This window comes from Giraffa tippelskirchi, chromosome 9 (genome assembly GCF_054371585.1).
Source record: "Giraffa tippelskirchi isolate mGirTip1 chromosome 9, T2T-mGirTip1v1.2.pri, whole genome shotgun sequence".
Classification (NCBI taxonomy): domain Eukaryota; kingdom Metazoa; phylum Chordata; class Mammalia; order Artiodactyla; family Giraffidae; genus Giraffa; species Giraffa tippelskirchi.
Window position 1 is genome coordinate 129,215,621 of NC_137283.1, and position 72,089 is coordinate 129,287,709.

Below are 72,089 nucleotides of genomic sequence, written 5' to 3' on the forward strand. Positions count from 1 at the left end.
GCAACCCACTTCAGCATTCTTTCCTGGAGAATCCCATGGACAGAGGACCCTGGTGGGCTACAGTCCATGGGTTGTAAAGAGTCAGACACAACCGAGCGACTGGGTATGCATGTGTGCATAAAATAGATAACCATGTCCACAGAAGATGGTCATGAAATACTTCTAGTCTTGAAAACTCTGGTTTCCATTATCGATCACTCATGTTGGGAGTCATCGAGGAGATCTCATCATCTGCTATGGCTATATTTTAGCTGCAGGTTTCAGGAGGGAGACTGGATTAGCTCCTAGAATTTGGATTCCATGGACCAGGAGAATCTCAGTAACATCTTTTTGGCCATAGGAAAGAATAATTGACTTTTTAATTTTGCCAGTTGTGGACTGAAAGCTACCAACTATCTCTTCTATTAGTCATATTATTTTCTGAAAAAGGACACTGACACATCAAAAGAATAGAAATGACATTATTTTATAATTATACAGTCCTTTAGACTGAATAAATTAAACATTATGAAAAACTTATTGTATTTTTCTTATTATTTCTAATTTTCCCACCTGTAAGTTGGCATACAGTTAGTAGTTTTCCAAGGGTGAACTGATCAGATCCATCCTTCTCTTATCAGGTCCATTCTAATACCTCTTCCTTATGTATTCTGGAAGTGGCCCAATAGTGCCAAATGATATTTAAAAATCCATTACAATGGCAAACAAAATGATTTTAAAATTAGAAGCCAGTGTCCTAGCTATTTCCATACTCCTATTATTACACATAGTTGAGAGTCAAGGGGAGAATGTCTTCTAGTGCTATGATCACACTAACTTCTGCATCACCAGTACCACAGCTCCATCCCTAGCTTATTTTGGCATTTTTTTGTTGTTACCTAAAGACTTTTGTAAAACAATGATATAATGAATATCAATATTTGTAGCAGTTGGCATTGGTTCAAAAATTTAATTTATGAAAACCGTACACCCAGTGTCATTCAGAAGATTTAGATGGGAGCAGCTGTTTGTGTTTTTGCTTCATTAATATTGGGATTCTAGAACAACCAGTGTCCTCGAGAACATGACCAGAATCTGGAGTAAGCACTTGCCCAAATGACGGAACATCAGCTCTGTTGTCCTCAAAGGAAAGAGAATGCTTACACAGTCACCACATGGATTTAATGTATTGATTTTGGTCAGCAAGGCACACAAAGTAAGAGTTGGAAACTGTGGTTGACTGTCTTCCCACTTTGCTTTCTGGAGCCAGCTGTGGCCTCTGGGATTTTAAATTGCACTTGATTTGTGAAATGCATGACTCTCCTTTGTGTGTGTGTGTGTGAAGTTTCTATCCTCTGCATGTGAGACGTTTCAGGGACAAGATATGTATTTCCCTTCTAGGTGGATTCAGTGTGATCAAACCATTGGCAATAATACTCCCTTTGCACGGGGCTATTTTAAAGTTTTGTGCACTTTGGCGGTACTCCTGAGGTGATTCCCCAGCTCAGAGGCCTCTTTGCCCTGGGGAGTTTTACTGATTACATGAATTAACCCTCAGCTAACTGGACATCTCAGTTAGAGAGAACATTCTGATTTGTAAATCATGCCTGTCACCTTTGATACTACTGTAAATTATAGAAATATTTGAACATTACTATATGTAACCTTTCAATGAATTCTGAGTGTTACTTTCCCACTTCTGAACACTTTAATGGGGACATTTTAATAACAAGACAGCGAAGTGTTCAGCAGTTTTCTTGCTGACCTTCTACAAGATTTGTGTAATCAGACTTTTTTGTTTTAAATGAAGAAAAGGCTCGTGCATGCTCTAACTTTGTTATGCTGCTGTAAATCTATTACTGAACAGGCAGTATGGCGTTATTTGAGGGGTGGACAAAATAGCTAGTATCAGATAGAATGGGATAGATTTACTAAGGGGGTCAGTCTGGTGATGATGTGCACCCACAGGGGTGGTCGCAGCTATGAGAGGTAAGGGAGGAGGTGAAGGACGAACCCCGTGAATGGCACATGGGGAGAGATCATCGCTTTTATTCCCGATTGTGGGAATGGTCACCTGGAAGAGGTTAGAGGTCCATGATTCAGAAGCTTCTTTAAGCATTTGGAGCAAGAAATGTGTTGAGATAGAAACGTGTTCCAGTTCAGATTCCTTGCACTTCTTATTATCTATGGTTAACTTCTCTGTGACTCAGTTTTCTCACCTGTAAAAATGCTGCTGCTGCTGCTGCTAAGTCGCTTCAGTAATAATTTTAATTAGTACCAGTATTGTCTGGGCTGGTGGGGAACCTTTGCTGTCATGCAGGGGTACAGCCTGACGGGGGCGCTGCCATCACAAGCACAAGGCCTTCAAGCTCGCGGTGGTTGTCCCAACTCAGTTAGCCAGAAGGGGAGGAGTATGGAAATGAGAGCGGAAATGGCTCATCCATTTTACAGGGGGACTCAGTTGGCTAGAACTCATCACTGCGAGGAGGGCTGCAAAATGGGGATTAGCTGTATGTTCAGGGAGAGGAAGAAGGAAACGGCACGGATTTTTAGTAAAGATCGAGCAGTCTCTTGTTAACAGGTATGCTAGCACTTAAGAGACTGTTTTTGTTACTATAACTGCTCAGCTTTTAAACTACTCTGTATGCTCAGAAGAATATTCTTATATTCACTTGTTTGTTCATGCCACACGTATTTTACTATGTGCCATTCATTATGCTACGTTCTGGTAGCTAAAATGGAGATGACTTTGATTTTTTTTTTAGTAGCAAAAGAGAAAAACTCCAAAATTTCAGAACTTATATGTGTTACATTGCTTCATAACCTGTAATTGAAAGCAGAAGTCATGCAAAACCCTCATTTCTTTTGCATTGGTCTTATGCATCTTCCAGATCTCCTTTCTGACTTAGCACAGTTCTGACTGAGCACATAGGAAACTTTCAAATATATCTGTTGATTAACCATGTATTTATTTGATCAAGGAACAAGTGTGCCTGAAACCCATGAATAAATATGAGTCACTCTCTCCAATATGTTCCCTAAAAGGATTTGAATTCCAAGAGAATATATTTTTTTATTAGGGATTTTGGCTAAATTCATTGACCACTTCATTTAGTGCTGTGTAGACAGGACTTTTAGTTCTTGGCATAATAGATCTTATGGGACCATTTAGGTTTTATCCAGGAAAGCAAATTTCCCTCCTCTGGATGAGATCTGATTTTCATTAGATAGGTTTGTTGCAAGATGATTTCATGAAATGAATGTCCAGAAGCTTCTGACAATTCAGATTTAGCTTCTCCTCCTCCACCTGCATCCCTATCGTGCCTGGGTTGGAAAGTAGGCTTGGATTCCATTTGGGTAGCTACTATTAAGACAATCTGGGCAGAAAGTTTAGCTCTCAATGGAAAATGAATGGAAGGAAGGTGGAGCATGATTTTTTTCAGAAGAATAAATTAGGGGTTAATATTGCATTTCAGCTAGAATTGGCCAATGGTTATTCTTTGCACTATGGTTTATCAAATAACATAATCCTTGGGTGCATCACAGAAATAAAGAAAGGAAAGAAGTAGACCAGCTCAGGGGGGAAAATTGCATGGTAAAATATGCTGAACTACCTAAAGCATATTTTAATTAGCCACAGTGGAGCACATGCTAAATTAACTACGCTTTGGATTCAAGACACCTTGAAGCAGCTAGAGGAATTTAGCAGGATGAATAGCTTTAATTTTGTCCAAAGAAAACCATTATATAACACATCTGCTGGTGGTTAACAGATCTTCAATATGTCTAAAAGACTGAAAATATTGTATATTTAAGGAATATAGCTTTGATTCAGAGGTAGGAAGGAAAACCTGTTAGAAATGGGTCTTCCTGACTTACTTATGAGAACTTTTAGAGCTATTTCAAGAAAAAAATTCCATCACCCTTCATAGCACCTGTAGGAAACCCAGCAATATAAGACCATTTGAGTAGCCCCATTAGCCTTGGCAGTATGCCAGCATAAGAGTATGCTTGTAATCATTGTGCAGGTAAAGTTGTTGAGCTCCAGTGACTCTCAATTCTGCACCATGCACTTTCTCTTCTTGTCTGGTTCATCGTCTCCTTAGCAGGGCCCTGGAACCAATAGAAATGTGTGTATGGACTGGGAGTGGGAATGTGACTCGGGATGTCTTCTCTGGGAAGGCTGGTTGTTAGAGCAAAGAAGAATTTGTAATCAGTTTTCATAACAGCTGAACTGTTACCTCTGTTACCCTGTAAGCCATCTTGGTTTTGCTCTTTGCCCAGTTTGGTGTTTTGGACATTGGAGGTGCCTTGAGGAGAGGCAGTGGTTCTCAATGCTGGCTCATGTTCAAATCTCCTGAAGAGCCTTTTAAAAATGAAGATGCTGCAACTCACTCAGTATTCAATTGATTTGAGTTGGGGCCAACCCATGTATATTTTAAGATGGTGACTGTTCTGCTGTCTGCGTTGAAAACCACTGAGAAAGTTGTGTGTTACCAAGACCCAGGGGACAGTGACATACTTGACAAGTTGCTTTCTCCTATAGTCACTTGCAATTAGTCTTTTTCAAAACCCAGTTCAATTTTTCTGCCCTTATCATTGACTTTCCTATTAGGACACATTTTTGGAATAGGCATAGCATTATTCTTTTATTAGTTTCCATTTTTCATTTGATCAGCATTACTTGTGAAGTGCCACTTCTGCTACCACAATTAGCTGGACTAAGCCACTCTGGCTGACGATTTGGATCAGATTAACTTCTCTCTGATGCTTTGAATTACATTCTGGGTTCGTTGATTTACAGTCAGTCAGTGATATGTGAAATAAAATTTGGTACGTATTGTACATAATGTATAAAGGTAAGGTCTGGCTTGTGGAGTTGAGCGAGTCTATGGTGAAAAGATCCAAACCATATCTTTACCTAAACCTTTCCCTGTCTGCACTCCCATTTCTTCGGCTGAATACATATGCCCTTTTATAGGATACAGTTTATGCAAACGATATTTTGTGAATGAAGTTGAAACGATAAGTTAGCTTACTGAACTAATCTTGTATGAGGTTATGGTCTTGGCTTAGAATCCCATAGTCTTTGTTCCCTACAGGCTAAATTGCTTTAGTTCCCTATATGGTAGAGCCACTTCTTTGGTAGATCTGAAGTTGTGAAAATATTCTTGGAAAAGCCAGTTGTAAACATTAATAGTCAGAAATAAATTGGATAGATTGTGAGCCTATTATCTACTTTGTTAAAGGCATTATCACAGGCTTTCTTTAGGGATCCATTTTACTTAGGTAGTTAAGGTGAGACCCACATTCTCAGAGGATTACGCTAGCTTATTGGTTGGCTTCTACAAGGAGTACTGATGTGGCATTCCATGAGAAACTTCACAGCAATTTTACATAAAACAAAAATGGTTCATATGGATATGTATCTTGATTAGTAAGTGAAATGCTTGGCTAGTTCTGAAGGCAACAGACCTGGAGGGTTGGGCAGGACAGAAAGAAAACCTGGAGGGACTAGGGTATCTCAGAGGCAGCACTCACCTGGGAACTGGGGAGACAGCCTGGAATCGGTCTTTCACTGGCTCCATCCGTGAAGTGACCTGGCTGAGCAAGCCTATGCTTTACTTTGTCTCCAGTCCTAACAGTCTAGGTTTTGGCTCACTACCATTTTTGACATCTTTGTTTTTGTGTATCAGATCAGGGCATCATGCTTACAACCAGCATTTATATGATCTTAAGTCCTGATGGCCTTAAGATGGTCATCTTAAGACACTGATGGTCTTTAAAGGATTGTTGTTATTAATTGTTTCTTTTTAATAAAAGCAAGCTTCCTGCAGTCTTGTCAAGACACCTGAGAAGGGGCTGGGCACTGAGTGCCTTAGAGGAAGAACTGTGGATCGAGGGAATTTTAAAGGGAGGAAGGAGTTAGTGAAAAATTAAGGGGGTGAGGAGTGCAAAGAATGAGGAAACGTGTAGAAGAAGGGAGAAATGGGTGAGGTTTTATTTAAAGGCTTCTTTTCTTGCCTCCGTTTGCACTTGAAATCCACACAGATGCAAAATCTGTGTTATTATTTTTAAGGAAAAGCTCATGAATCATGGTTGTTACTTTTAAAAAAACTTTTTCTTTTGTATTGGAGTATAGTCTGTTAACAATGTTGTGACAGTCTCAGGTGGACAACAGAAGGACTCAGCCATACATTCTCTCCCTAATTCCCCTCCCATCCAGGCTGCCACGTAACATTGAGCAGAGTTCCCTGTGCTATACGGTAGGTCCTTGTTTGTTATCCATTTTAAATATAGCAGTGTGTACATGTCGGCTGTTACTTGGAAACTTTTCCCAACCATTTGAAGAGAAAGATTCCTGAGAACAAATGTCCTCAAAGTTAATCCACCTGCGTCCCAGTGCCAACTTGTGCCAACTGTCCAGGCTGTAACTCTGGGCTGATGTCAGGTTGGAGATCAGAGCAAGAACAGAGGTTTCTGTTTTTCCTAATCTCTTACTGGCCCTTCTGGGCCCCACCAGAGCCAAATGTAAGGAGGTCTTAAGGAATGTGGCTTCAGAGCTGGCCTGAATGAAGAGTCCTTTGAAGTTTGGGTGTGATTTTTCTATTGTTTCCACTCACAGGAGGCCCAGGGTGAGACCCCAGCTCCCCATAAAGCAGCAGGTAAGAAAAGAAGTCAGCTGGATACATGGACAGGACTAGTGACCCTATCGCTGAGAGAATAAATCTGGGGACAGGCGGTATTAACGTTGAATTAATAATTTTCACAAACGTGGAATATATTGTGTTGCAATGAAAGAGTCTGCCCTTTGGGTTTCTTTTTTAAAATACTTAAAAAATATACTTTACTCATTCATCTGTTGATGGACGTTTAGGTTGCTTCAATACCTAGCTACTGTGAATAGTGCTGCAGTAAACATTGGGATGCATGTCTCTTTTGGAATTACGGTTTTCTCTGGGTATATTGATATGCCCAGGAGTGGGATTGCTGGGTCCTATGGTAATTCTATTTTTAGCTTTTTAAGTTCTCCATAGTAGTTGTCACTGAAGAAGGAAATAACAACCCACTCTAGTATCTTGCCTGGGAAATCCCATGGACAGAGGAGCCTGGTGGGCTACAGTCCAGGGGGTCACAAAAGAGTCAGATATGGCTTAGCAACTAAACAACAACATAGTGGTTGTATCAATATACATTCCCGCCAACAGTGTAAGAGGGCTGCCTTTTCTCCATACCTTCTCCAATATGCGTTATTTGTAGATTTTTTGACGATGGCCATTCTAACCAGTGCGAGGTGATACTTCACTGTAGTTTTTTGTTTTGCATTTTGCTGGTAATTAGTGATGTTGAGCATTTTTTCCTGTGCCTCTTGGCCATCTGTATATCTTCTTTGAAGAAATGTTTATTTAGGGTCTTCCACCCATCTTTTAGATTGGGTTGTTTGTTTTTCGATATTGAACTGCATGAGCTGTTCATATGTATTTTTTGAGATTAATCCCTACTTTATATATGATTCTTTTGATCAGTTTGTTTCACTTTAATAGAACATTAAAACCACTGGATGTGTTTACACCTTGGGGGAGTTGAGACTAACTTAAGGAACATTTTAGTTTTTGTCTTCCACCTTTCCCCTCTCCTTTAGTTCCCTGTCTGCTTCCTTGGGCTGGACATCCTTCCCCCAGGTGCCCGGTGACACCTCCTGACTTTCAGGGACCCTTCCTTGTGCCTCCCTACCTGGGCGGGGTGTCCTGCTCAGAGCGCTTTGATTTTCTCCTTCAATTCACCTCCTGCTTCCTTATTAAACTGTTAGGATAAGCGCCTCAGAGTTTGTTAGGACAAGGGTCAATCCAATAAATTAATTCAGAATAAAGAGTTCATGGCACAGTGGTCCAAAGGAAGGCTGTGAACTTTTTCTTTGATCGGCTTGATAGTAAATACTTTAGGTTTTGCAGGCCTGGTGTTTCTATCACAACTGCTTGACTTTGCTATTGTCATGAGAAAGTAGCTTTAGACAACATTTAAAGAATGTGCCGAACTGTGTTCCATAATAAGCCATTATTCATGGAACATTGAAACATGAATTTCGTATAATTTGCGTTTGATCTAGATATTTCTTTTGAATTTTTCCAACCATTTACAAATTCTCAGCTCACAGACTGTATAAAAATAGGCAACAAGCTTGATTGGCCCTGGGGCCATAGTTTGCTGACTCCAGGTCTGAAGGATAAGGCCTTCCAGATAATTTTTCCATATATACTGGGAAATAAAATTTCTTTAACCAGAGAGGTAATGAATAATTACCAGTCATTGTGTGTGTAAGGGGCCGTGGGGCAGCTGTCACCAGCTCTCACAGCCCACAGACCGCTGTCTCTTTCTCTCTCTCTTATTTTGTATTGGAGAATAGGTGATTTACAGTGTTGCAGGTGTTTTTTTCTTTTTTAGGTGTACAACATAGACATATCTATGTTCTTTTTTGGGTTCTCTTCCCATATAGGTTATTACAGAGTGTTGAGTAGAGTTCCTTGTGCTAAACCCTGGATCCTTGTTGATTATTTTATAAATAGTAGTATGTATATGTTAGTCTCAACCGGCTCATTTCTCCCCGCCCACCACCTTTCCCTTTTGCTTCCTTAAGACCAGCTGTGGAAAAAGCCTTGTCTTTTCAAGTGCATCTGGTCAGCCCCATATAAATAAGCTCCACAATTCAGTAGGTTTCCCTGAATAAATAACCCATGGTTCTCATAGGTTTTAGAACACAGGAAAAAGTCAATCATAGAGTCCTACTGATTTAGCTTTAGAAATATCTGATGCTCTGTAACACTTGTCCAGAGTGGCATATATCTTCCTTTTGTCCTTCTTTTTTTAGGGTATGCCAACTGTATGGAGTATGTAGCAACCTTAACAATCCTAGTGGCTTAATAAGCACAGGTTTGTTGGAGTCTAGTGCAGATTAATGGCTACAGGTTGGTGGGATGCAGGTTAGGGGAGAAGAACTGCCCCATTCAGTTTCTTAGGGACCCAGGTCTTCATCTAGTGGCTTCATTCCCCAACACCTTATAGTATCCTACTGCCCCTCTGCATCAGAACAGCAGACAGTAGCATATATGGAGGACCATGTGAGGGATGCTTTTGGGGCTTGGCTAGAAGCTCAGCTGGAGGTATTGGCAGGAGCCTCAACTCCTCTCCATGTGGATCTCTCTGAGGGGCTGCTTGGACTTCCTCATAGTATGGCAACTGAATTCCACAAACAAGCGCAACAAAAAGCATGCTTGAGAAACCACCAGCCTAGAAACCAGCATATTAGCCCTTGTGTTATAATCTATTGGTCAGGCAATCACAGAGACGGTATTTTTTAAAAATTAATTAATTATTTTTAATTGGAGGCTAATTACAATATTGTGGTGGTTTTTGCAATACATTGACATGAATCAGCCGTGGGTGTACGTGTGTCCTCGCCTCCTGAACCCCCCCTTCCACCTCCCTCCCATCCCTCGGGGTTGTTCCAGAGTACCAGCTTTGGGTGCCCTGTTTCATGCATCGAATTTGCACTGGTCATCTATTTTACATATGGTTATATACATGTTTCAATGCTATTCTCTCAACTCTTCCCACCCTTGCCTCCTCCCACATAGTCCCCAAAAGTCTGTACAGAGAAATACTGTTCTCTGTACAGAGACAGTATTTAAAAATTTTTTAAATTAATTTTTATTGGAGAATAGTTAGTTTACACTGTTATATTAGTTTCTACTGTGCAGCAAAATGAATCAGCTATATGTATGTGTATATATATATATATATGTGTGTGTATATATATATATATACACACACATATATCCCCTCTTTTTTCAATTTTCTTCCCGTTTAGGTCACCCCAGAACATTGAGTACAATTCCCTGTGCTATACAGCAGGTTCTCATAAGTTATCTATTTTATACATAGTATCAATACCATATATATGTCAATCCCAATCTCAATTCCTTCCATCCCTGCTTTCCCACTTTGTGTCCATATGTTCGATCTCTACGTCTGTGTCTCTGTATCTACTTTGCAAATAGTATCATGTATACCATTTTTCTTGATTCCACATATATGCATTAATATATATGTTTTTCTCTTTCTGTCTTACTTCACTCTGTATGATAGTCTCTAGGTCCATCTATATCTCCACAAATGACCTAATTTCATTCCTTTTTATGGCTGATTAATACTCCACTGTATACAACAGAGACAGTTCTGATTAAAGAGGAGAGCATAAAGATCTTACTCCTTCTATCAGAAGAGTTGCAGAGAATTTGCAGTCACCCTGAGTCTCCTAGAGTGTTATGTGGAGAGTTGACATGAGTGAGTGTATGAGCTTGACCCTAATACGGAAGTTTGTCTGTATTGATGTCCACTGGTAACTATGGATCAGCCTTCCCAGGGGCATGTAGAAGGTACAAGTTGACTGTCTAACACAAGACTCAGAAAGCTACAGTCTGCAACTCATATTTGTCCATGTAAATAAAGGTTTATTGAAACATGGCTGTGATCAATCATTTATATATAATTTGTGGCTGCTTTCAGGCTACAGCAGCAGAGTTCAGTAATTGTGATAAAAGCTATGTGGTCTGTAAAACCTAAAATATTTACTCTCTAACCTTTACAGAAGAAGTTTACTGATGCCTCTTTTTAAGAGACTCAGAAAGTGGCCATCTTTGGGCCTAAGTGCAGTCAGCTTGAAAAATCAGGATCTGCCTTTGTAATTGACATGAGGGCAAATACATTACTGACAGTCAGGGGTTTCTCTGACTTTGAGAACAAAGCCCTTCAAAAATGTGAAAGTTGTGCATATTTTGCCATCAAATCACCCAAATCTGTGGCAGGATGGGATTTTCTGGTAATTGTTCTTGGCAACCCCTGCCTGGCAGCAGGTTGTATGTTCCCTGTTACCTTCTTCCTCAGCATTCTTCAGCTCCATTGCTGCAGTTGTGGTTGCAGTTGGCAGGACTTAGGGTGTGTGTTTCCAGCCTGGATAATTTGGACGATGTTGCTTTAGGGAGCTCTGAAGCTGAGTTGGTCTAGACGTATCTGTGGGTCTTTTCAGATGTCATTTGTATTTTTTATGGAGATGGATATGGTTGATGGAGAAAGGTCTCTCACTTGACACTCTTTTCTGAAGCAAAGTTCCAAGCATTGGTTCTTATGTTTTCTTTTTGTAAAAAAAAAATCAGTTCTAGATTATTTGTATTGGTGGCATGTGTGTGTACATGCTGTAAGGATACAGTAAAAATAAAGAATAATCTAATCATTCATTTGAAATTGATGTTTGGAATTTTCTCATTTATTCCTCTGTAAAGCCCCACTTTAATCAAGGAAACATTCACAGAAAACCCACATTGAAAATTCACATATAAAAAGCCTGATTGTAGGGAGCCTACGAATCACTTGTTAGCCCCCTCTTCTCTCCCTGGAGGGAGAAGGGTTGTCCTTAAATGGCTTATGGTCCCACTAATGGCTTAGACACCTGAGAAGGATGCCTTAGATTACATGTACTGTGTTCTTACATACCAGGTCCCTTGATTGACATTTTGTCTACAGACATGTGGAAGAGGATCTTTGCTTAATCTGTACTTTATCAACTCATCATTCTTTATCAAGGAATCAACAGAAACCTACGGATTTCACCCCCCAAGGAAACCAGAGACTTGAAAGACATCCAGTCCAGGACTGAAGCTATCTACTTTCTTTGGACTCTGTGTCATCTTGAAATTGTGTATTCTCCTTTACTTTATTATTGTTTTGCAAACTCTAAGTTGTTTTTTGATTTTGTTCCTTTGATTCATGTTAATCTGAAACAGGCTATTAATCGCAAATAGCATAAACAGTCACTGATTTGATTCTTTAACATTTTGTTAATGTTTAGCAGAAGCCAGGATCATAGAGGTGATAATGAAATGACAATGTGTTAGGTAGCCCCCTCCATCAAATCAAGCCAGATCAACATTAGCACATGATGTAACTATGCTATGACCCTTATGCTCATTGACTTCTATTAACCATGTTGGAAATGGTAGAGAGGCTTTATTAGAAAAGGGAAGTGGCAGGGGAGATGGATATTGGACTTAGCAATTTGGGTATGTGGATTTTGGGAAACACCTTCTCTCTTCCAAGACAAATGTGTACATTCTGTCTTTAGCATATCATGAAGGCATGCTGGAAGGTTCTTATAAGGAAACAGAGCTATTCATATGCTCACAATCAGGGAAGTGCCCTCCTCTCCCTTCAGAGGTTTCCATCTTTCCTTCTCATGTGAAGCCAACTTGACCAGCTGAAAAAGTTTGGACCATCAGTGGATTGACCATTGACAGAGACAAATTGCCCTGACATTCACTCTGGTGTTCTATTTGGTATGTTAGTTCAGTTGACTAATTAGTGCCCTCAGTTCAGTTCAGTCGCTCAGTCGTATCCGACTCTTTGTGACCCCATGAACAGCAGCATGCCAGACCTCCCTGTCCATTACCAACTCCCGGAGTCTACCCAAACCCATGTCCATCAAGTCGGTGATGCCATCCAACCATCTCATCCTCTGTCGTCCCCTTCTCCTCCTGCCCCCAATCCTACCCAGCATTAGGGTCTTTTCCAATAAGTCAACTCTTGGCATGAGGTGGCCAAAGTATTGGAGTTTCAGCTTCAACATCAGTCCTTCCAATGAACACCCAGGATTTATCTCTTTTAGGATGGATTGATTGGATCTCCTTGCAGTCCAAGGGACTCTCAAGAGTCTTCTCCAACACCACAGTTCAAAAGCATCAATTCTGCAGTGCTCAGCTTTCTTCACCGTCCAACTCTCACATCCATACATGACTACTGGAAAAACCATAGCCTTGACTAGATGGACTTTTGTTGGCAAAGTAATGTCTCTGCTTTTAAATATGCTATCTAGGTTGGCCATAACCTTCCTTCCAAGGAGTAAGCATCTTTTAATTTCATGGCTGCAATCACCATCAGCAGTGATTTTGGAGCCCCCAAAAATAAAGTCTGACACTGTTTCCACTGTTTCCCCATCTATTTCCCATGAAGTGATGGGACCAGATGCCCTGATCTTAGTTTTCTGAACGTTGAGCTTTAAGCCAACTTTTTCACTCTCCTCTTTCACTTTCATCAAGAGGCTCTTTAGTTCTTCTTCACTTTCTGCCATAAGGGTGGTGTCATCCACATAGTCTAGTAAAAATAAAGCTGATGTTCCTTTCCAAATACCAAACACATAACATAAAATCTGTTTTGGAGAGTTATTCGGTTTGTTTCATCCTTGGTATCTTCATCAAGGAAGTAAGAATGAGGACCCAGTCAGTCCTGAGTATAACATTTTGCAGATAAGGAAACAGGGCAGAGAGGTGGCCAAAGTCTTTGTTGAGTTCTCTGAACACATCTTTAGCTAACTGAGACACAGAGTTCCTTTCTACCTTTGTCTTTCCCAGGTTTTGGCTACATTTTCTCCACTAAATTCCTATCACAACTCTGGGCCAGTATCTGTGACAGATGCATGGCTTTCAACTCTGGCTGCTAAAGCTCCTGACTTTTCCTCTTTCCTCACGCAAGTTCTCCTCTGCTGAATTCTTCCAGGTGTGTGATTAGGAGATACTTGTTCTCCTAGAAACTGTCAACAGTCATTTCTCTTGGGCAGGGGCACACTCTTTCGAGGCCACGGTGTTGGCTGACATCAAGTCTTGCGAGAAGAGAGTGATGCTACTCTGTGTGAGGCAGAAAGAGAAATCTGTGGATGGCCGGGAAGTGGTGGAGGAAGGAGAGGAAAGGACCATGGGATCCTGAGATGCTGTATAGTACATGAGGGGACACCCCTAGCGTCAGTGACGCTAATTCAGACTTCGTTTGTCAAGAACAGATTTTTTTTTTTAATTAGAGAGAAGAGGGTTAGTTTCTGACTTTGTGTGGAGTAAAAGAGAAGCAGTTTGCTCAACACTGAAGGCTGAGTTAAAAGAGACCTCATGGAAATAAGCCTAAGGAACGTTTGGAACCCGTGGGAGGGTTTGAACTGTCATAGACTATGGAACTGATTGCTCAAATCAACTGATTGCTCAAGTGTGTATAGGTTCTTGTGGGTTGGGATAGCCTTACATGACACCTGGGGTACACAGGTCAATCTGTTCAAAGCAAAGAAGCTTTGGTCACTGTGGAATGAATACATGGAACCCATTATTCCTCCAATGAGGAGGCTTGAACTTGACAAGGAGAGGGGCCAGAAGTTCTCAACCATTTCTTTCTGGAGCTTAAGTTAGGGCATGTTTGAGTAAAGTCAGCAGAGAAGGACCTCTCTAACCACTGTGTACTAGGGGTGGGGTGCAGGGCACAAGGTCAGAGCAGCTAGTGGACCTTTGGGTCCCTGGACTATAGCTTTCTGTGTGCCTGTCTTTGCTTCTTTGTCTCTTGCTTTCTCTCTCTCACAAGAAGCCAGTTCAATATGGAGGAAGCAGGTTGGGTTGTGACATCCTTGGGGCTGGCATTGTTCTCTAGGCAATGGAGGTGCCTCTGTTTTTTTTCCTGATCCCCCCTCTAAGGCTAAAATGCTTTGACCTAGTGTTAAAGATTTCTCTTTATCAACTGGAAATAAAGAAATGAGCAGTCTTGAAAGAGGTTTCAGCTTTATTTAAAATTGCGTTATGGACCAGTGGCCAGTGTCAGGATGGGGCGGGGGAGTGGTGGAAAGTGGGGAAACAGAGCCCAAGAAGGCTGGAGCGGTGGAGAGTGGTAAACCTTACAGAGTATCATCAGCTTTATACTCTAGTACATTTCAATCCTTGCAGCAACTCCCTTGAAGATGGCATGACTTCCTTTAGTTTACAAATGGAAAGAACGAGTCTTTTTTGTACAAATAGGTAAACAAAGGCACAGAAAGATATCCAGAACCCTTGGATACTCAGCAGTAGTGAGCTGAGGGCAGAAACGGTGCAGAAAAGGGAACATGGTGTGTTGAACAAATTTGCCAACTTCAGAATTTGCCTTGGATTGGCTCTGATGGCTGTCAGGGTTGGGGGGAAGAAAAGGGAAAAGACTGAGTGAATCAGGAAAGAAAACAATCAGATCAGGGGGAAAAGAGGAGAGAGGGAAAAGTTGCAAAGGAAGGGAAGTGAAGAGAAATGAGGAAAGAGCTCGTCTTTGCAGCGATAGATATTCACAGGTGATTTCTCTTTGTGTTCTCGTGGAACAGAATAAATGCAATAGGATGTTATAATTGAAAGTCAACCAAAATACCATGCACGGTCTGGAATTGGTTTTAAAAATCAAAACAGTCTAGGAGAGATTCTTTATTTTTTTGACTTTAAAAACGTTGCAGATAAATGTGCTTCTGATCAGAGGGGAAGCGAGGGGAGGGCACTGGGCCAAACATATGTAGGCAGGTGCTGTACAACTTCTCCACACGGCTCTGCCAGAACACCCTGCCGGTGACCTCGGCAGTTAATGGAAAATGTGTGTTTCTCTGTGAACATATGGGGAGAAGGATGAGACCTCCCAGCTGATCTGGATTGGATATCAAGATGATATTTGAGTGCATCACTCCAGAGGTGTCAGAATGGGCCATATCTTCTCTGCATCTTGTCCTGCCCATGCCTATACCCAAAACCTACTCCAGCATCCTGATTGTAGTTTATCTAGCCCTGAAGGATGGAAGGCTTTTTATCTCCTAGGATAATGAGGCTGCCGAACATCAGTGTTGGCGGATTTTGAAAAAATAGCAGAAAATAAGTCTGTCTCCTGGCCTCCTCCTTGATCCTTGAGTGAGCAGGATTTTCTGTTTTGCCTTGTAACTTTCTGTGGCTAGCAAATATAAGGTCAGGAAAATGAAGCACAAGGAGATGAAGTGAATTTATACTATCTCAGAACAGCTGAAGTGGGCGGATAAGTTTATTTTAATTTTGGATTTGCTGGGTCTTCGTTGCTGTGCACAGGGCTTTCTCTAGCTGTGGCCAGTGGGGGCTCCTCTTCGGTATGGTGGGTGGGCTTCTCCTTGCGGTGCCTTCTTTTCTTGTGGAGCACGGACTCTAGAGCGCAGGTTCTGTCATTGTGGTGCACAGGCTTAGTTGCTCCCCAGCACATGGGATCTTCCTGGATCAGGGATCGAACCCATGTCCCCTGCATTGGTAGGCAGATTCTTATCCACTGAGCCACCCAGGGAAGTTCCTGGATTAGTTTCCTAAGGCTGCTGTAACAAATTAGCATAAATTTGGTGACTTAAAAAAACCCAGAAACTTACCATTTCACAATTCTGGAGGCAAGAAGTTCAAAATCAAGGTGTTGGCAGCTACACTCCCTCTGAGACTCTGGGACTCCTTCCTTGCCTCTTCCTAGCTCCTGGTGCTGGCCAGCTGCCCCTGACAGTCCATGGCTTGTAGCCGCATCTTGCCAGTCTCTGCCTCTGCTGTCACACGGTGTTGTCCCCGAGTGTCTGTCTCCACGTGGTCTTTTCATCTTCTTGTAAGGACATCAGCCATATTGGACTAGAGCCCACCCTAATGACCTCATCTTAACAGGGTTACATCTGCCAGGGCTCTATTTCCAAATAAAGTCACAGGCACTATGGATTAGGGCTTCAGTGTATATATGTTTTTTGGTGACAGCTCAACCTATGATAGTAGGCATTCATGTCTGGTCTGCTGGTAGAGCAGGAGCTTGGGCAGGGGGTAACAGACGATGGGGGAAGGACAGAGTTGGTTGAGATCTATTGTGTCCCCCGGTTTACCCCAAGGAGGCGAGAGTGTGGCCCACAGAGAAGGGCTGTGTGTCAATGATCAGGGAACTCTGTGGGGCTCAGGTCACAGACAGGTGTTGCTCCGGGGCCCAAGAGATACAGCATGTGGAAAGGAAGAGGAGAGAGATTTCCTTCACCCTTAAAATATATTTATTTGTATATTTCACTGTGCCAGATCTTAGTTGCAGCATGCAAGATCTTTAGCAGTGGCATGTGGGATCTAATTCCCTGACCAGGGATTGAACCTGGGGCCCCTGCATTGGGAGTGTGAAGTCTTAGCCACTGGATCATCAGGGAAGTCCCCCTTCACCTTTTCAAGGAATGCAGTGTGACCGGCATCTGGAGGATCCCAGGGACACAGCCCTACTGGGCACTTCAGGGGCTGGCAGTCTCCAAGGTGCTGGGAGACAGTAGAATATTGATGGGGACAAATAGCAGTGTTAAAATGAAGCCCTCTCAAGATGTTTAGGGATAAGAAGTAAAGGAGCAAGGGAAAGAGAAAAGCCTGAAGGACTCAAAATTGTTGACTATTTAGCAGAATGGCCATATAGACAATTGTGTGAACTGGGAGAATATGAGAGCCCACGGGGTATCTCTTTAATTAATAAATAATTATCTCTGGACAGGTGGGACTTGTCAGGCAAACCAGATACACGGTGTCCCACTCTTCAGAGACCTGTGTAATGTGAGCAGGACAACCTCATTCTGTGCTGACCCTAATCACAGGCACAGTGGGCCTTGTAGGGCTGTGATCTTTAATGGAATAGAAATGGTTTAGAGGTGGGCCACAGGAGACAATGAAGTTTATTGTTTTGATTTCAGATTTCTTTTAAAAAATTCCCTTTAGTGTAATTGAAATGATCTAGCCTTTTGCTGTCGAGTCTGACTCTTTGCGACTCCATGGACTGCAGCATGCCAGGCTTCCCTGTCCTTCACCATCTCCTGGAGCTTGCTCAAACTCATGCCCATTGAGTCAGCAATGCCATCCAACCTTCTCATCCTCTGTTGTCTCCTTCTCCTCCTGCCCTCAATCTTTCCCAGCATCAGTGTCTTTTCTAATGAGTCAGCTCTTTGCATCAGGTGGCCAAAGAATTGGAGCTTCAAACCAGCCAATCCTAAAGGAAATAAACCCTGAATATTCGTTGGAAGGGCTGATGCTGAAGCTGAAGCTCCATGAAAGATGTTGGGTTCCAAATATGACATTGACAACAGAGATGCCATTCTGATGTACCATTCTTGGGGCTCCCTGCCTACTACTCTGGAAGAATGGGAAGAGCTTAGCTCCCAGAGGGTCTTCATGAGGCTCAGAGAAATTCACACTAGTGGTCCCAGGCAGGCACCCAGAGTCTCTGAGGCTGACTCTGGCCTAATAGCATTTATCGTAAGCTCATACTACCACTGGGATGCTGGTGAATTGAACATGTGTAGATAAAGATCATTCTTTGTAACTCCAATACTTTGACCACCTCATGCGAAGAGTTGACTCATTGGAAAAGACCCTGATGCTGGGAAGGATTGGGGGCAGGAGGAGAAGGGGACGACAGAGAATGAGATGGCTGGATGGCATCACTAACTCGATGGACATGAGTTTGGGTAGATTCCGGGAGTTGGTGATGGACAGGGAAGCCTGGCATGATGTGATTCATGGGGTCGCAAAGAGTCAGACACGACTGAGTGACTGAACTGAACTGAACTGTCTTCAGTGAGCTGTTACTTGCAAGAGACTATTAGCTGAGTGACAGTCTGTTCTGTTTAGTGACTAATGACTTTTTTCCTCAGCCCTACTTTAGTCATATTCTGTCATGCATGGTCTTTGGATTTTCAATATTAAAACACTGTGACATTTTCTCTAAACATGCATTTCTTATGAACTTCTTTGATGGTGACCTCTGTGACTTCATATTTTCCAAGTTCATAAACTTTATGAGCTGTTTGATGGCATTTACTCTTTTTAATTTTATCTTTCATTGTCCCCTTCTTAAATCCTGTAGCTATTTAGTAAGTTTGAACTGATCCAGTGGGAAACATGTTATTGGGTCCAGATTAAGTCTCTTTCGAGTGGTAATAATACGAAAATTATTAATTCATTTTTTTCTCTTTTAACTTGATGAGAACACAGGCTTTGCTCTAGTTGGCTTAAGGCATCTCTTTGCTTCAGGGGGAGGAGGGCTTGTTGGCTTTGTGTGATGAGCAAGGATATTCAGCTTCTTCTGTGGCAGCCAGGGTCACTCAGGGAAGCAAAGTCACTATGAGGATAATAGGAAGAAGGGACTGAGTGTAGGAATTGTTGTTGTTAGTGGCTCAGTAGTGTTCAACTCTTTGTGACCCCATGGACTGTAGCCTGCCAGGCTCCTCTGTCCATGGGGATTTCCCAGGAAAGAATACTGGGGTGGGTTGCCATTTCCTTTTCCAGAGTTAGACACAAATGTGGAAGCAGCTGAGGAAGTGGTGATCTGGAAGGAAGGTTGGGGAAGATCAGAGAGAACCCCTCCAGAGGCATTGGTGCTGGTGAACTAGTTGGAGCCTGAAGGGAAACCCAAGAAAGGAGAAGCGCCTTTGGCCATGGAAGTGAGACCATGAGGGGAGCTCATGGAGAGCTCCGTGGGAAGCTGTTGACCTTGGTAGCGGCTGCCTCTTGGGTCAGTGGCCAAGTGTCTGGTGGTGCTGCTTGTTTGAAGTCTGGAAGACAAACTTGTCAATCTTTTCTGGCTCCTCATTCAGACAAAAGTATAGTCTGTCAGAATTTCTTCTTGATTATTCAAAGGTTGAACAAGGGGTAAACCCAAATCCGCCTGCTGATCAAGTATTGCTAAGACACAGTCTGTCTGTTTAGGGAACAACGCGATTGGGAAGGCAGGTGTGAGGTGAATGGTGATATAGGTGAGTGAACTGGGGAATGGCTCTTGCAGCCCCTGCTTTGTCAGGGGATTGGTTTGAAGTGATCTGGTTTTATAGTAGTGGTTGAAAGATTCCCAGTTCATTTTTCCAGATACGTAAGTTCTCCATAGCACAAAATGAAAATGTCATCACCCAAATCAACATTGTACCAAATGTGCAAACTTCAAATCTGATACCTGTCTGAATATCATTTCTGCTAAGTAAATTAAAACAAGCAAACAAAATAACAGAAGAAACTTTCTTTCTGTCTCTTTTTAAGAGTCTGGGTTATTTACTGTTTGTCTACTTTTAAGGTTCCTGCCATTTCTACGTGGTTAATTTAATTTCCTTCTCCTTATGAGCCCTCCATTTTATGTTCACGTTGTTTGGTAACTTTTTTGGACAAATTCTGTGGAATCTGTGTTCCCTACATTGTGTGACCTCTGAAGTCTCTGCTTTAAAAAAAATCACTTATTTAAACAAATTCTTGATTTTATGTTTAAGCCTGTCTTTGTAGGGGTTGACCTGGGCCAGCATAGCTTATTGGTCAATGTGGACCTTAAATAAATAGACTGCCAGATATTTCTTTGGTAGAGATGAGTTTATTCTGGGTCATCAGAGAATTGCAATTCATGATAGGCAACCATGACAAGCCATGGTTCCCTTATAGCAAGGGAAGGACACTTTCATAGAGGGGAAAAGGAAGTTGGAAGGGCTGTTGTCAACAGAGAGACCATGACTTTCCACTGAATGAATCCTTGCCAGGAAAGAAGAGGAGTCTTTCTCCTTCCTATTGGGCTCTTTTATCATCACAGGGCATGAAAGCTCCCCCTTAATTGAGGTGTTTCTTTATTAATTAAGGTTTCTCTTTGTTAATGTTTTTACAGTCATCAACTGATTAGTCAAAAGATTTCCTTAAATGACTTAACCCAGCCACTTTTGATATGAAGAAGGTGTATGTGTACCTGTGTGTTGAGGTCATACCTTCAACACTCAGGCTGTTTGTAAGTCTGTCTTTGCCTTTGTTGTTGTTCAGTCAGTAAGTCGTGTTCGACTCTTTGCAACCCTTGGACTGCACCATGCCAGGCTTCCCTGACCTTCACTGTCTCCCAAAGTTTGCTCAAATTCATGTCGTTGAGTCGGTGATGCCATCCAACCATCTCATCCTCCGTTGTCCCCTTCTCCTCCTGCCCTCAATCTTTCCCAGCATCAGGGTCTTTTCCAATGAATTGGCTCTTCATGTTTATTTATCTTAGCTTTTATTTCCTGCTTTTGTAGGGCTTCAGGGCCAGCCAGAAGAGAGTAATTGGTGACCTCTCTGGTTCTCCTCAGTCATGAGAACAGCCCTCTACAAGTGTACTGTCCTTTGGAGCCCCAGTGATAGGTCAGAACTTTTCAAAGCACTTTATGCAAGCCTCATTCCTTCAGATTTTCCTTTTATATATTTTTGCCAGGCTTTTGTGTACCCCAATTAGTATTGCATTGTTAGTTAAACGGAATGTTAAATAACCAAAGCTGATTGTTCCCATCAGTGCCCTAGAGACAAGCCCTTTCCTGTGATGTTGAGCTCCGAGTGAGTCAAATACACAACACCTTGTGAATGCAGCTCTTTCAGGGAGCTGTGAGTCAGATCAGACAGTGACTGTGGTCTGAGCAGAGGGTTTTGGGAGAAGTTCGAGAGCCCATCTGTCCCTCTGGTGGCTGCAAGGCTGGTAGCTTTTCAGGCTAATGCTGTGCAGTTGGGGAAGGAGGTAGATAGGATTAACTCAAGTTAAAATGTCTCAGTCCCTGGTCTTCTTACCAAGATTTAGTAGCTTTTCTTTTTTTTGGAATAAACTCTCTTCAGATGTTTGCAAGCCTTTGGCTAATTTGCAAAGCTCTCAAAAAGCTGATTTTGATAATTTTGCCAGTATTTTTACAGCTTTGATGGAGGCTTGGATTGATGCAGGTTCTGACTCAGCTATTCTAGAATCCTGCCTCCCTCCCAGTAGTTCCAATTTTATTTTGTATTTTGGTTGTTTCGCTCTTCATGGGCAAATGACCAGAAGGCATCATTTCTCAATCCAATAAATTAAAATCAGAATTTCTATGTAACATCTGGCCAAGTACTCTGTTTATTGGCACCAAAATGATTATAATTCCATGGAAGAAAAAAAATTGATATCATAGTATATGTCTTTGGACTCAGAGGCCTTTTGTTTTCTATGTCTAAGAATATAGGAGTGGTGTAAACATTCCAAACATTCTGGATCCCATCCAGCAATATCGAGTTAAACAGAGAGGATTTGGAACAAATACTGATGGGAGGGAGTCTAACATTTATTGAAAACTTAGTACATGCCATTTTATTAGAAAAATATTATTTTAGTTATCCAACGCATCGTATAAGCAGTGAATTCTTCTGTTGTATTCTTTTACTAGAGGTAAGGGAGAATTACTGGCCAGAAAGTATTTAGTCCAGTTTAAGACACCACCTCCCACTTCAGTATAGTTTTTGCTTATTTCTATGTTTAACTGAAAATGCAATGTGTGTCCCCATGGCAAATAATAAACGTTGAATGAATATGTTAATACACATATGCATTTATGTTTTGCTGACTTTTTAAAAGATTTTTTTTTTTTGATGTGGGCCATTTTTAAAGTCTCTATTGAATTTGTTACAATATTGCTCCTGTGTTTATATTTGTTTTTCAGGCCATGCGGCACATGAGATCTTAATTCCCTGACCAGTGATCAAACCTGCACCCCCTGCATTGGAAGATGAAGTCTTAACCACTGGACCACCAGGGAAGTCCCCATTTTGCTCATTTTTGCTTTTCCAGATGTTGGTAGATTCTCTTTTGTTCCCTTTTCTCAATTGGATCCTAAGTTATTGGCCTATTTCTTTCTATTTCATAAATATTGCTCTGTGCACAGCACATGTTCAGAAAGTTGATGACTGATTGATCGTCAACTTCTAAACCTAATCTGAGGCTGAGGAATGTCATGGCTATTCCCTTGAAAGAATTGCACCCTATTTCACAAAAAGCGAAATTTCTATAATTCTTGTTGATAGAAAGTGGCTTTACATTGTATGCTGAGGTGTTAGTGCCAGAAATATGCCAAAAATGAAGCAGATTTTTGTTTTTCGCTTTTCATGGTGACCAGAATTGTATGTTAAAGCTTAAGGGTGTGTAGTTACCTAGAGGGAAGAAGAATTAGTGTGGATCAAATGCTACCTTCCATCTCTTTCTCTCATCCCCTTGGTTTTGCTTTCATCTCACTTTACCCTAGTGTATTGAAGTTATACATCATACTGAGGCAGTTCAGCCAAGAAGGTGAGTGGGAAATCAAAGAGGGTTGGGAACACAGCACCTAAAGGGAGACTGGTGCCTGAATGAAGCAGAGGGGCACACAGTTCCGGATTACATACTTTCCCAAATATTCCAAAAGTATATGACAGTATTTACTATCTATCTTAGTAATGCAAGGGAACCTTGAAGAAAGTGCAGAGCAAAGTTGCTTTTATTTTTAAAAATTTTTGTTTTTTTATGGAAATGTTAATTTATAATGTTGTGTTAGTTTCAAGTATATAGCAAAGTGATTCAGTTATACGTATATATACATACATATATAATTTCTCAGATTCTTTTCCATTATAGGTTATTGCAAGACATTGAATATAGTTCCCTGTCCTGTAGAGTAGATCCTTGTTGTTTATCTATGTTATACAAATTAAAAGACACTTGCTCCTTGGAAGAAAAGCTATTACAAACCTAGGCAGCGTATTAGAGACATCACTTTGCCAACAAAGGTCCATATAGTCAAAGCTTCAGTTTTTCCAGTAGTCATGTATAGATGTGAGAGTTGGACCATAAAGAAGACTGAGCGCCCAAGAATTGATGCTTTCAAATTGTGGTGCTGGAGAAGACTCTTGAGAGTCCCTTGGACTGCAAGGAGATCAAACCAGTCAATCCTAAAGGAAATCAGTCCTGAGTATTCATTGGAAGGACTGATGGTGAAGCTGAAGCTGCAATACTTTGGCCATCTGATGCGAAGAGCTGACTCACTGGAAAAGACTGTGATGATGGGAAAGATTGATGGCAAAAGTAGAAGAGGGTGGCAGAGGATAAGATGATTAGATAGAATCACTGGCTCAATGGACATGAATTTGAGCAAACTCTGGGAGATAGTGAAGGACAGGGAAGCCTGATGTGCTGCAGTCCATGGGGTCACAAAGATTTGGACACCTCCAGCCCTGAGATGGTGAATATGACCAAGGTCATCCAAAGAGGCTCCAAAGAGGAGTCTCCAAAGAGGAGCATCCAAAGAGGCTCAGACTTAGTGACTGAACAACAATAGTGTGTATCCATTAATCACAAATTCTTCCTTCCCTTCTTTTCCCCCTTTGGTAACCATAAGTTTGTTTGCTGTGTCTGTGAGTCTGTTTCTGTTTTGTAAATAAAGTTCATTTGTATTTTTTTTTTTAGATTCCACATATAAGTGATGTCATATGGTATTTGTCTGACTTCGCTTAGTATGATAATCTCCAGGTCCATCCATGTTGCTGCAGATGGAATTATTTCATTCTTTTTTACCATCAAGTAATACTCCATTGTATATATGTGTGTGTATACCATACCAAGAAGTCACTTTTAGATCAAGTTCTTGGGTATGCAGTTTCTGCCCTTACCATCACCTCTCAGAGTAACTTTACGGATGGCAGTGAGGTCTTACCTCTCTGCATGTGAATATTTGTCTGGTAGATTGCTGCTGAGTAAGCTAAAGGTGATTATCATATTCAACACCCTGGGATCTGTGTCCATGAACCTCATGTTCTAGAAGGCTTTGGAGGCTCTTTGGATGGCCTTAGTCATATTCACCATAACTGGGCTGGAGGTTGGAAGACAAACTTAGTCTGGAACCATTGCATATCTGGTCTGGTTCTGTGCTAGAACCCATTGTAGAATCTAATTCTAGCCATCCTTGGGAGATCCTTTGTCAGCATACGTGATAGGAATTATATATTATAACATAACTTAAGTCAAATTGAAATCCTACCTGAACACTTGCATTTAATATTTTAACTTGTAAAATTAGAAACAAAGGATTAAAATGTCTTTTCAGAATCTTTGGGTGATAACTTGTCCCTTATGAATATAGAGATAAATATTAGTCTAAACATAAGACTGCTAGATCTTTCAAAACTGTTTTTAGAAGTAATAGGTGTTAGAATCCAGGTTGCTTCTGAATTTGTCCTTATTGCATCTCTTCTCTCCTTGTTGAATTATGTGGAAAATGAGTGAGATATGAAGGCATAGACTAACAGCTTAAGGACACACTGAAACCTTAAGGCTAAAGTAAACTCATAAGATTGACTTTATAATTTAGGTTTCTGACATCCTTAGTTCTAGTACTCCCCCCACCTCCAACCATCCTGACCTCAGGCCCTTTGAATTCTGCAAACTCGATGTTTTCCATCATACAAGCTAAATGTGGGTGGAAGAAATAACCATGGGAGGCTAAGACTTCTTGCTTCAGGAATATGTGTTTGCTCTTCTAAGTTTATCCTTGTCTTCCTGCAGTTAACAATAGTTCTCTGATTCTTTTTATGTTTGCTTGGACTTCTCTTTGTGATGGTGTGCTGTGGTGAGTTGGGGAGTATAGCTGGCTAGGATTTGCTGACTATGGATAGAGATAAAAATTCCTTTGACACCTTATGTGAGGCTCTGCTCCAGAACTTCTGCATCTATGAAGGTTTTCTCAAGGTGGGGTGTCTACGTCTGGGCACTGGGGAAAGTGGTGGAGACTGATTCTTTGTTGCACTGAGACCTCCCCTCTCCTAGTCCTGCTGTGACGATGTTGGGAGCCTCTTATCCATGTGTTCATGAAGCTGTTTAGTCTGTTGTGATAGGGACCCATGAGGATCCTTGTGCTGCTCTTACCATCCCTTGGAGAGCTGGTTGATACCGTCTCTGGGTAACTTTTAAAATTTATTTATTTTATAAATTTATAATTTATAAAATTATTTATTTATTTTACTTTTGGCTGCATTGGGTCTTTGTTTCTATGCCTGGGCTTTCTATAGTTGCGGTGAGTGGGGGCTACCTTTTAGTTGCAGTGCGTGGGCTTCTCATTTCATTGACTTCTCTTATTGTGGAGCACAAGCTGTAGGTACATGGGCTTCTGTAGTTGCAGGTGATGCACAGGCTTAGTAGCTCCAAGGCATGTGGAATCTTCCTGAACCGGGGATCAAACCCATGTCCCCTGTATTGGCAGGCAGATTCCTCTCCACTGGGCCACCAGAAAAGTCCTGAATAATTTTTTTAAAAATTTGTTGCTTTATGACTGCACTGGGTCTTAGTTGTGGCATGAAGGCTCTAGTTTCTTGACCAGGGATCATACATGGGTCTCTTGCATTGGGAGCGTGGAGTCTTAGCCACTGGACCAGCAGGGAAGTATCTTCTCTGGGTAAGTATTCAGCTCACAGGAGCACTTCAGGGACATGTGGGTTTTGGCCATGAGGAGAGCATTATGCCATGGAGTGTCTTTGGGAGACCCCAAGGAGGAGACCAAGCTTGGCTTTTCCAAGCTCTTTTCAATGGAGGCTTGAAGGTGTTGAAGGAAACTTGTTCTCCATCTTAACAAAAAAATAAGGAAATCTCTGATCACATGAAGGACATATAAACAAAGGTGTCCTACTTAGCAGAGGGGATAAACATTTGGGTTTGCCTGACTTCACAGGTGCAGAAAATCAAGTGGAGAACTGAGTTAGGAACTAGACTTCTTTGTTTTTGTTTTTATTAATTGCCCGATGTTTCCCATTACATCTCCCAGATAATCTTTCGAGGCCAGCAAGAAAAGATACACACATTGCTGTTCATTATTTACTAAACTTTGTATTTGTGATTTGTGAAGGAAACTTAATATGAGAGTTGGTGTTTTGTAGAATAAAGCTTCTAAGTCTAACAGATTGAGACAAGTAGGCTAGAGTTTATATGAAAACTTTTCTTGTGTGTAGTTCAGTATTTTCCAGGTTAATTTTGTCTCGGAGTTTCAGTGGAAGAATTGGCAATTCAATGCATTGACAAAAAGGCAAGTTTTACCTTATAGACAACTCAAAAGACCTCAGGTAGAGCAGAAGAATTCATTTGCATCACCTGAAGTCCAAGGAAGCTGAACTTATACTTAAGGTCTAGCTTTCTGTTCATGTGCAAAATGTGAGAAACATGAAAATGGAAGTGAGCTGAAAACGTAATGTTAAACTTTTGTCTTGAAAAAAAATCATGGGTGTGACGATTTGTAATCTGGTCTCATGACCTCTGCTAATCCCTGTCAGTGGAGTAGTTTTTTCTCTCTGCTCCATTAGCGATTTTCACTCTCTATGATATCGCTTCTCACACTTTGGGCAGCTTACACCTGCGCTTGGCGCTCTCCCCTACACTGTTAGCCTCCCCAGAGCAGGGCCTAGGACTGGGCCAGCCCTCAACCCAGAACCAGGCCTAAGGAAGTCCTTGATAAGTGTTCAATGACTGGCATTGAGTAGGGCCGCTCACATATAAATAAACCCTCTTGCCTCCTTTCTCTTTTGGTTTTATATTTTTCAGCCCGCCTGTGGTCTTGTGGCCAGCCTGCCCCATGGTGCCTATTGTTTTTTTCTTTTTATTTTAAATTGGAGGATAATTGCTTTACAATATTGTGTTGGTTTCTGCCGTACAGCAATGTAAATCAGCCATATGAATCATCCCCTCCCTCTTGAGCCTCCCTCTCACCTCCCCATCTTATTCCTCTAGGTCATCACAATGCACCAGGCTGAGCTCCCTGTGTTATGCAGCAGCTTCCTACTAGCTATCTCTTTTATACTTGGTGGTGTATATATGTCAATGCTACTCTTGCTATTAGTCATATTATTTTTATTACTCCATCAAAATAACTGTTTGCAATCACCACATTTCTTGCTGATCTTCTCATACTGTTTTAATTCCCATTGAAGTATCAAAGTTAGAGCTGGAGAGGACTTATAATTTTCTAGATCTTTCTTCTTTAGCGTCATCACTGATTAGAATCTTCTCCCTTGGACTTCCAGTGTTTATAAGAACCATATTCCCATTGTACTTTCTGTCCAGTTAGAACCAAGCATAGCTTATGATGAAACCCTACCTTCATAATCCCCTGGGAAAAAGTATGTGGATTTCAGTGCTTTATTATAGATGCCTCAATGCAAGTAGCTACTGTAGGCTATGAAACCAATTACTAGCAAAGCCAACAAGACCAGTAGACTTTCTAATTTTCAGGTTACTGTGTTATCTGAGACTCTAAACCCCCCTAATTATCCTTAGAAGACTAAGGATACTCCTAGAAAGAAAGAATGAGAGGAAGGAAGGAAAAAGAAAGGAAGGTAGGAAGAAGGAAATCAAGCCAGACCTGTATTCACTACCTAGGTTTTCCAAAGTAAAATCAGTTTCATCCTCTTGTAAGGTATGCAGAAGGAAAAATCTAATTATGGTTCTTCTTGAGACTGGCAAATCTGGATGCTTCATTTTTGCAGAGACCTGGAAATTTTGCTTCTGGAATCTTATACTCCTTCCCATCATGGTTTATAATCATGATTTTCTGTAAACATTAAGTTAAAGAGTGCAATGTTATATCATAACTTTTGTAGTTGACTTAGAAAAAATTGCTACTAGTTGACTACCAGCTTCTTACTTTTCATTCTTAAGAGAAGTCTTGGCTGTAATTTTTTCTTTTTTTTTTGATGCTGATAATTGGATGAAATATCTTAACAGCCAACTTCCCATTTAAATACCTTTCTTTTTCCAAAAGTGAATTTTGGAATTCAAAATTTTGGAATTCACTGGCTCTCTCTAGGCAAATTACACATTATAATAAAATAGCTTTCTCTACATTTAGAAAAAAAAAGTGTCAGTGTTGACTGCATAGATCTTTAACCATCAGATCATTTGGGAATTTGCAGTGTCACATACATTGCAGCAAGGCGTTCAAATGGTCTCTCAGGATTTTAAACACTCCTGGTTATGAAAACAAATTTTCATCTTTATTTTTCCAAGCTGTCTCCTTACATATAGCACTTCAGAAAATTCACCATTACTGGTTTTACTGCCTGATTGCTCAAGAGTTAATTGGTTCAGCACCTGGGCAGGAAGCTATTTTGGCAGAAACTCTGTTTTCTTCAAGTTCTAGCCATAAAATTCTGGATAGTGGATTGTAATCAAGCACTCCTTTTTTTCCTTCTACAGAGCACCCAAGAATACTAATGTGTTAGCTGAAGGAATTGCAGAGCCTCATTTGGAATATGGAAATAGTTTCTCAGTCATAAGCTGGCACTAAAGGAACACATTTCTTTCTGGGTTTTGGGTCTAAATTTTTTATACTCTTTTTACACAAAGTTAATGTTACACACTTTCTTCTTACCACACATTCTTCTTGAATATACTATTTTGTACCATTAAATAAGAAAGGGACCTGATGCCCTAAACTTTGTCTCTAGGTTGTTAAATTAGAGAAAGGAGGATGAGAAAGTGGACTGATATATTTTAAATAAGGCCACCCCTGTTAAGTTTCATTCCTATGTTTCTCAGCACCTTCAATGCTGTTGTCACGTCTTCTATACAATCTTGGTCTTAATTTATGGTGGCCAAAATTTGTAAGATGGTAGTGTTCACAGCACACTTCTCCATACTTCCAATCTGACAAAAAGAAGTCTAATTGTCAGCCCAATAGTTGGCGTGGGAGGAACTGCAGGCGTGTGGGTATGGGACAGGAGAGGTGTGGAGATTTAGTAAGTGTTACTGAGGATTATGAATTGGGACCTCATTATAGATTTCTAGAAATATAGCAAAGAGTGGAATTCCTTTTAAATTAGTTTTGGCTACTGAACTGTGTTTTTTGAATGTATTACAGCTCCAAGACTGAACCACACGGGGCCAGGTTTCATTAGGGTTACATGTTTGTCATAACAAAAGACAACTTCCTACATGTACTTAGCTTTTTCATGATTCTTTGTCCACTCAAGCCTTTCTACTCTTGTTCTTTAAGGAGAACAGAGCGTTAGTAGGTTGTTCTGTAAGCCGTCAACAGAGCTCTAAGTGCTATCCTCAGCCCCCCCAAAGAGCATTAGTATTATTTTACCCAGTTTTATGTAAAAGAATGAGCTTCCCAGGTGGCTCAGTGGTAAAGAATCTGCCTGCCGATGCAGGAGACACAGGAGACCCGGGTTTGATCCCTCGATTGGGAAGATCCCCTGGAGAAGGAAATGGCAACCCACTACAGTATTCTTGCCTGGGAAATCCCATGGACAGAGGAGCCTGGTGGGCTACAGTCCATGGGGTCGCAAGAGTTGGACACTACTTAGAGACTAGACCACCACCACCACCAAGTAAAAGAGTATTATTCTCACCTTTGAAGTTCTCTGCATGCCCCTTGCCTGCCCTTCCCTTTCATGGGTGAGCCTGATTCTAAACTGTGTTTTTCAGTTTCTGCCTATCTACATGCATTCACTACATTTTGTGTGGTGGTCTCTTGAAATTTCAAAACTGAAGCCTTTTAGTTTGGGGAAACTTTTTTGAATGATTTCTTCAGTGATTCCTTCCTGTTTTCTTCTTCTGAAACTCCTATTTGAATGTAGGATTTCCTGGGACAGACTTCCAATTACTTGATCTTTTCTTTGCTGTTTTCCATCTTTTAATTTTTTTTTTTTTAATATACTTTCTGTGAGATTTTTCTCAAATTTTCCTACCAGGTCTTTTACTGAGTGTATAATTTATACTACTACGTTGTTAATTTCCAAGAGCTCTTTTCCTATATTCTGAATATTTCTTTAAAATAATTTAAAAATAGTGCCCTAGGGAAGCCAAGGGCAGGGTTGAGGTAGAGGTTTGTTTTTCCATATTGCATGTGTTACTGTTACCAGTGGAAAAATAGATGAAATATGTAAATAAAATATTAAAAAAATAGTGCCCTATTCTTGTTTTATAGTGTAATATTGTTTCCTATCTTTTTTGATGACAATTACAATAGTATTTTTCCTTCTCTCTCCATTGTCTTTATTTCTTTCCGTTACTCTTGTTCTGTTTGTTTTGGGCCCTTACTTGAAAACTAGAGGCCTGTCCTGTTTGCTGGCTGTTCTGTGTCTGCCTAGTCAGATGTAAGAGTGGGGCCATGGAAGACTGATTGGAAACTTTGTGCCGATGGGTGGGTCTCCATGACAGACTTCACTGCACAGTGACTGTGTGGTTTCCTTGGGGAACCCTGACGTTTACATCTTTCCGTCTTTTCTCTTGAGATGGCTTTATTTCCCAGGGAAGACTATTCTAGTCTCCAGCTTGGAGCCTATTGACCTGGTTGCCAGCATCCTGGGAGACAAGTGGAGAAAGAGTAGGAGGTTTCAGTATTGAGCATGTCAAGTTTTGTTTAATCTTCTTGTTTTCATTCGGTATTACATGCTCTTAATTGTGCCTCCTGTTCCTCAGTCTAGATGTGTGTTTTATCTTTGCCAGATGATGCAGTTCTAGTCTACTGCTGACATGAGGAGGAGATGGGAGGTAATCACTTTTTAAATGGCCATGCATCCAATTTTCCAGTTTTTGCCCCTCATCTCACGTCACTTTCCAGAAATACCTGGTAACCCCAATTCTTGAGCCTTTGGGTATTCTACAGTGTAAACTGGGTTGAGTCATGGATTTTCCACCTGGCTTAGCCCTTTCCCAGGTTAATTACCTCTCATGAATCTGTTTTTTAACTTACAGATGTTTGTTGATGTTATGTCTCCTTGCCTTCTATCCTCTTCCTTCTTCATCCCCCACATCCCACTCCTTTTCCTCATTCTCTTTTCCTCCTCCTTCTTTTTTCAGATTTAATGATGAAAGAATCATTAAAGAAAAGGTTTCATGGAGAGGAGGAGAGGAGTATGAGACACAGAGTCCCATATTACTTTGGAGGTTTGCATTTAAAGGGTCAAATGATGGGATTTCCCTGGTGGTGCAGTGACTAAGAGTCTGCTCTCCCAATGCAGGGGGCCTGGGTCCATCCCTGGTCAGGAAACTAGGTCTCACATGCCACAACCAAGAGTTTGCATGCCACTACTACGAGTTTTAATACCATAGCCAAATAAATAAATATTAAAAGAAGATAAAAAATAAAGGGTCAAATTATGATACTTAATAAGCTAATTGGTGATTGTTTCTTTTACTTTTGAGTATACTGATGAGAAAAGGCATGAGAGGGGGAGGAAAAGGTAAACTTATAGCTAACCTGAATCCTGTAAATATGCAAATCCAAAATTTATTAAGCTATGCAGTCTTTTTTTTTTTTTTTTAACACATTAAAACAAATGAAACAAAGAACCCATCTTAGACACTGAGCATTAAGAGTGGTATCCATTTTCAGTTTTCAAAATTTGAAGGAGGAATTTTAAAGGAGGAAGGAGTCCCACGAGTCAAAGGAATGAAACCTGAAGAATTTCAGTTGAAGGGCGAGATGAGGGCAGAAAGAAAGTAAGCTCTATAGTTGAAAGCTAGTTCTGGATAAAAGAAAAAGAAAATTCTCTAGGGATCAAATCAGCTGTTGGCCAAATTTTAATCTCCCTTTTCCAAGTTGAGACGTTCCGTGTTACACATGTGCCTTGGATGTTAGAACTGAAACCCTTTTTTTGCCTGCCAAATCACCGCCTGCCTGATTTTAACAATCAGGTTGAAGAGAAGCTCCAGTTATGATGATTTTAAAAGAAAAGATAGAAAATCAGTAAGTGGTTTGCAAAGCAAAGAGGAAATCAGGAAGAGAAAGTTATTTTAACCCAATAGTCTATAGAAAATACACCATATACCTTGGTTTTTTTTTTTTTTTTTGGCTAGTTTACAACTGGCGACAGGATCTGGAATATTATTCAGACAATGGGAGGTGAATGTGTTGGGGAACCTCTGAAGTGAGTGAGGTGCTGAAGGACTTGGGGTCTTTGTCATGAATATGTTTGTCTCTGTTTCTTGTCAGGAGTGGAGAAACGGCTTTCATTATTAGTTCACCCAGGTGTCTGCCCAGTTGGCAAACTAGGTGATGGTACTGCCTCTTGAGTACCCCAGACTGTCCAAACATGATCCAAGGATGGAAAGAACCCAGCAGTTCAGAGGTAAATACCTCATTGGGAAATTGGGTTCAGAATCTCTTGAACTGGTGCCTTGTACTGTGGTGCTAGTGGTAAAGAACCCATCTGCCAATGCAGGAGATGTGAGAGGTGCAGATTACCTTCCATCTCCTCCCTCATGTCGGCAATAGACTAGAACTGTATTATCTGGAGAAGATAAAACACATATCTGGACTGAGGAACAGTAGGCACAATTAAGATGCAGATTTAATACCACCCCAGTATTCTTGCCTGGAGAATCCCATGAACAGAGGAGCCTGACAGGCTGTGGTCCATAGGGTTGCAAAGAGTTGGATACAACTGAAGTGGCTTAGCATGCACACGTGTACTGTCACCTAACTGCATAACTTCCCATGTGTTTTATCCATGCTTCCCTATCAAGATCACCAGATGCTTGAGGCACAAGTCACATTCATTGTTCATTCACTCAACAGTTGTTTATTGAGCATCTCTGATTATTGTAGTCACTGCTAGTGTAGAAGAATTTGAAGATTCCATATATAAGTGATATAAGATATTTGTCTTCCCCTGGCTTACTTCACTTAGTATGGCAATCTCTAGGTCCATCCACGTTGCTGCAAATAGCATTGTTTCATGCCTTTTTACAACTGAGTAATATTCCATTGTCTATATGTGGAATGATACAAATGAACTTATTTACAAAACAGAAGTAGACTCACAGACTTTGAAGACAAACTATGGTTACCAAAAGGGATAAATTAGGAGTTTGGGATTAACATATATACACTACTTTATATAAAATAAGTAATCAACAAGGACCTAGTGCATAGCACAGGAAACTCTGTGATATTCTGTGATAACCTACATGGGAAAAGAATCTGAAAAAAAATAGATATATATAAATGTTTGAAACACCTGCTGTACACTTGAAACTAACACAACATTGTTAACCAACTATACTCCAGTATAAAATAAAAATTAAATTAAAAAAGGATTTGAAGATGACTATCTTCCCTGGTGGCTCAGAGGGTAAAGAATCCACCTGCAATGCAGGAGATCTGGGTTCGATCCCTGAATTGGGAAGATCCCCTGGAGAAAGGATCGGCTATCCACTCCAGTATTCTGGCCTGGAGAATTCCATGGACTGTATAGTCTGTGAGATTGCAAAAAGTCGGACACGACTGAGCGACTTTCACTTCACTTCAGCATAGTCAAGGAGTTTAGACTATAATTTTTAGCGTTTATTGTTTAGAAGGGCTTCCCTGGTGTCTCGGTTGGTGAAAAGAATCCTCCTGCAATTCGGGAGACCTGGGTTTGATCCCTAGGTTGGGAAGATCCCCTCGAGGAGGGCATGGCAACCCACCCCAGTATTCTTGCCTGGAGAATCCCCGTGGACAGAGGTGGCTGGTGGGCTACAGTCCATGGGGTTGCAAAGAGTCGGACAGAACTGAGCAATTAAGCACAACCACACACTGTTTAGAAACCAGAAACCATTTTTCTTATACTTTAATTCCTAACTGATTTAATCTTTAATAACAACTGTTTGATACACAGTTGATCTTTGTATTTGTAGATTCTATATTTGCTAATTTGCCTATTTGCTAAAAGTTACTTGTAAGTCTAGAACCAACAGTCGTGCTTTCATGGACATTCATGGGCATGTGTGTGCTCAGAGAAGTGAAAAATTCGAGCTGCTGGGCATGCTCATTCCTAGCTGAGACTGATCAAAGCAACTCTTTGCCTTCTTATTTAGCTCTCGTGCTGACAAGGAGTGTCCTTTTTCACAGTCTATTTAATGTTATGTTTTTTGCATTTCTGTGTTTTTTTTGTTGGCTATTTCACTTTTTAAAATGGCTCCCAAGTGTAGTGCTAGAGTTCTGTCTAGTGTTCCCACGTGCAAGCAGTCTGTGATGTGCCTTATGGAGAAAACACGCGTGTTAGATAAGCTCTGTTCAAGCATGAGTTACGGCACTGTTGGCCATCACTTCAATGTTCATGAATCGGCAGTATATTTTAAGTAAGGCGTCTTTAAGCACAAGTACACATAAAACAAGGCATGTACTGATGGGGTGACAAAAGTGTTGTGACCAGAGATTTGCTGGAACCTAACCCAGTATTTTCCCTAGGAACAATAATTTAGTATTTTCCAATTCAAAGTTCATGGGGATTTTATGGAATGCAATTACCACGAATAACAATCAACTCTACACGTTACATTTATTCTCATTTTACAGATGGGGCAATTACAACTCAAAAGAAGGAGTAGCTTCTTTAAAAATGTCACTTTATAGTGGAATTGAGGTCCACTATCTGAAACTGTATCATTGCAAGTTGTTGAATGTCTTTTTATTCACCAAAGGCAATGCCCATAGTAAACCTTCCATTATGAATGGAATAAATCATGTGGAAGTCTCTCGGGCTGGAAAAGTCCCAACTCCAGTTTCATATTTATGCAGCTAAATATACATATGGACTAATTGAACCTAACATCATCAAATAGCCCTTAATGAGATACATATGTATATATGGTAGGTCAGCTGGTAAAGAATCTGCTTGCAATGCAGGAGACCCTGTTTCAATTCCTGGGTCGGGAAGATCCCCTGGAGGAGGGCATGACAACTCAGTCCAGTATTCTTGCCTGGAGAATCCCCATGGACAGAGGATCCTGACAGGCTACAGTCCATGGGGTTGCAAAGAGTAGGACATGACTGAGTGACTAAGAATAGTACAGCACGTACGTACGTTATATATGCATACAGAGCTTTATTTCCATTTGAATTTATATAAAAAAGGAAAGAAATCTCTGAATATTTTTTGATGAGCTAGATAGGGCTCTTATTTTAAAACTGCCAAGTTTTTTATGCTTCTGAAGGTCACGATGCATTCCTAAGAGGATATTTTACCTTCAAGCTTTGTGTTCATTTTGATACTTGACTCATTTCTTCAATGACAAGTTGTATGAAGTTATCACAGAAGAAGGCCAGTAGTTCCTCAGGACAGTGGTAATATCTGACAGACCAAGTTCCATGGTATTTGCCGTGTAGTTCAAAATAGCAGCATTGAAATTTTCAGGTTGGATTCTGAAATGCCAAGGAAAGAAATGTTATCTGAACATGTGAAAGCAGAGTCATGAGCTCAAATGAACCAACTTTCCGTAATTCTTCCTTCTAAACGACCATGCACCACAGTTGGTCAGTGTGATGTAAAATTCTCCCAGAAAAAAAGTTGTACCTGGTTTTCCTTACATACTGAGACTCATGCAAGAGAAGTCCTAGAATGAAGGACTTCTCCTTTAGAAATACGATTATTGAGGTTGACGCAAGCTGACAGCCAGGCCCTTCCCTGAGAGGTGCAGTGCTCACTCAGGGTGGTTGGGTGGCCTGAAGCCCTGTGGTGATTCTTAGTGAGTCACTGTGCATATACAAGAGGGGTGTCTTGCTTACCAACCCCAGTCACCACCATGTTCCTTTAATGTGCTGAGGGCACCCTCAGTGGGTCTGCTCTTAAAGTTTATCCTATATAATGCAAATTCCTTGAATGTTAGAGACCTACATTAAGGTAATACAAAAGTACACATCGTTGCTTCATCTTCACTGAGTTGAGAGATCTTTAATTGGGACCTGTAATGAAGAGAGATGGCTTAAGGTAAATATAAACATGCTTGAAATTAATTATAACTGGTTGCTATGGCAAATAATATCTTTGACTTTGGTTCAGTGCCACTAGGAATGTAAAGTGCATTTGCAAAAGCTTTGTTTTTGGAGCTGTGTCTGTATGTATGGAGAAGGAAAGGACAGTGGTGTATCCAGTAGTGCTTTTGAGCTGTTTTGATCCTGATATTTTGTCCTGTGCACAATCTAGTCAACTCTCTTCCCTCCCCCGTTCCCAGGCCCCTGTGCATTGGCAGCATAAGTTGGCAGCATAAGAAAACTTGGGATTGGCTGTGAAGTTGCAGAGGGTGATGGTCATGAGAGTGTGGGAAGAGGCAGGGACATTCACTGAGACAGTAATCTGGTCTCTCTCTGATTCTGGGCAGTGGAGACTAATGGCTAAGAACATAAATTCTGGAATCAGATTGGTTGAGACTAAAATTCTAACTCAGTTTACTAGTTGACGTTTTTACTCAATCTCCAACTTGAAATGCTTATACTCTCAGAATTTCAGAGAGTTATGGGATTAAATAAATGTATAAATCTATATAGTACTTTATGTATATGGATGACACTTTAGCACATTGCCTGTGCCATGGCAGACTCTCAATAGCTTGAAAATCTATACCTTGGTAGCTGCAACAGTTGTTGAAGAAGATGGTGAAATTTCACTGACATATTTCAGAAATGAGATCAACTTTCTGACATTCTGGCAGCTGATGCCAACTGCAAATTGACAGAGAAACAATTTGATTGAATTTCTTTAGAATAGCATATCACTGATTAGTAACTGCTTAGCTTTTCTAGTGGCATAGTATTTTTAAAGGAGGTTCAAACAGATATTTAACTAGCAGAATTCTAGACAGTTTAAGAAAGTGAAAAGATACATTTAAGCAGAATTGGAGAGGAAGTAAGTGTATTTTAGATGAGACAAACATTCCGTAAGGGGTGCTAGTCTGTCTTTCAGAGCAGACGTTCAAGTCTTGCTTCTAAAACTGGGCACCCATACACCAGTCTTCGCAGGGGATGCGGTATCTATTCTTGGAGTGTCAATTTTCTTCATGGTAATTAATTTAAAGTATGTAAATATTAAAACAAATGCAGAAGTATTAGTGATTGAATGCAGACTCACTTGAATAAAATGCTAGACTTCAGTTACATTTCCTGTTTACTACAGTGGGCTACTTCTGGCCATGCCAGCAGACCCTCCTCAAGGGACCAGTTTGCAGCTCTGATGTCCTGGATCATCAAAGGAAACATTGGAGATACACAGCACAGAACTTTTCCTGAGTTTCCCAGTTCCTTTGTTGTATGATCCTACAGTTTCTCTAAAAGTTCCAAGTTCTCCCAGAAGGTAGGGTAGGGAGGAGGAGTCCTAGGAAGTGAATAACTCTCATAGTGTTTGAAAGTCAAGGACTAATTGTACTTTAAAACCTTCAAAGTTTCAGCCAGTTGAACATTTCTGAAACAAAAGTAACAAGGTCTTCTAGACCCTCCAGCATTTTCCCTATTTCAATCAAATCATTTCAGAGCTTTTCTTCAAGTGAACATCATTAAAGTAATTAAAAGATGGTGGAACACATCAAGTTATTGTTGATACTACAGTATAAAGTTTTTTTGTAGATTAAAAATGCGAAAGAGAAAGAGAGAAAGATTTTGTATTTCCCCTCAATTCTTTAATCTAAACATTAGATAAAATCAATAATTTTTCATAAATGTAAGAAAATCCCAACGTAAGAACTTTTCTGGACAGAAGAGTGGATTGTTGGGTTAAGGTTTTTGACCGTTGACTAAAGTGGGCAGAATCCAGGGCTGGTTTATATATGCCTTGAATATACTCTGATCTTAAATCTAGGTAGGAAGAGAGTGGGATTTTCTTCCCTTCTTCTAAAAACAAAAATGATTAAATCTGCTAATCTAGGCTTAGTGTAGAACCCAAACCACTCGGTGGAATCAGGAACAGGAAATCCGTCCATGTGGACACCTCGACAGTTCTTCTGTTTTCAGTATTAAAAACAGACCTGCTCTCAGCGAGCCTATAGTGCACCTTTATTAGGGTGGATGTTTCCAGTTTGGCTAAAGCCTATCCCTGTGGTACTGAGAAACTCAGTGAGTGCACAGGTCATGGTTAATAAGGGATAAGAAAGGTGAGAATTAATTACCTGCTTTTGTGCATTAGTGAACTCAGTCATTTCCCGTTACTTCCTTCCTTCAGCCATTTGTCTCTCATTGCTTCTTCTGTATCAGGATGTTTGGTGAGGTCATGAAATTCACAGCTCCTATAGGGAAGTCCTGTTTTAAAAATGAAGAGAAAAGCCTTGAGGTTTTGTACATCCATCCAGTGATCTTAGAATCCCCCCATAACAGAATACATACCATATGCTTATATGTATGTTTAAGCAAATCACTTTGCTGTACACCTGAAAATAATACAACATCATGAATCAACTATATTTCAGTAGAAATTTTAAAAAACTGCCCATTACCCAATTTCTAATTATGGTACTTAACCATTTATGACCAAGCTAAAGCTTAAGTATGTCCCATGAAGATTTGAGTGTTTATTTTAGAAAATTAAATTTTGAAGGTCTTCTTCGCTTTTCCAGAAAGTTAGTACATGGGTGGGTGGGAAGAGGAGAAGGAGAGGGAAGAGGTGGGATGAAAAAGTGAACAGTTTTGACTAATGTATTATAAACCTCTTGCATAACAGCAATCGTAAAAGAGTTCAAATGATTGTATGTCCCACTGTTAATATAATCCTCAATTTGCCAAATTTCATTTTCTCATCATGTTCTTTGAGAGGGATCTTGGGCTAATGAATTCTCCAGGTAATTTTTGCCATCTTGTCTTGCACATCCTTGTTTGGCCAGAGAATTGAACATGAAGACAGTTCAATTAAGTAAGGATAGTAGCCTTTTTGAGAAAGTATGGGTGACTGTAGTCACAACTGGTCCATTCTCAGTTTGCACAGTCCAAGTTCTCACACACAAAAGCATCAGCAGTGCTTTCTGACTGTTATTCAGTTACTGTCAGCTTGTATACTTTCACAATGAGTGGTACAAGCCACTGGCTAACTCAAAAGCAGTGAAGTTCTTAATGAATCATCATTCCTGTGCCGTCATCTCAAAAGATCTCAATGAATATCATGGGTTGCTTGTTATCATATCAGGATACCATTGTTCCTAGAAAAGGTTCATAGGAATACTTGAACAAATGAAATGGACAATTCCCCAAAGTATCTTAAAATACTCTGTTCTCTTGGAATCTGGTCATTTTCCTTTCCTAAGCTTTGCTACCCAAGCTAGAGACCAGAGCAAGTTACCAAAGAGATTTCAGATGGAACACTGCAGATTTCACTATATGCTGTCTTCTGAGGGAGATGCTTGATACTGACTGGCTCCATTGCAAGTGATGAGGTGCCAGTCAACCAGGCTTACCCACTCAACCCTCCAACAAGGGAAAGGAGAGAGGAGCCAACTGAATAGTAATTCTGCTTTAGGACTAGGAGGATGCTGTAATCTCTCAACAACAACATAAGATGCAAGTCTCTTTCCTAGTTAGTGTCCCACTCTGTCTCACAGAGAAAAGAAGACTAATTCAGCTAAGATCATATTTCTTAAAAATAACAGTGGAGTTTGAGTCTCCCCAGCCTTATAAAAGACCCTGGGGCTTGTTTCTGTGGCTCTTTATATATGTCCCTTTGTAGCATTATGTACTGCAACAGAAGGATGTTAAAAATGTCTCAGAGGAGAATCTGAATGTTGGTCACAAATTCCTAATGGGTCTGGTTCTATTTCTTGTAAATTTATGTTATATTAATGTAATTTTGTATTTTCCACCCAGGGCTAGACAAGTTGAAATCCAAAAGTATATCCTAAAAAAAAAACCAGTTCTCCGGGATTGCAAATGAGTTTTCATTGTGTCATGTAGACGGCCAGTCTTGAAGCCATAGAACAAATTGAGTACATTTTCCCAGGCCCCAGTCTCACCTCTTTGTACGTTCAGTGAAGGGCCCCATGTATTAACCGTGGCTCAGATGATTATCTTCGCCCAATGTGAGGGTAGCTGCTTCCATCTGCCTTAGTGCATTTGTGGTTCTTGGACACTGCCTGATCCATCTCCACACAGATAATGTTGACCCCTGCAAAAAGCATACTGCTGACTCCTTTTCACTTTCAGTGCAGTTCCATTGTATTGTGGTGTTTGCAAAATGCATTTAGAATTGACCTTCAGATGTGAGTTGACAGTAAAGTAGGATTTACATGGTGTGTGTGTTCAAGTTGGGTCTCTTTCTCCACTTCCATATCCTGCCTTAAGTGTGAGTCACGGTCTCTGATTCCCTACAAAGCACCCTTTTCCTGAGATTTGAATCGGACTCTCAGGTTCATTTTCGATGTTAAATTTATGTTCTGCTTATTTCCTTGCTTCTGCCCAAAGCCTGGAGATATATGACTGCTCGAGAAATACCTTTCCAGTACAGAGGCAGACTCTGAGCTTTGTGTGTGTGCCAAAGGAGCATAGCCTTCCCCATAGTTACTTTCTCTGCCTCATGGTCAAAACTGGATTCTTTTTTAACCTTTAAGTAAGCCATGTAGTGGTGGGAAGAGGACTCTTTTGGGAAGTTTTGGGAAGTTTGGGAAGATTTACTCTTTTGTGAACACAAAATTTTAGACTTTCTGTGCCAAGTTGCTGACTCCTGAACCTATGGGGGAGACGAGAAGAACAGAGATGAGAGGGATGGGAGAGGATGTAGTGAATGAATGGTCCTGCCCTGGATGCCTTACAGCCCCTCTGCTGGATGCAGAGATGAGATGGGTAGCAGAGGATTCAGTGAATTGTCCTGCCCCGAAGGTCTCACAGCCCCTCTGCTGGATGCTCCCATCTGCTCTTTGCTCCTCCTCTCCATCTTTCTCCAGCCTACTTTCTGCCCTGAGGCCCACCTGCATGGATTGTGCTGGTAGACTCTAGAAACTTCTGGCTTCCTTTGGGCTTAGCTGATGGGGATTGGAGAGCAGGGAGGTGGTGAGGTCGAGGTTGTTATTCCCTGGTCCTGTCTTGATTAAGCTGTCTTGGACTGGCTGCTCCCCTGACATAACATAATTTCTCTCCTTTCTTGAAAGCCGATACTCCGTGACTCTCCTTCCAGGTTCTGGGTCCCTCTTCTGCTCTTTGTTCCTTTGGGTCTAGGGGTGGTGGCCTCTTTGCTGCTGTCAGCTCCGGCTTCCTGCATTATCCCTCATGGTTTCCAAACATCCATTGCTGACTTTGTGATCACTTCATTGTAAATGAATTCTCACTTATCTTCATTTGAACACATCTGAATTGTTAAGACTCTGGCTAATATAACCTCTTTTTGAGCTCACTAGTTAAATGGGACACTTGGTTACTAAACTCCTTGTTTATTAAGGAAGTGTATCTTAGTAAGGTTAAGCCTATATTCATACTAAATTATGAACAACAAGTCAGATTTTAAGAAATCTGGGAGGGACTTCTCTGGTGGGCTACTGGTTAGGACTTCGCATTTCCAACCCAGGGGGCACAGGTTGGGAATCCGTGGTTGGGAAACTAAGATCCTGCATGCCATGGTGAGGCCAAAAGAAGGAGGGAATCTTGGAATTTTACCTTGGAGATTTGAAGGAAGTGAAAGGAAGGGGGCAATTTTAGAAGCATAGTGAGAATGGAGGAGGGGGGCAAGTATAGAAGCCAATGTGGGCTGCCTCACAATGCTTTACACCTTCTTATCTCTGCTGATCATCCATGGCATAATGAAGGAAGTGGAAGAGTGCCTGCTATTTCTATGCCTAAAAGCTTTCCTCCATATGCCACCCGTCGGACGCATCCTTTCGGAAGTGTGTGCTCTGTGGCCCCTTCTACAAGAGGATTAGGCACTTGTGCAAATGCTTACAGTTAGGAAGTAACAGAGTAAGGCTTTCAACCCAAGGGGTCTGACATTAGACTCCAAGTTCTTAACCACTATGTACACATCTTTAACTGTGCATGGCCTTTAGTGGCCTTTATGTGTCCAGGCCACAGAATAAATGGAGAAACCATTCCTTTGGTAGGAATCTTGGGATTTCTAGCATTTAAGCCTGGCTGAACCAGAGAGGTTAGAAACTTATGAAGACTATAGAGACTTACCAGAAAGCAGAACAAAATCCACTTGGAATTTGTGACCAACAGTCAAATGTTCCTCAGAGGCATTTTTATCATCTTGTAGTTGTGAGACTTCTTGTAAAGGGACTGAGGAGGAAGCCAGAACCACAGGGCATGGTCAAGTCCGAGAAGAGCTATAAGGAAGTAATAATGACTTTCACACTCACTGGTGACCCGGATTTCCACGCACTATCAACCAAGTTTGTCACTGAATCAGACACCTTGAGCCGAAAAAACTCTTTATCCCACTAGTAATCCTCTAAGCCACTTAAGCACTGGATTGAAATATTTTTCAGCTGTTTTCCAGCTGGGTTGTGCCAAAAGCTGTTTTGAGATGGAGGTGGTGGCTGTTAATATTTGAAGGGAGCAGCACTTCTGAGCAGATTGCCTGCATCCATGTGAGGTCATGTTTTTAGGTTGGGGCTTAGATTTAAGCAATCAGGCAGGGAGAGTCTGCACACCTTGGGATGCCTGGAAAACTCTGCTCTGATGATAAAGTGGTCATTTCCATGGTCTCCGTGCTGCCTTGGCCATGGGCACCATCTGCTGAAGACACACGTGTCATAGAGGTGAGTGGAGCACACGTTTCTTATGCTTCCTGTGAACCTATTAATGCTGCAGAGAAGAACTAGACATAAAGAAGCAGCTGGGTTTGACTTCTACAGGCAGTGGTTCAAAAGGTGATACACGCTGTGTGTTTAGTCCAGCCATTGTGAATATGAGATTTAATTTTAACTGAAACCCGATGATACGTTAACTTGAAAATTTATTAGCTGTAGCAGAAAGTAACTCTTCCACTCCACTGAAATCTCTGACATGCTTTAAAGACAACAGCTGGTTTATTAATTTAGTCAACTTACATGAAGTTTAATCATGCCTCAGACCTCCAAAGGACCTTAAAACTAGATGCACACAAGTAATGAACAAGCACAGTGACTGTTGGTGTTTCCTTCTTGGATTTTTGTGTTGAATGTGTTGAGTGGAAGTCAGAGCTAATGCACACTTTGGTTTCCCCCTAAAATGAAACAATTAAACAATAACAACAAAAAAACCCCTTCCAAACCTCACTATACTCTGATTACATTCATCCTTGGAAGTTTACCATGGAAAGTACTTAATCAAAGACTAACAAACAAGGACTTCCAACCTAGTAGGTTTCATTCAAATGTGTGAATTTAAAGGTTAAAAATTTATGCTTTGACAAACTCCCCAGGTCTAGGTTGAAATTTTGCAGAATCTAAAAGTGGCTGTAGAAGTAGTAGAAGGAAAATGTCTTTGGGTCCCATCTGTTAGCTTCTCATTTTCTCTTTTTTTATTTCTTATTTAGTTTTTGGCCATTAAAACTGTATTTCAGCCCACAGCCTTTCTTCGTAAAATGTTATTAATTTAGACTTTTCTAGATTAGACATTGTGGCCTTTTGAGGAGGAAGATTTTTTTTTTTGTCCACACCACACACACAGCTTGTGGGGGATCTTAGTTCCCCGACCAGGGAGTGACCTTTTAGATACAAGGATTCTGACAACATTCTTTGTGGTTCTTATGAAGGTAAGGCTTGTTAAAAGAATAAAGAGTGCAGACGTGATTTTCAAAGGATGTTTTGAAATTAAGATAAAGCCCTTTAAGAATAGATACATGTATGCTGCTGCTAAGTCACTTCAGTCGTGTCCGACTCTGTGCGACCCCATTAGACGGCAGGCCACCAGGCTCCCCCATCCCTGGGATTCTCCAGGCAAGAACACTGGAGTGGGTTGCCATTTCCTTCTCCATGTATAAAAGCTCCAAAATACATTAATAAAACTTCACCCCTGACTTGCTGACGCTGAGTTTATAAAGCCTGGACTCTAAAATAAAATAAAAGAAATTAATAAAACAATTAATCAATCAAAGGGAAAAAAAAGTTTAAGTCCCTTGCAGACTTTTTCCATTAACTGTTAAGTTATTATGTGTGCATGCTAAGTTACTTCAGTCGTGTCTGCCGGTAGTGTCTTTGCGACCTTGTGGACTGTAGCCTGCCAGGCTCCTCTGTCCATGGGATTCTCCAGGCAAGAATACTGGAGTGAGTTGCCATGCCCTCCTCCAGGGGATCTTTCCAATCCAGGGATCGAACCCTGGTCGCCTGTGTCTCCTGCATTGGCAGGTGGGTTCTTTGTACCACTGAGAAGTCCATATTGAATCTTAAGTTGCACAAGCGATAAAATGATGAAGTGTTGGGCGCATTACTTAATCACATGCTTTCATCCTTAAAGCCATCCCATTTGACTTCTTGGACTCAAATGGTGAGCATCAGTATATTCTTGTATAGTTTCACACATTTTAAACTTGAGCTTGGTGATTAGAATGTTCTGCTTGAACTCTTAATGATGGGTGGAGGACAAATGGCTCATTAACATTTTTAGATGATTCAGCAGTCCATTCAATAAAGAATTAGGAAATCGCTACTATGCCCCCAGTGGTGTATAGGGGCTGTCTCGGCAATGGTGAGGACAGGACAGTATCTGATGGGGAGATCTGTTAGCCAAAGGATGATGGACCCCCACAGGGTGGTAAGAGCTCCAGTGCAAAGAAACCAAACCTTGTTGGAGCTGGAGAACAGGGCACCTGACCAGCCTGGCATGAGGACCAGGAGTGTCTGAGATGGCTTCACAGAGGACGTGATGTTGCGTGATGCCTTGAAGAACTAATCAGGGGGACTTCAAAATGTGTTCCTTTCAAATCTTGTGCTGCTTTGCATTTGAGAGTGAAGTGAGAAGTTGACTGCGAGATCACAGGGGCTTCCCATTTTCACGGGTCCCTCACATCACCAGCATGACATCTGTGCAGCAGCTTTGCCCGGAGGTAGGTGATGCATACGCGTGGGGAGAAATGCTTTCCATGACACCCTGTCCTTCTCACTAGCCAGGTTTCCCTAGCTCTAAATCTGCAGGGATTATCACTCAGGGTTCCTAACCTGACTTGGGGATTTTATGATTTACTTGCGTGGACCAGACGTTCACTTTTGGACCATTTTTCTGATGAGCAAGCAGTTCAGGGGCCGCGTAGGCAGCGCTTGCATAGGGAGTGCTTAACTGCTCCTGAGAAAGACCCTCCAACTTCATGACATTACTCAATCCAGAGTCTGAAAGATTTACAAACCGGCGGACCAAAAAGCTCACCTTCAGCTGAGAACACTTTAATTCTTCTTAGCAGCAGTTGAAGAAAGAGGGTCTATGAATACTTGATAAAATGTTCAGTAAAAACATTTTTGATAGCAGCAATTCCCATGGGAATTAGGGATGCAGGAAAATGGGGTGAGACATAGTCTTTACCAACAGATTGCCTAATTTTTGGCTTTAAATTCTTGAATTTTTCTTTAAGTCAGCTTTCTAGGAATGTTTGCTTTAGCTTATGCCTGGCATTTTGTAACTTGTCATTTACATTCCACTAGATTGTAAAGTTTCTTATTTGACAGCATAACCATCATGAGGCCAAATAATATCTGGCTTTTTAATCCAAATAAGGCTTGTCCAGCCTCCACCACCACCCCCCCATTCCCTATCACCTTGGGAACCTGGCTCACTTCATTCCTTTTGTTTTCAAGAGTTGTTTTGTTTTTTTTTAATGTGGACCATTTTTGAAGTCTTCATTGAATTTTTCACAGCACTGCTTCTGTTCTGTATCTTAGCCCTTTGGCCACGAGGCATGTGGGATCTTAGCTCTCCACCCAGGGATTGAACCCACACCCCCTGCATCGCAAGGCGAAGTATTAGCTATCCGACTGCCAGGAAAGTCCTTCGTTTTTGTTTTCTGCATAAGTCTCCCAAGGGTGGAATCTCAGCTCTGCTTCTCTGTGCCTCTATTTCCTCATCTGTACAATGGGTATTTCTATCTGCCTCATAGGACTTATGTGCATTGAAAATGTTCATGTAGGTTAAGGATTTAGAGTACACTGTAAAGTGACTATTATTGTTATTATTTTCAACATCATTATTTTTTTTTTCTTGTACAGTTTGTTTCCAGAAAGTCAGGAAGAATAGCTTCTGCTGATATTACATGTAAGAGGAGAGGACAGTGCCCGCTGGGTGACAATTATGGTTCAGCAGGAAAGAGTTGGCTCCTCTTTGACAGCCAAGGGCTCAGAGAGGTCAGAAGGAAAGAGGGACCATGTGTGCATGCTAAGTGGTGCATGCACGACTCTTTGCAATCCCGTGGACTGTGGCCTGCCAGGCTCCTCTGTCCATGGGATTTCCCAGGCAAGAATACTGGAGTGGGTTGCCATGGCCTCCTCCAGGAGATCTTCCCAACCCAAGGAGCTAACCCAGGTAGTGTCTCTTATGTCTCTTGCAGTGACAGGAGGGTTCTTTCCCACTAGCGCCACCTGGGAAGCCCAGGGAGGGACCAGTAGTCCCCAGTTCAGGTCCCACAGAATTTCCTCTAGACACAAGGGCAGCTGGGGAACAAACAGAGCTTCGCTCCTTGGGGTCTTGGTCTGTGTAAAATCACCTCCAGTGAGCATGACTGGCCTGAAGGACTCAGGGCTGGGAGCCATGTCCCCAAAGCTCTGAACCATTAGTGAATTCGCACAGCGGATTGACAACCAGGCTCCAGGCTTCTCTGAAGCTCACACAGCAGACCTCTTGACTGCAACAGCACAGTTTGGTTTCACTGAAGTAATAAAACTTCAGTGAGAATCTCTCTCAATTCAGGTAGCAATTCTTGAAAAGCAACCAAAATGTTTAAGCATGAGGAATTTCTCCTCTCAAGATTATTTTGTCTAGCTTATCTGAAATAACATTTTGAGAGAAATCATGGAATGGTTTTACAGACATTAGAGTTACTGGACTTATAAAATTCTGAATTGATATTAAATTTTTTCTTTTTTTTGTCTGTGTGGCTTGTGGAATCCCAGTTCCCTAACCAGGGTTGGATGCCCAGCTAGAAGAGTGTAGGGCCCTAATCACTGGACTGCCGGGGAATTCCCCTGAATTTAGATTTTTTTTTTTTTACTTGCACTAATACAACATTTTAAATGAGACATCATTTAATTAGTATACTATGTGCATGCATTCTAAGTCGCTTCAGTTGTGTCTGACTCTTTGAAGCCCTATGGATTGTAGCCTGCCAGGCTTCTCTGTCCATGGGATTCTCAGGCAAGAATACTGGAGTGGGTTGCCATGACCTTCTCCAGGGGATCTTCCCAACCCAGGGGTCGAACCCAGGTCTCCTGCATTACAGGCAATTCTTTACCATCTGAGCCACTACATAGTAGCTTAATATGAAAATAGACTCTGTATGTGTATCATATATTTCCATCAAGGCATCCACTGTTAAGTTTCCACTGCATTTTGAAATAATATCACTCCACTTGGAGAAAAATGCCATAAGTCTTAATGCTGCCTCCTGAGATCCTTTAAGCCCGTTTTAAAGAATTAAAGTCATAGTTGGCTGGATTGAGTGAAACAGACATAGATATTTATACTTATCAGCAATTTTGACGTTGCTGTATTCATCCAGAAGAAAATTTTCAGTCTTTGAGTCCCTAAACAGACCAAGAAAAGTGTTACCTACTAATATTAGTGTTTGATGTTTGAGAATATTGCAGCTGTAGGCTAAAGAGGAATCTTTCTTGAGCTTCACAAGTGATAATGAATTAAAGTCCTGAGTTCTCGGAAAAAAAACCCCAGCAAACAGGGCAATATGCTCTCACATTTCTGTTTATAGCTTTGACTTGACATTGACAAGCTGCTGACTTGAGAATCATCTCATTTTAAAATGGGAGGCTTGCTGAGAAATTCATGATAAGCAGTCTTTATATGAATCATTAAGAAACTGACCAGACACGTGGAATTTCTCCTTTTCTAATCAAATTGTAGTTGTAAAGAATGCAGTTAAAATCACTGAATGGTCCCTAGGTGACCATCCAGAATCCTGTCTAAATAGAGCATTATTTTCAGGATGTCTCAGAGGCATGGGACTCAGGGACTCAGGATAAATCATGCAGAGCTCTCTCTCCTCCTGCTCAGTATTTCAGGCAGCTGAAATTTGGCTGAAATGAATGAGCACCCTCAGTATCTGAGAAGGGTCTTCTCAGGAGTCTGTGTGGAAGAATATTGAAGCAATGTCATCAAACGTCATAGGAACTACATTTTTTTTGGGGGGGGGGTCTCTTAAAGAATCAGCTCCCTGAAAAAATACAATAAAATTCTTCTAATTTTCTCTCAGTCACTCAATTGTGTGATTCTTTCAGGGCAAGCCCCCTAAGCAGAGGTCCAAAGAAAGACCCCTTGTTTTCAATACCCTTGGGAGGCACCGATGGCGGCATGGCCTACCCCAGGTTTCCTTGGTAACATTCTCAGGAGTGTCAAGGGCCTTAAAGAATGTGTTAGATTTGTATCTTTACCACTATATACAGACATAACATATGTAGTAGGTGATTTCTGTATATTTTGGTCAGAAATATCATGAGAGAGAGGAGGTCAGGGTAGGGCTTAACACAAATAATTAAAATACGAGCATTAGAAACAAGAATGCATTTTCAGATCTGGTTTGTCTCCTCCGGCCCCACTGCCCACACATTTCATGTTTGTTTTCGTGTTCATCTCTCCTGGGTGTGTAGGCTTAGTGGAGGGAGAGGTGATGGTGTGGGTGGGGATAGAGACCCAGCTGGGACAGCAGGGCTTGGCGGCCCTCCCAGGGGTTCTGCTGCCCCCCGCCTGACCTTGTTGTGAAAGGCAGCAGAGCCTTCTGCTTCCTTTAGTCATGGCTGTGTTTACCCATCCAGAAAGCTTTGAGTGATTAAAAGTTTGACAACCATTAGGTAATTAAGTGAACAAGTTTGTTTTAAAAATAACAAGTTATAGGTCAATCCTAATCTCCCGATTCGATCCCCCAGCCCCTCCCCCACTGTGTCCACATGTCTGTTCTCTATGTCCGCATCTCTGTTCTTCCCCTGGAAATAGGTTCATCTATACCATTTTTCTAGATGTCGCATATGTGCGTAAAACAGATAGCTAGTGGGAAGCTGCTGTATTTGCAGGGAGCTCAGCTCAGTGCTCTGTGATGACCTAGAGGAGTGGGATTGGGGAGAGAGGTCCAAAGGGAGGAGATGTACGTATATATGTAGTCAATGCACTTCGTTTTATAGCAGACCCAAACACAACATTGTAAAGCAATTTTACTACAATTAAAAAAAAAAAAGAAAAAGAAGATTGGCATTTTGCAACTGTGGAAAAGGAAAAGACAGTTATGCAAGAGTTTGTCAGAAACCATCTCTTCCCATTGCTCAGATGTGTATCTTCAGAACCTCTATTTTAAGTCTATTATTCTCCTATTCTGGAGCGTGTCCCATGTGAGGATCCCATACATCAGGACCTTTTGTGTATAATAGAAAGGGGTCGTATATATAGGAACACTAGGATGACCAGGAATGAAAAGCTATAGCAGTAAGTTATAGGGTGACTTGAAATCCCTTTCTGGCCTCTGGATCGCTCCTGAAAAGGAGAGTTGGAGCACAGTGATGTGAAATGAGCTATGTATAGTTTAGTGTATTCTGGATCTTGGGAATAAGTTACTGTGATCTTTCCCAAATCATAAGACATTTTATAAGGCATTTGAAAAATCTGGGTGCATGGGAAGAATAGACACATTACAAACCAGCTAATACCCAAGGCTGGCCTTAATAGAGGTTCCCCCAAATTAGTAAACCCATAAAACTGTGCCGGAATCCCTCTCACATTCATCACTGCCACATTCTGTTATCTTGGTATATTTTATTCATAAGAAGATAAAAAGTCTCCTATACCACGGTCCTAATTTTCACATAAACACAGCTACTCATGAGCTCAAACTAAACCTTGGAAAGGAGAAGAGATGGTCACAGTTGCCTCAGTTCTGTTCCATGTAGATGTGTGGGCTGGTGCTCATTTTCTCATGATGGCACACCCAGAGACAAGCTTCAAGGACACTGACATTCCCTCTAGCTGCCCTTGGCTGTGGACACTGTGCTGGGCTCACTCTCGGTATTTGACATGTCAGTGGTTTTGTGAACTTGGGGATCTAGAGTGGCATTTTCTCCTTTGGGGAAGAGAATGGCATCAAACCTGTGAATGATTCTGTGCCAGTGCAGATGCCCTATAGCAGATCTGATCCACCCAGATGAATACTTTCACTGCCCTTTCAATTAATTTCCTTTTCTTTTTTTTTTTTCTTTTCTTTTTAAATTGAAGTATAGTTGATTCATGGGCTGCCCTGGTGGCTTGGTGGTAAAGAATCCGCCTGCAAATGCAGGAGACACAGGGTTGCTTCTTGGGTTGGGAAGATCCCCTTGGAGAAGGAAATGGCAACCCACACCAGTATTCTTGCCTGGAGAATCTCATGGACAGAGGAGCCTGGTGGGCTACGGTCCACGGGGTCCCAAAATAGTTGGACACACATAGTGACTAAACAACAACAACAGCAACATAGTTGATTCATAATGTTGTGTTAGTTTCAGGTGTAAAGCAAAGTGATTCAGTTATACATATATATAATTTTTAATTATAAGTTATACAAGGTATTGAATATAGTTCCCTGTTCAGTCAGACCTTGCTGTTTCACTTCGTTTCTTTTGATTCAAGATCTTGTCTAGGACGTTGCTGCCAAGACATAGCTTCATCACCATGTAATAAGAGATGTCTGTCTCCAGTGGTAACACAGTTGGGTATGGTTAGGGTGTTGAACCATTTGCTACATCCGAGATTCATACTTTATATTCTTTAGAACATAGAAGTCTCACTTGCTTTCTTCTTGCTGATGATTTTGATGGCAACCTACATCTGTGGAGATGTAAATGATGCCTGGTAAAAGTTGATTAATAAAAACAGTGAAAGCAGGCTCAGTCTCTCTCTCACACACACATGCTCACATGCACACAGAAGAGAATAGTGATAGACATTTTGTAATGTAATCTTGTTAAACTGGGATATGAATTCAGTAGCATATTGTTACTTTCACCTCTTCACTTGAAGCTGAACTTTTTAGTAGGTCAGGATTGATAGTAACTGCTAAAATGTACTTATGTTTCAGCAATCTTTTAGCTAGACTTTTGTGGACGTTTCTGACATAGCTATCAACAAAGCTGATTGGGTTATCCTTTTAACTGTAGAGGACACATTTCTTAATAAAAATTTAATGAATGGTTTATATCTTAGAAACACATAACAACCATAACCAAAAGACATAATTAGTTCAGAAATAAAAATGGTTAAATATGGAAAGAAATCCTGTATACTAGTAAAATTGGTGCTACAAGGCACTCTAGGAAAACTTGTTAAAATTCCTCCTTAACTCTTTTCTTTTAATAGTTGTTAGTTTGACAGCAAGAATTTCTCCCTTTGTTTTTAGTAGGAAAAGATAAAGAGGCATTTTGTTTGAATAAGAAAACCATATAGTTATACATTTTCCCATTTAGGTTGTTAGATTATATTGAGCAGAGTTCCTGAAACTACCACAGCATTGTTAATCAACTATACTCCAATATAAAATAAAAAGTTTAGAAGAAGAAAGCCAAATAGAAGTTATGCTGTGATTGTTTTTGTCTTGTTTCTTTGGATTTATTTTTATCTATTGTGAAAATAAATTGATTTTAATGTATATTAACGTGCTTAGTTGGGATACACACACACACACACACACACACAGCCTCTTCATTACTTTGGCAAAGAGAGCTTCTTGATCATTTTGCCCAGCAAATATGTCCCAACTTGCATGGTGTGAAGGAAGGTCATCTCCAGGTCACAAGGGATCTTCTTGAACCATGCAGGCACCTGAAATCCCTTTGTTTTCTCTTCGGGACTGGGAATGCCTGCCCAAGTGACTGTGTTGTTGTTCAGTTGCTAAGTCATGTCCGACTATAAGACTCAATGGGCTGTAGCACTCCAGGCTTCTCTGTCTTTCACTATCTCCCAGAGTTTGCTCAAATTCATGTCCATTGAGTCAGTGATGCTATCTAACCGTCTCATCTCTGTGACTCCCTTCTCCTTTTGCCTTCAGTCTTTTCTAGCATCAGGGTCTTTTTCAAGAGAGCTCTTTTCCAAACACCTTTTCATAAGGGCCTTTTCCAAGGTCTTTTCCAAGTCAGCTCTTCGCATCAAGTGACTGTGGCTGGTGACAAAAGCATTCCCCATTGTGTCCACTGCTTTGGACATCCTCAGTAAAACAGATTGGCCCTGTGGTCCCAGAGAGGTGACTTGTGACCAGTAACGGCTGCTGCTGTTGATTCCACGTAGACATTTCTGAAGCCTCCGGATAAGGCAGGTACTAACATTTCTTCTCTCTTCCCCTAACGTTCATCTCTGAGCTTGTGCTCAGGTAAGGAGGATCAATGTGTAGATTATTAACCTAATCTGGTATGTGATGTCAGGGAATGACTTGTAGTTCTCTTGACACCCAACCCCAGCCCTAAAACAGAAAAAACATTTCTTTTCACAGAGTAGAGTCAGACTATGTGTTAAACACCTTATCAGGTAAAAATTAGATAAATTAAAATCTGGGCAGCTTAACTTGCTTTTTTTTAAAAATCATGTTATCCAAAATTCTTTAATTGATTGCAATTCAAAAAAATCCAAATAGATTAAAAACTTTAAAACAGTTTTGGGTCAGCAGATTCAAATTATTTTATATATAAACAAGGTCCTACTGTATAGCACAGGGGAGTATATTCCATATCTTGTGATAAACCACATTGGAAAAGAATATAAAAAAGAGTGTATATATATGTATAACTGAATTACTTTGTTGTGCAGCAGAAATTAACACATTTTAAATCAACTAACTTCAATTTTAAAATGTAAAAAATTACTTTAATAAAAACTTTTTCATATGGAAAAATTTAAGCATGTACAGAAGTAAAAAAGAATAGTGTAATAATCCCTCTGTATCTATCATCCAGCTTTTTGCTTTTTTTTTTTTTAATAGTATTCTCTATTTTTTAGGACATAAAAACTGAACAGACATATACCCACATACTGGCTTGCCAGGTGGCGCTAGTGGAAGAATCCGCCTTCCAACTACAATCTTCCAACTCCTACTATACGCAGGAGACTTAAGAGATGTGGGTTCTATCTCTGAGTCAGAAAGATCCCCTGGAGGAGGGCATGGCAACCCACTCCAGTACTCTTGCCTGGAGAATCTCATGAACAGAGGAGCCTGGCAGGCTACAGTCCATAGGGTCACAAGGAGTGGACACAACGAAGCGACTGAGCACACCCCCCCCCATACTTCCCTTCTCTGTCTACCATTTCGCCTATTATCTCTTGCATTAGTGTGGTACATTTGTTACAATTAATCAACAATGGATGTTGATACATTATTATTAACTAAAGTCCATAGTTTCCATTAAATTTAACTCTTTGTATGATGCAGTTTTATGGCTTTTCACAAATGCATAGTGTCATGAACCAACCATTATAGTATCATATAGAACATGTATTATTTTGAAACTATTTTAATTTAGAAATGGAAGACATGTTGAAAGAAAAGAATGAAAGAAAAACACAAAATATGTAGGCAAATGTTTACTCCATAAGGGCTTCCTTGGTGACACAGATGCTGAAGAATCCACTTGCAATACAGGATACCCAGGTTTAATCCCTGGGTTGGGAAGATGCTCTGGAGAAGGGAATGGCTACTCACTGAAGTATTCTTGCCTGGAAAATCCTGTGGACAGAGGAGCCTGGTGGGCTAGAGTCCATGAGGTCGCAAAGAGTTGGACATGACAGAGCACCTAACACTTTCACTTTACTCCATGAACTCAAATCCTCACTGGGTCAGCAGTCTCCAAGACGAAAAACACTTCTCTAAGAAGGTGTTAATCCACCAACAATGATGTTAGTAATAGGCATGTAGATTAATTTCACAAAAAGTCAAATGAATACCATTATAGCAAATGAAATTATAATTTCTTGCTCTAAGAATCCCCTCTTCACCTATTCATCCATCTCTACTCCCTCTAAACTTTTGGAGGCTACTGACTCTTTCATTGTATATTCACAAAGTAGTGCCTTTTCTCTAATGTCATATAGAATTTTTTTCCGACTAACATTTTGTACTCCATAATATGCATTTAAGGTTTCCTATGTCTTTGTGTGGCTTGATGTGTGCTAAGTCACTTAAGTCGTGTCTGACTCTGCAACCCCATGGATTGTAGCCTGCCAGGCTCCTCTGTTCATGGGGTTCTCCAGGCAAGAATACTGGAGTGGGTTGCCATGCCCTCCTCCAGCGGATCTTCCTGACTGAGGGATTGAACCTGCATCTCCTGCGTTGCAGGTGGATTCTTTACCCACCAAGCCACCTGGGAAGCCCACATACATAGGTCAGTTAACTGCAAACTTGTGGTAAAGGATTTAAAAGTGCTGAGGTTACACTGATGCCTGAGTATATATAACCTACCTTACTGCTTTTTATTGTAGTGCAACAATTATTTTTTGTAGTCTTTTCTGGAAATGTCTATTTTTATAGTTAGGCAGACTTAAGCTACAACTAAAAGTTGGCTAGATTTTGTATCTTAAAAATCTTTAATGTTAAAGGGCTAAAGCTGGCTATACACTTAAATTCCAAAGGGAAACTTGATATTCACTGGTTAAGGCCAAAGTATTTTTTCTAATCATATTCTAAATAAAGTATTGTATAGTGCAAATCCTTGTTACCACTTTAAAATTGTGGCTGCCACACAGCTGGTGGCATGTCATAGTGGAAACAATTTCTTACCTCACTTAGGAAGATGTGAACTCCATGGTGGCTCAGAGATCACCTTGGATCAGGTACCACGGCTACCAGGTTCTAGAACTTTCTAAACCCTCATTCAGTTCTGCTAACTCTGACTCAATAGCAAAAATTATTCCTCTTTCTGCTCAAGGAAAACTTTACCTATATAGAATGTACTTGCTGGGAAACTTTGGAGGACGCTTGAGTTTTTTCTCTTAGTCAGAAAAGCTTGTATTTTCTAGGCTGAAGGAAACAAGGTCGTTTTCTATTTTTTTAAGCTGGAATAGTCGACATTTTCCATTTTTATTAGTTGTTCTACCGTAAACCTGCTCTAGAAGTGATGGATGTTGATGAAATTTGGGTAATAGTTGTCCAAATAAAATGTGATGTTTGTTTTTTTGTGGGGTGGTGGAAAAACATAACACCTTATGACATTGATCATCTTCAAAAAGTGAATCCCATTTCAGGAGGAAATAAATTTTAGGAAAGAATAGCATAAGAGCTAGGATGTTTTCTCCTGAAAGGGTGAGGAAAAGTATTTGGTATATGTGTTGAGATCAGGGTTTTTAATGAACTGAAGAAATCAATCTGCTTGACCACAACTTGATGTTTATAAAGGTCTTTAAAACATCAAGCTCAGGGTTATCCTCTGTTGAAGTTCAAGCAGCTCATCCTATTACATATTAGTGCTTTTTATTATAGGAAGAAATATAATTCAGGATTTTCCAGCCACCAAGTATTAGTCAGGACAAGCTCACTGCTCTAATGAACAATTCCAAAGTCTTAATGACTTAACACAATAATATTTACTTCTTACTGATGTCATGGTGCAGTGTAGGCTGACGGGAAGGTTTGGGGAGAGGTCTCCTTCACATGGTCATTAAGGCCATGGTTCATTCATCTAAAAGATCTTCTCCCTCCAGGCCTTTGGAAGCCACTTCTGGATCTTCAGCATCTGGTCTGCAATGAGAGATGAGATGTGGGAGTGTTTTTATGGATCAGGCTTGAAACTGGCAAACATCCTTTCTGTCCCTTGTTCCACTGACCGGTCACAGAGCCCCACCTATCTATGCGGGAGGCAAGGAAATGTACTCTTGAAGTATGCCCACGAGGAAAATAAAACAGGCTTTAATGAATCAAAGTCATCTCTGTCACTTATGACTACACACCATATACATCTGGGTAAAGAAGATTCATAGCTCTGAGAACCTTCAAAATTGGATGAAATTTATAGTTACATTGCTTACTTAGCCTCCTTCTGTACTTTGAGGAATAATTTACTGCATTGACTTGATTTCTTGTATTTTTGGAAGTCAAAAACCTAAACCTCAACTTTTCCCCAGAATAAATGGTCATCCTTGAAAGAACATGCTGAAAGATTTGGGAAGTTTAAGCAAGATGTCCCCTGAGTGGGGTCCCAGGGTGCTGGATGGTCCCTATTCACCCCTGTCTTCTGCTGCTTGCGTTGGAGGTGCTGATGGAGAGATGAGAGGAAAAAAGAAGATTTGTAATTGAAAAGCACAGATAATGGACTTGAACTAGTGTTTACTTTGGACCAGTGGTGAAGGGAGAGAAGGAACAAAAACCCTCTTTAAAAAGCCATACACTGTAAAACCTGACATCTGACTAACCTGTGAATTGCTATTATTGGGGATCAGCCCAAATTGACACCTTGAAAACATTCTGGGGTCAAGAAACTCCCACAAACATTTCTTAAAGTCATTCTTTTGGCACCGTGCAGAATCTTTTCGGAAAAGAAAATTTGGTCAGGGCGGCTCTTTTGGGTTTGGGAATATGTTACTTTTATGGACATCCTCGCTCCCAGTCATTGAAGTCAGTCCTCAACTATGAAAGCGACTGCAGGTCTAGGGAGGCAGTTTCCCTCAGGACTGGACTTGCCGCCGGCATTTTAATGTTCTGCTGCACTGAAAACGCATAGGAGAAATCACAGATGCGACGCTTTGGTGAATGGTTTCCAGTCTGCGGAGAATCAATAGACTTCCGGAGAGAGGGAGTATTGGAAACGTCCCAGTGTTCATCACATGGGTTTCTGTTCAGAAAGCCGCTGAGCCTAATTCATCCTCCTGGAATTCTCCTGCCCTCTTAGTTTTCCATATATTGAAAGGACATTTCTGAAAGGAATGAAATGAACTAAAAAAGTATGAGCAATTTCAGAAGTAAAGTCACATTTAGATCTGAATATCAAAGGAATGAATGACTTGTGTTTCATAAAGTTCTCTCTTTCCGTCTTCCTTCCTTCCTCCCTCCCCTTCATTCCTCCCTTCACTCCCTCTCTCCTTCCTCCCTTCCTTCCTTATTTCCTTTCTTTCTCTTTCTTCTCTTTAGAAAATGCTAGTCTGAAAAGTAATTGACAGTGTCATAACCACTGAAACAGTTGGTGAAAAGCTTTAGTCCCTAAAGTTTACAAAATGGAAAAAATAGAAGTTAATTCTCTGCTTTTGGCAAATGTAAGAATTTATTCGCATTTGGAATTTGCATCTATTAGTAAGTTTAGAAAGTTTTATAAGATATAAGGCTATATTTATGGAGATATTATTTTAGCTGATAAATGTGGAATCCTAATGATTTATATTTCGCCAACTGTTTCAGTGTTTATGATATTGTCAAATACTTTTCCAGTAGTCATGTATGGATGTGAGAGTTGGACCATAAAGAAGGTTGAGTACCAAAGAATTGATGCTTTTGAACTGTGGTGTTGGAGAAGACTCTTGAGAGTCCCTTGGACTGCAAGGAGATCCAATCAGTCCATCCTAAAGGAAATCAATCCTGAATATTCATTGGAAGGACTGATGCTGAAGCTCCAGTACTTTGGCCACCTGATGCAAAGACCTGACTCATTAGAAAAGGCCCTGATGCTGGGAAAGATTGAGGGCAGGAAGAGAAGGGGAAGACAGAGGATGAGATGGTTGGATGGCATCACTGACTCAATGGACATGAGTTTGAGCAAACTCTGGGAGATGGTGAAGGAGAGGGAAGCGTTGTGTGCTGCAATCCATGGGGTCACAAAGAGTCAGACATGACTGAACGACTGAACGACAAAATTATTTAGCATTTACATTTGCTTCAAAATATTTTCTTAAAAATATTATTTTGTATGTAAGTTCATGTGAAATTAATTAGATCCTGAGGCTATTTCTTTTTTAAACTGGGTGGAGCCCATAACCGTGGGGAGCTTATCCCCCCGGTTCTAGTGTTAAGCGGGTTTGTATCTTCAACAGACAGAGTCCTATGTTTAAGGGGCAGACTTCTGTTTTGGCTTCCCGGGTGGCTCAGATGGTAAAGAATCTGCCTGCATTGCTGGAGACCCAGGTTTGATCCCAGGGTCAGGAAGATCTGCTGGAGAAGGGAATGGCAACCCACTCCAGTATTCTTGCCTGGGAAATCCCATGGACAGAGGAGCCTGGTGGGCTACAGTCCATAGTGTTGCAAAGAGTCTGGCACAACTGAGTAACTGCCACTTTCCCTTTCTGTTTTATATTCTCAGCTTACTCATTGGAAAAATCACATCAGGTGAGTTTTAGGAATATCTGGGGTACCTTCAAGTAGGTTCCAAGAATCATGGAAAGGTCTAGAACTGTGAATTCTCAATGATGAATCTGGAGAATAAGTGCCTGTAAATGTACACATTTCTCAGTTCGGGGACATTTCTTGTCTCGGTGCTCCTGGGGTGGGAAGTAGAGTGAAAGGTGAGGATGGGGTTTCTATTTGGGGGACAACTTGTGGAAGTTTATTATAAAATGTAAATAATGCTTCTTCTGATGGTCCAACCCTGCATGGACTGTGAGACGGCTTGGACTTCGTCTTAGGCCTCCGTCTTCATTGTGCCAATGTGTCCCATATTTATGGCTTAAATCATGTCCCATGGTGTATAATTTCCTATGTTTTGCACTCCTCTTGGCAAGAACATAGTTTATTTTAAGAGTTAGTGGTTCATGGCTGCAAGGTTAGTAGTTTTGTAGGTTTTCTTTTGGGGGGTGTGTGTGTCATCTATGAAGAAGGTGTAAATTTTTTGGCCCTTTTGATCCACTAGGCCCCTTCGCCCTGAATCAATGGCAAACTTTAATGAGAACACTAACCACAAATGAACAACCCTTTTCTCGGCCATATGAATGTCGGAATATTTAGCCAAGTGATGCTGACTGGCAGCGCAGGGTCGTGGGCAAACTTTTAAGCAGTTTGGTGGGTAACTTTGGCTTAGGTGGAACTACTACAGAACATAATCTATGTGACAGCTATGCCTGTACTCATTTTTTAGTTTTAGTTTAAAATTAGAAAACCACAAAATCATGTTAGAACCATGGGGTGACACTCAAGTTTGCTCTTCAACAATAATGTAGAAGGTGGAAATCAGAAATTTCATAGTTGACAGTTTCTGACCAGGACTCTCAAGTTGGGCCACCAGGAAATTCCTGCACAGAGAGCTCCACACTCCACAGAACCATTTTTCCTTTTCTCATTGACATTCATTTCAGAGCCAGCCCCACAGAGAGTAACCCTTCCTGGAAGTGACAGTGCTTGTTTTTCTTGTTTTTGAAGGTTACAGGAAAGTAGGAAGCAATTTCTGAGATGAAGGAAAGCAGTTTGTGTGTGTGTTTGTGTGTGTAACTATGTGTGCGTGTGTGCTCAGTCATGTCTGACTTTTTGTGACTCCATGGACTGTAGCCCTTCAGGCTCCTCTGTCCATGGGATTCTCCAGGCAAGAATACTGGAGTGGGTTGCCATGCCCTCCTCCAGGGGATTGAACCTGTGTCTCTTAAGTCTCCTGCCTTGGCAGGTGGACTCTTTACCCACTAGCGCCACCTGGGAAGCCACCACTCCCATCCCTAAATCACCTACCTCAGGTAGATCCTTATGAAAGGATCCCCTCTTATCACAGATATGCAAAACTTTTATTGTACATATTTTCTTATGTTTCCTCAGAAATATAGTACTTCCATATGTAGAGTATGTGTTGTCAGAAATGAAGAAATACTAAGCTTTCCACAGAGGTGCACACATTCTGTCAATCAAACCCAAATAACCACCTCAATAACCCATAATTGTCACTGACTGTATACTTCACACTTAACATGTAATCATCACAGACAATGGTTTCATAATTAGCCCCCTGACTGACTAAGGCGAGAAGTAAAACCATGAGAGAGGGGTGTGTTGTGTATAGCAGTTGCCAATGATACAGACAAGTGGATTCACCCTTCCTTGGGCCAAAGAGGAAGATTACAGTAGATTTTCCCCTTCCCTACTCAAAAAACATGCTTCTGCAAGTATTCACATTGATCATGACTCTTCCAGTGTATAAAGAATAGTCATCTCTGATTGCTCTTTGGGGAGAGAGCATTCTCACAGTGTAAAATTGATGTGGCAAATTATAGGATGTGTGGCCAGTTTGGAAGTGAGACTAAAGAGTCCAAGTTGTAAATTCTTGTCCCTTTAGAGTAGCAAGTTAATTTTAAGTGCGTAGACATCATCTACACATTTAAGCTTTCTCAGAACGTCCTGTGGCTCAGAGTTATTTTGAATGGTAAATATATTCAGGTTGTATTCATTTTGCCCTGGTGGCCATCAGCTTAGGGATCACTAGGCTCACAAGGAGGCTGTGAACAAAGGCTGTGAAAGTGGGTGATCAGTGATGCCAGACCCAGGTGTTCTAACCTCTAACACCATTGCTCAGGGTTTCTTTTCTTTTCATTTTGTTTCTTTTTTAAAATTTATTTATTTGGACTGTGCTGAATGGCTTGTGGGAACTTAGTTCCCTGACCAGGAATTGAACCCATGCCCTCAGCAGTGAAAGTGTGCAGTCCTAATTACAGGACTTCCAGGAAAGTCCCTCTTAGGCTTTCTTATGACTAGAAACAGATTCCTGCAGAGTAGGAGTCTAGGATTCTCCCAGGAACTTCCCATCTCCATCTTTACCCTCTTGGGCTGCTCCTTCCTCTAAATAGTAGCACCATTCTTTGCCTTTGTCTTTTTGCTCTCATTAATCTATCCTTTCATCCAGTGTATAATTTCTTGGCTACCAACTAGCTCCTTACAAGGCAGTAGGGATACAAAGATGACAGGGCACAGCCTCTGGCTGCAGTGAGTTCATGTGCGGGATAGATATATAAACAAGTAACATCAACACAGTAGAAAAAGCGATATACCTAGTATTATGAAGGCTCAGAGGGGACATGGTAACTTTTTCTGGGAGAGTTTGGGTTGGATAGCTTGGTGGAAGAGTTGATTTTTACGATGGTAATGAAGAAGAGTAGAAGTAGAAGAGTAGAAGTAGAAGAGTAGAAGTCTCTCCAGGCAGAGACGGAGGAAAATTAAGGTACTCTTTTGGCAAAATTGAGAGTTTATTGTGTAGGTAACATCAATTCGTTCTAAGCAGTGTGGGGTGGGGGGTAGGGAGACATGGTTGGACTATTATATCTAGCAGTAGTTTAGAGAGAAACTTAAAGGACTTTAAAACAAGGAGGCAATGAAGATGAGATGTCATAGTCTGGCAGGCAAAAGTGAGGACCTCAAATAAGGTGATAGTTCTATGTGTACATAGAGAGAGTGGATAAAAACAATTTCTCAGAGATGGAACTGACAGTTGTTTGTTGCTAACAATATTAAGTTGTCCTATCCATGAACATGGAATCTCTGTCTCTCTAATTATTTTTGATTTGCATAGGTATTTTTATTTGTCTTGATTTTCTTTGTGATGGATGGGATTTGGGACTCTATGACTTTTCATTCAAGGGTAGATGTTGTAATTATTCATCCATTCGATAAATACTTATTAAACCCTAGATGTATAACACATATAAATATTTAAGATGAAATTAGTCTTCTCAAGGCCAGATATTTTAACTTTTAACTGGAAACAAGAATTATCTGGGGAGATTTTAAAAATTACAATGCCCAGGTTGCAATTCAGACTAGTTGAATTAGATTCTCAGATGTGTATTAAATGTTCCGCAGGTGATTCCAAAGTGTATCCAGGGCTGAGGGCTCTGCTCCATGGCATTGCAAACTGGTCAGTCAGTCAACGTGTCATTGCAAAACAGTGTGACAAGAGCTCTTAACAGAAATTGAGACATGGTCCTTTGGCAGTAGAGAGCAAGACCATGAACTCTGATCTCCAGCTCAGGGTGGAGACTTCACTTTCACTTTTCCCTTTCATGCACTGGAGAAGGAAATGGCAACCCACTCCAGTATTCTTGCCTGGAGAATCCCAGGGACGTCGGAGCCCGGTGGCTGCCGTCTATGGGGTCGCACAGAGTCGGACACGACTGAAGCGACTTAGCAGCAGCAGCAGCCTGAGAACTATTTGATAAACTTAAAAGTACCAACATTTCTGTGGTTCTAAAACAAATGTCATAGTGTTTATCAGTTTATTTTCTTGGTGTCATTTCTACTCTCATTCCTAGCTCCATTACCCCCTTAATTCAGAAACAAAATCTCATAATTAAGTACTTACTGTTAAACATAAAAGGATTACTGGAAAAACAAACATCTTGAAAATGTCCCTCACATCTGACCAAAATCATTTCAGTAATGTGGATGACAAAGAGACTCAACTCGGATTTCTTAACTACAAAGGATGTAGTGCATCTTTCTCGGAAGAAAGGTTTTGAGTAGAATTTTCAATGGATGAGGCCTTTGAGATTTATGAAATCAACTGGTCTGTCCAAGGTGATAGGCATAGCTGTTAATTTTTCTTTGTGTATTTTTTTTTTTTTACTACCATCCAGATGGAAAAGAATACATAACCCTTCTCATTTTTCACCTATGAATAGTCTCTCTCTTCATAATCCACAATTATTTCTGGTTCCCTCTTTCCTACCACAGGCCCATTGAGATTTCTCTACCCTTCCCTTAAATAAATCCGAGCCCCTGGAGCCCCTCTTGTCCCATTTAAAGGTCACTGCACCCAAATGTGCTGTTCTGCTGCTTTCTTTAGTGAGTGACTAATGGTCCATGTGGGGCATCCCGGGAATGTCTGTTGCTCAAAATTATAACCTCCCTCTTCTACCAATGGGATGGAGAGGCGTTTCATAAAACCTTTCAAAACTGGTTAAATTGGTGATCAGTAAGATGGCCAGCTCTATTCAGTGCTATCTTGGGCTGTTTCCCCATTAGGAAGAAAAATCTTCCACTCACTTCTGCTTGTCATTTATGACGATAGCAGACTCTGGGTGAGGAGAAATGTGACTTTCTGCTTTTAGGCTTAAGGCTAAATGAGCCCTTCCTTCAACTTTGCCTCTTGAGTTTCCCAGTGCATTTTTTCCCTCCTGGAGAATATTTCAACGATGTTATGGGCTTTTCTTCTGCTTTTTGTTTTGTGAGAGGAGCACGATCGTTCATGTGACTGGCCTGCTAAGACCACATGCATATTTCAGGGATAACTCCGGGGCCCACTTTCCTCCCCACTGGCCTCCAACAACGGAGCTCTTCATTTTGAGGTTAGAACTTCTCTCTGGGTTGTGGCACATTTCTGAGCCACATCATTCATGTTCACTAAAGGAGAAATTCCCTTCCCCCAGTGGGGGGCTCTGGACTATATCTCAGTGAGGCAACATTTGCTGGTTTCAACCGTGATGTTCCTGCCATGAGGTTTCTGTGGGTGTTCTGCAGAAATGTCGAAAACCCACCCAGGTACCCACTATGACTCTTCCTCTGAGAGACTGCAGGGGCTCCTCTGTGGCGGATTCTGACTTCTGGTGTCTCTAAACTCTTCTGGTATCCATTGTTGTTTTGTTGTTTTAGTCGCTAAGTCCTGTCCAACTCTTTGTGACCACATAGACTGTAGCCTGCCAGGCTTTTCTGTCCATGGGATTTCCCAGGCAAGAATACTGGAGTGGGTAACCACCTCCTTCTCCAGGGAATCTTCCCAACTCAGGGATTGAACTTGCATTTCCTGCATTGGCAGGTGGATTCTTTACCACTGAACCACCAGGGAAGTCCTCATTCTGCCTCTAATTCCCTCTGGGGAGTCATCCTTTTCCTCCCCTAGTCCATGAGATGGTAGATGGTGCTGACCCCAGCGGTGGGGGGGGACTTATGCCTAAGCCAGTTTCTCACAGTCTGTCAGCCACCAAGGCTGCTTCAGGGACCAGCCATGAGGCAGAGAGTCCATGAGACGTGGTAAGACCTTTCCTGGGCTCCTGGACACACATAGGGGCTGTCCTCTTGGAGTTGTGAGGCGAGAAGGCAGATGGCATGGGCATCCTGCATCCACGTGGAGGCTGAATATGGAGCCGAGGGTACAGTGCTGAGGAGTGAGGAATGAGAAATTCGTCCCTGACGACATTGTTTGAGCCTTGAATCAAGCTCTGTGAAGCTTGATTGCACCATGAATAAATGATCTTTTCTTGCTTAAAGTGGCTTAAATGATTTGAATGGGACGTAAATGATTTGAATGGGACATTTGATCACTTGTAGCCAAAACCCTGTCTGCTAGACTCGTAGCCAAGAAATAGTGTGTGTGTGTGTGATTTCTTTTGATTTTTCAAGAAAGGAAAAAAAAAAAAGATGAGGATTCATCCATTCCAAAAATGCTCCTCAGTAGGTTAAAAACTTATTTAGGGGATTTCCTTGGTGGTCCAGTGGTTATGACTCTGTGCTCCCAACACAGGGGCTTGGGTTTGATCCCTGGTCAGGGAACTAGATCCCACATGCCGCAACTAACAATTTGAATGCTGCAGTTAAAGATCTTGATGCTGCAACAAAGATCGAAGAGCCTGTGTGCTGTAACTAAGACCCAGCAGAGTCAAATAAATAAATTAGTAAAATTATTTAAAAGGACAAAGTAGACTTGGTAAAAATTTTTTAAAAAGCCTTGTGAAAAAGTAGAAAAATCTAGAAAAAAAGACTTCTGGGTATAAAGGTCACTAAAAATTACAGCAGAAGGTACGTTTTTAAATACTTGTATCATTTATTTACTCTTACCCACAGGCTGGTCCAGGTTGTTTTCACAGTTTGAGCCTTTCTGTGGGCTATTAAGTAGTTTGGTACAGAATACAGTTTGGTGTATTAAATTGAGTTTGTTTGGAAATGTGGTCTGTTCTTTGACCTTGGGCAAGTTTCTTTACCTTAACATTTGAAGGATATTATTCTGGACATAATGTGTGTGAAGCTCCTAAGTTGGGGCCTGGTATAAAGCAGGCAGTTAAACGTGGGAGCAGCTGCTGTTTATTATTATTACGCGTTACTCTGGCCACTTGCTAGAAACATGAGTCACCCTCCATGTGTCCCTGTTTTCACTAGACCTGGTCAGGAAGTGCCTCTGGCCTGTTGGTCTTTCTTGATGGTGTGGAATTAGCTGCCTTTCTTCTTGATTGTAACTAATGACAAAATGGCCTCTTTTGGAAATTCTGTATTTCTCCCCACCAGTCATCTCTGGACTTCTAATTTGTATTCTGAACAAGGAAGAACGTGAAATATAGTTAATTAAGTCTGAACTGAGCGATGAAACAACAATGGAAAATTATGGGTTGTGACTTCCCGTGGTGCAAACAGGTATGCTCATAATCCATAGGTTATTTCCTGCTGAGCAATACTAAAAAGTCCAAAATTGTGCAGTGGTTAACTAATATTATTTTATGATAAGGTATCCCACGGATGGCCAACACAAGGCTTCTGTGGGGCCATCTCCCCAAAGTGACAAGTGAAAGTGTTAGTCACTCAGTTGTGTCCAACTCTTTGTGATCCCATGAGCTGTAGCCCACCAGGCTCCTCTGTCCATGGGATTCTTCAGGCAAGAATACTGGAGTGGGTTGCCATTTCCTTTTTCAGGGGATCTTCCTGACCTACAGATTGAACCCAGGTTTCCCCCACTGCAGGCAGATACTTTACCATCTGAGCCACCAGGGAAGCCTGGGGCCATCTCCCAATCCTCTATCAGTCTTAGCCCTGTTTCTCACTGAGCCTGAGGTTGGGCTCAGACTCATTCTCAACCCAGAGCACCAGCAATGAGATATTAGTGCTTGATTTGGAAACATTTTCCCCCCTTCATCCCTGGGTTTCTGCATTTTGATTTTATTATTGAAATTTTTTACATATTTTGAAGTGTTTAAAATTTTTCTTTTAATTCTCTTCATACTTGGGGTTTCAGTAAGAGAAGGGATTATTTGTACAGTCATGAGGCTAGGAGCATCTGGTTCCACGATTCAATATCCTCCTTTTGTGGAAAAGGAATTATCTTTCTGGGATTGCTTGATTTTTTAATTTTATTGGGGTCTAGTTGATTTACAATGGTGAATGTTGTGTTAAGTTCAGGTGTAAAACAAAGTGATTCAATTGTACATATATTTATTCTTTTTTAGATTCTTTTCCCATATAGGTTATCAGAACATTGAACAGAGTTCCCTGTGCTATCCAGTAGGTGCTTGTTGGTTATTTATCTTGTATATCATAGTGTGTGGGGGCTTCTCTGGCAGTCCAGCAGTTAAGACTCTGCACTTCCATTACAGGGGGCACTGGTTTGATCTCTGGTCAGGAAACTAAGATCCCGCATGCTGTGTGGTGTGATAAAAAAAAAAAAAAGAATATAGTAGTGTGTGTATGTTGGGATTGCTTTCTATCTTAGCCTAATATATGAGAACAACAGAAACAAGAAACCCCACTTCCCATACAAAATAGGTTAAAAAGAATATAAATCTAAAAAAGCAATAGCAGCAGATAAAAATCTGAGAGGAGAAAATCAGGGAAGAGATGTCATAATCAAAAATTCTGGACTCAGTTTGGAGTCATCAAAAAGAGACATTGGGACTTCTGCTAAGGGAAGCACTGTGGTGCAGAAATAAACAGAAAGAGTTCTTGCTTTTGAGGAGCTCACAGTCTGGTTAGGAACCTGTGTAGAACAAAGCCCACAATTAACAGGCACTGTAAGGGCTGTTCTCTGTCTGAGGAGAGGGAGATTGTAGGATTGAGTGTTTGAGGTGACCTGATGACATTAAGTGAAGTGGTCCCTGCTGATGCTGCCTCATACCCCTTATTTCATAACCCAAAGATTGGGTATTAATAACTGAGCTGTTACTTGACTTGCTCTTGTCCTGTTTGAAGTCCTAGTTTTCCTGGTAAGAAAGAGGAAACAAATGAGGTGATAAATAGTTCAAATATTCAAGTTCTGGAATCTAACAATCTGAGCTTTGAATCCTGACCTGTTGCTTACATGCTGTGTAACTCTGAGCAAGTCAGTAACCACTCTGGGCCCAATTTCTTAGAGTCATGGCAATTTAAATAGAGAATATCTCTGTTGTACCTGGGGCAACTTGGGTGATGAGTAAATAAAACTTATTATTATTGATTCATTTTTTTGTCTTTATTATCAGATCACTGGTGTTGAACTCTGCTTCAGCATTTGTGTTTTATTTGTCCACTTCCAGCTGGAAGTTTATTGTTTCAAATTACAAAGAAAATGATGGACTTGGGATCAAAAGACAAAAACTGGGGACTTGGTAGTGGTCAGGGGAGACTTTGGACTTTGTGTTTGGGTTGAGAGACAGAGGTTGAGAGAGAAAGCTCCTGATAGAGGGAGCAGAACCACCAGAGTGGAGAACAGTAGAGGTCTGGGATGAATGACCCAAGCATGGGGCTGAAAGAGGAAGAAACAGACATGGAGAAAAGTCTGCTCCTCAGCATTCTCTAGGGGGCCAGAGAAAACTATCCTAGACTTTGGGAACAGTTTTGTTGATGTGTTGACAGCTAAGGTTACAGTGGTGTTTCCTTCTGAAAATCCCAAGTGTGTAGAGAAGGAACTCTTGCCGAATATTTCAGCTTCAGTTTAACTTCTTCCTGTATAACGTGTGTGTGTGTGTGTGTGTGTGTGTGTGTGTGTGTGTGTGTGTGACACTTGTTTGTTGGCTATGTGGAGTTGATCGTATCCTCAGTAAGGGAGGTCAGACAGGACAGAAAAAAATAGTGTGTCAGGGGCAGGGGGCAGATAACCACAACAGAAGTTTCATTTGTTTGGGGAACTAGCTAGCAGTCGACAGAGCCCAGCACATTTGATTGGTGGGAGGGCACATGGGCAAAGGCAGATGTTACACAGTATTCTCCGAATTTGGTGCCATCTCCACACACACACACACACACCAAATTAGGAACTGATAGATGACATATGATCAAAACATATCTTATAAAGATCATATTTACTGTGTAGGTCAAATGCCATACTTTCTACAGTGTGCTTTTTCATTGGAACACGAGGATATACTAGTCATTTATATAATCTTGTCGGTAGAACAACTCTCTAATCCGGTTTCTCTGTTGTTAAAATTCATTTGAGCAACGCAGGTCCTGGTGACTTTCTGTGGCAAAGGATAGGCTGAAATTCTTCTGGATAACTTCACTGCTGAGAAAGCCCTTCTCAGGCAAACACCGTGTGTCAGGTTAGATGTCCAGGGAGCAGATATGCTTGCAAAGTGTGAAGAGCACTTGGCTTGTGAGCTGGAAGAGTCTGGTAACTCTCAGACTGTTGTTGGAACAAAGTGTCCAACAAAGAAGCAGCAGTACCTATTCCAGGGGAGCTGGAAGGATTTAAAAAAGGGGGATTTGTATCATCTACTAACAGTGTCTTATTTTTTATTTTTATTTAATAGTCTCTTTAAAAAGTCTGACTTAGTAAAACAAAGAGTTTTCTTCACAGAAGCAGAAAACTGGAGACTCGGAGCACGTGTGTGCCCCAGATCCTTCTTAAATATACTGAATCTGCAGATGTCCATGTCCTCAGTACAGGAAGGGCTGATTGGTGGTGAGGAAAGGTCAGCTGTCAGCACAGAACCCTTCCAGGTTATGGTGGTCACAGAAGACAGGGGACCAGACAGAGGCAAGACTGCAGCCAGGGCGAGTGCAAGTAGGGTGCAGGCCCCTGGACATGGCCTGGTTTCTGTGACCCAGGGGCCAGAACCACGGACAATGCAGCAAGAAGTCTGTCCTCAGTCCTAGCTGGAGCCCAGGGCTGAAGGGGTGCAACACTACAAGGACCACCCTTGTGTCTTCAGAGAATTCTGGCTGACAGCTGGGGGTCTGTGGGCAGGGACTCCAGAGCAGGATAGCATATGGTCTTCTAGAAGTCGCCTCCCCACCACATCTTCTCCCCAAACTCTACTCCCCAAGTGAGACAGGCAAGCCACAAATATTATGGATTCTTTAAAAACTGTTAATATCTGCCCCTCTCCTGTGGTAATTCATAGAACTTGTCATCAGTTTCATTTAGATGAGAAAATTTGAAAGCACTGTTGCAAATTTGAAAGCACTGTAACTGCTCCAGTTACATATTAATAATACCTCACTTTTCTATTTCATAGAGTTGGGGAGCGTGGATGTGTGTGGGTGTGCATACATGTATGTAAAGATAGACACATATGAATAGACATACGTGTTCTCACTGTAGCTTTGTAAAATAGTATCATTCATAACTACATATGTAACACATATGTCCGTATACATATTTACATATACAGCAACTTCATAAAATGGCACATCTATTTTATTAAAGAGCAAACTGGGACCCAGAGAAATTGACTGACAATCCTGAAATGTTGGTGCCCATGAGATGTGCCGTCTGCATGAGAGCATAGGGTGTCTGACCGAGTCCCAGGCCCTTTAACCAGCACCCGCCTGCCCCCAGTTTCAACATAAGGTCAAGCCCACTGGCTGCCCGCTCCAGGCATGCTTGAATCAGGACTGTCCTGGGATGTTTAGCCACCTGACACACAAGCCATCAAAATAAGAAAGTCAGAGTGCCAGCACAACACTTGCTGAGCGCACCCCATGCCCATGGGGTCTCATTTCACTGAACCCAACTTCATTTTTGCAGGACAGGGGTTAGGCTTTCACTGGCTGACCTTCCACAGTGGGGAGTTTAGTCGCCTGTTCAACAACATAGGAGGCAGTGTGGTGCAGAGGAAAGAGGAGGGAGTGGTTTGCAGCTGCGCTGACGTGTTGGAATCCTGACTCCAGCACTGAGGGGACATGTATGTGTCCTTTACAAATGACTTTGTGAACTTGATTTCCTAACCTGTGATGAAAGAATGACAGTACCATTCAGAGTTGTGGTTCAGTGCTTGGTATGGTGGCAGGTGACTCCTTGGAGCTATTATTACTGCTCCTAGAGTCACAAGTGGCCTAAGAAGTGGAGACTGGATTCCTGCATGGCCGTGGCCTAAGGGTCCCAGTGACCAATTTTTAGGGACGAGAACATCAAGGGTCTGAGTGATTCTTCTCTTTCCTCACCTGCGAGGCCTCTGTCTGGCTCTCTCCACCTTCCCATCTTGCTGATTGGACCATCAGAGAGATATAATTGCCCGGGGGCTCTGAAGAGATTTGCAGAGCTTCCCTCCTGCTCTGGGGCCTCTGGTAGATGCTGCTAGAACTGTGTCCTCTAAAATGCGTACATCCACTGTGTGGACATTCCAGAACCCACGGCTATCCTGAAATGACTTTAGCAGTGGCTTGTGTACACCACAGGCCATTGTCACTGCAATTGTTGTTGTTCAGTCACTAAGTGGGATCTGATTCTTTGCAACCCTGTGGACTGCAGCATGCCAGGCTCCTCTGTCCTCCCCTATTTCCTTGAGTTTCATGTCCATACAGTTGGTGATGCTATCTAACCATCTCATCCTCTGCTGTCCCCTTCTCCTTTTGCCTCCAATCTTTCCCAACACCAAGGTCTTTTTCTGATGAGTCGGCTCTTCGCATCACGTGGCCAGTAGAAACAGGATTTCCAGTCACCCCATCACTTCTTGGGGCTCACCCAGGGGACCAATATTGACATTGTCCTGGTGTACTATGGTTGGCTGACAGCAGAGGGCACTTCTTGCCTGTGCTGGGAATGCTAAGGGACACTGCACCCCCTTTCCCCCACTGCCTGCCCTCCCCAGCAGAGAGATGAGAAATAACCCATCCCCCGTGATGGCCACACTGACTGCTGCTCTTTCTACTTCTCTGGCTTCCAAACACTGTATTTGTTTCACCCACATTTATTCCTGACTCCACCACCTCTTGTCTCTGCTGGGACAGCCCGTTGGTCTTTCCTGACTTCTGAGTGAAGAGAGAGCTTTGGACTTGGAGGGGGTAGCTTCCCCAGAAAGCCTGGGGATGGCCTGCAGTCACTCCTCCAGGCCTTTGTTGAGAGAGGCCTTCCAGTCGTGTGTGGAACTCTGGTTTATTAAATCTGATGAGTTCTATATTTCTGCCACATGTCACAGATCACCCACGTTGACTGAGCCCTGCCAGAGCTGGGCTGCTGTTACCCTGAAATGAAGCCAGATTTTTTAAGTGGGTGGGGGTAATTCCAGTTTGGTGCAATAAATTATATGGTTCTGCCTGATTTGCTTTGCTCTGGGCTGGGAGCAGTTGATGATGGAACGTATCTTACTCTGTGTGTGTGTGTGTGTGTGTCTGTGTATGTGTGTGTGTGTGTGTGTGTGTGTGTGTGTGTGTGTGTGTGGTGGTGGTGGTGGTGGTAGTGGAGCCAGGGTGAGTGGTGATGGGGGAGGGTATTTTAATTTTCTATAGTAAGTTGTTTGAAGAATAGATACAAACATAGCCTCTGGCCTTTCTTTTTCCATCTTCTTCCCCAGCTTAGCTTCTCCTTTCTATTTTTATGCTTTCAAATCTTGGGGGCTGGCTTTCTAAAATTTCAGGAAGAAATCTGGGGACTCAAGTTACCCATGAAAGGTGACAGAATTCCCTGCGCTCCTATATACTACTCTGTCATAGGAGTTTCAGAAACTGTGGAGACTTAGAGAACCAATAAACATGTCCTTTAGAAATTCTGAGTGTGTGAGTGTATTAGGAGGTTGTCGGGCTTTGAAGGAGAAAGCTGGAGGGGGCTTCCCCGTTGGCTCAGTGGTAAAGAATCCGTCAGTGGTA

General features: G+C 41.4%; 3 long non-coding RNA genes across 4 annotated transcripts; 2 read left to right on the forward strand and 1 right to left on the reverse strand.

Annotated features, from left to right (window-relative positions):
• The first annotated feature begins 22,294 nt into the window (after positions 1 to 22,294).
• LOC145521034 (uncharacterized) lies at positions 22,295 to 24,079 on the forward strand. Its single transcript, XR_014065015.1, has 2 exons — positions 22,295 to 22,917; positions 23,242 to 24,079. It is a non-coding gene; the product is annotated as an uncharacterized LOC145521034 (long non-coding RNA).
• A 3,687-nt stretch (positions 24,080 to 27,766) lies between these two features.
• LOC145521032 (uncharacterized) lies at positions 27,767 to 55,278 on the reverse strand. 2 transcript variants are annotated; one of them, XR_014065013.1, is made up of 8 exons: positions 55,221 to 55,278; positions 42,485 to 42,586; positions 38,509 to 38,638; positions 36,975 to 37,072; positions 36,249 to 36,316; positions 35,600 to 35,776; positions 29,997 to 30,951; positions 27,767 to 28,192 (listed from the first exon to the last, which is right to left on the reverse strand). It is a non-coding gene; the product is annotated as an uncharacterized LOC145521032 (long non-coding RNA). The 2 variants fall into 2 exon arrangements; XR_014065012.1 differs by lacking the exons at positions 27,767 to 28,192; positions 29,997 to 30,951 and adding an exon at positions 38,723 to 38,766 and having other exon boundaries at positions 35,440 to 35,776; positions 42,485 to 42,633.
• A 34-nt stretch (positions 55,279 to 55,312) lies between these two features.
• LOC145521033 (uncharacterized) lies at positions 55,313 to 57,417 on the forward strand. The gene is made up of 2 exons (XR_014065014.1): positions 55,313 to 55,578; positions 56,141 to 57,417. It is a non-coding gene; the product is annotated as an uncharacterized LOC145521033 (long non-coding RNA).
• The last annotated feature ends 14,672 nt before the right edge of the window (positions 57,418 to 72,089 follow it).